This window comes from Colossoma macropomum, unplaced genomic scaffold (assembly GCF_904425465.1).
Source record: "Colossoma macropomum unplaced genomic scaffold, Colossoma_macropomum, whole genome shotgun sequence".
Classification (NCBI taxonomy): domain Eukaryota; kingdom Metazoa; phylum Chordata; class Actinopteri; order Characiformes; family Serrasalmidae; genus Colossoma; species Colossoma macropomum.
In genome coordinates, this window is record NW_023494792.1 from 29,086,751 (window position 1) to 29,140,094 (window position 53,344).

The 53,344-nt window shown below is 39.4% G+C and overlaps 2 protein-coding genes across 5 annotated transcripts; one reads left to right on the forward strand and one right to left on the reverse strand.

The window, feature by feature from the left end:
* The first annotated feature begins 1,081 nt into the window (after positions 1-1,081).
* tnpo3 (transportin 3) lies at positions 1,082-24,391 on the forward strand. Of its 4 annotated transcripts, none has more exons than XM_036576796.1 (24): positions 1,082-1,377; positions 1,488-1,831; positions 3,724-3,924; positions 4,487-4,560; positions 4,861-5,017; positions 7,371-7,514; positions 8,263-8,438; positions 8,794-8,932; positions 9,674-9,820; positions 10,719-10,826; positions 10,928-11,019; positions 11,375-11,514; positions 13,105-13,296; positions 14,029-14,120; positions 14,271-14,347; positions 15,233-15,293; positions 15,690-15,830; positions 15,929-16,045; positions 17,648-17,742; positions 18,191-18,347; positions 18,552-18,719; positions 19,606-19,718; positions 20,367-20,458; positions 23,994-24,391. In XM_036576796.1, exons 2-23 carry the CDS (start codon positions 1,712-1,714, stop codon positions 20,425-20,427), a joined length of 2,772 nt encoding a protein of 923 aa, XP_036432689.1. In that variant the 5' UTR covers positions 1,082-1,377; positions 1,488-1,711; the 3' UTR covers positions 20,428-20,458; positions 23,994-24,391. The 4 variants fall into 4 exon arrangements, with proteins under 4 accessions (XP_036432689.1, XP_036432687.1, XP_036432688.1 ...); XM_036576794.1 differs by having other exon boundaries at positions 1,082-1,371; XM_036576795.1 differs by having other exon boundaries at positions 1,082-1,341.
* Positions 24,392-28,270: 3,879 nt separating this feature from the next.
* On the reverse strand, positions 28,271-49,274 carry irf5 (interferon regulatory factor 5). Its single transcript, XM_036576798.1, has 10 exons — positions 48,932-49,274; positions 42,280-42,394; positions 41,285-41,407; positions 37,364-37,550; positions 36,342-36,367; positions 36,159-36,186; positions 35,505-35,828; positions 31,697-32,086; positions 31,020-31,138; positions 28,271-29,543 (listed from the first exon to the last, which is right to left on the reverse strand). Exons 2-10 carry the CDS (start codon positions 42,328-42,330, stop codon positions 29,355-29,357), a joined length of 1,437 nt encoding a protein of 478 aa, XP_036432691.1. The 5' UTR covers positions 42,331-42,394; positions 48,932-49,274; the 3' UTR covers positions 28,271-29,354.
* Positions 49,275-53,344: the final 4,070 nt, after the last annotated feature.

Genomic DNA, 53,344 nt, shown 5'->3' on the forward strand with positions numbered 1-53,344 from the left:
AAGAACAGCTAAACTAATGAACGTATTGAGAAAATACAACTTTGTTTGAAGACTTGTTACACCACCTCATGCAAGATGTGATATCTGCTTTTCAGTTTATGAATGTACTTTATTCTTTATATATATATATATATATATATATATATATATATAATCACTTTGCAAATAAAGACGCAGTCGCACGTGGGACGGCAAACGGTACCATGATGTTAGAAATTGAATATCATTCAAATACACAGACAGTAGATCAGTTCAGTCTTGGTTCAGAAAAGGGGATTTTATTCTGTGAGCATGTTTAATAAGCTAGTGAAGGAATTTCATGGTCATAGTGACAAATATGTCCTCAATTAAATTCACGATTAATTTTAATTGAAAGCTTATACAACTCATCCTCGCTTTCTTCTTGATCACTAACCTCCATCAGATCTGCTCCTTCAGCCCCCTCCCCCTCTCGCTCTCTTCCTGCGTTTAGTAATACATTCATTTAATTAAACTCAGATTCACAAGAGGGAAATGATGATCAATTAATCTAATTTTTTAACTCGTGAATATGTTCTCATTTACTGGCCTTCAACTGAGCTGTCTTCTCTTATCATCTACAAGTTGACGATTTGAGGGATATAAAACTGCGTTTTGATCAACACTATATGGTTTTTTACTGGCATTAACTTACTGTAAACAACAATTTTTGGTTGTACTGGTGTCAATGTTTCCGAATACTGAAGAGAAATATAGAAACAAAGAATATAAGCAGCTGTCAAAAGAAAAATAACGTTATTTTTTATCCCTGTCGCTCGTTCACTTTCAATATGAAGTGCAGTTTCTTCACACTGTTTAACTAGTTGGCCTGTCAGTCCGCTAATGGAGGTGTTAGCCTAACCGCTTTATTTAGCTAACGCTACCTCACGTGAACCCAAAGTCAACTAACACCCCACACTAACCCTCCACCACCACATCAGCGTCACTGCTCAGCTCAGAATGACCCACCCCCAAGTAATACCTGCTCTGTAGGGTCCTGATCGCTGAAGAGCAGGGTAAAAAGGGGGCTAACAAAGTGTGCAGAGAAACAGACGGACTACAGTCTGTAACTGTAGAACTACAAAGTGCACCTATATAGTAAGTGGAGCTGATAAAATGGACAATGAGTGTAGAAACAAGGAGGTGTACTTAATACCGTAGCTGGGGAGTGTATAAATGTAAGAAAAACGGTGTCTTGTACAGAAGACTGGTCTGACTTTGCCTAGGGAGGAAATGCAAGTCTCGTTCACCTCGTGATGAAGGCGTCACCTAGAGGACGTTTGGTGGAAATTTCCTGAAGAAATAAGGAGGAGTGTCCTCACTGTCCGTATCCTCAAAATAGACCCCACAAATGTGACTGTTTGTATTTGTAGTACTTTTATATCTTAAAAACTAATTTTCACGCGGCAGAATATGAGTGAATCTGATCTACCCCCTCTCTCTATCTTTCTCTCCCTCTCTCTCTGTAGAGAAGCTCACAGGTCGGAGTAACTTGAGTTCCATTCAGCTGTTTCCACCCGGACGGGTTAGTCGGGCTCTGTGTGTGAGAGTGTTTGAGATGGCGGTCAGATCGCCGAGCAGGAGGGCCGAGTGAATACCAGCCCGTGTGTCCGTCAGTGTTTCAGGAGCGCAGCGCCGTGTTGATCGTTTCTGTCCGCGCACAGCTTGTGGAGGGGCTGGGAGCAGCGCTGAGATGGACGGGGGGAAACCGAACCTGGCGCTGGTCTACCAGGCCGTTCAGGCGCTTTACCACGACCCGGACCCAGCCGGCAAGGAGCGGGCCTCGGTGTGGCTGGGAGAGCTGCAGAGATCGGTGGGTGAACGGGCCTCAACTCTACGGCTTTACACAAACATTTCAGCAGAAACACTGCGCCGAAAACTGACGGTGTACAGAGGAAAGGCTGGAGCTTTGCAGCTAATGATAGCAACGCCAGACTCCATTGTGGCACGAAGCCGAAGTCAGCTTCTTATTCAAAAATTTCCCGTTCCACCTTAAATGGTGCAACAGTTACATGCTGGCGCCTGAGGCCATTCTGAGGCGGCAGAATGTAACTGCTGCAACATTTAAGGTGGGACGGGAAGATTCGAACAAGAAACTGGCAAATAGGAAGCCAACTTCAGCCTCGTTATCGTGGCTAACTGCTACAGCGGTAGAGGTAGTTACAGTTTGCTTGTTTTTAAGTCATTCTGTCACATGTGGATTAGCTAACGCTACAAAACAGGGTGATTCGGTTTGGACTGTACGTGCTAGCAAAAACGCCCTGAAGCTGCGCTGGTTCTGTTAGCTGAGTAAGCTGGTTTAGCTTTAGTGAGTGCAGCTAGCGTTAGCAGAGCTGAGGCTAAAGCGCCGCCTGGCTCCGCGGTCTCGGTCCTGTTAGCAGGTTTGCTAAGCAAGCGCGCAGCGGCGATGTTGTGGAGACGGTGGGACATGAGGCATGACTGGCAAATCCGTTTAGAAAATATGGAAGTGTTTCAGGGTGAAAGTGTCTCCCGCCGAACTGCGGAAAGGCCTGGCGTGTTTGCGGGTTTAGCCGAGGAGCTGCCCTCGGTTTAAGGTTTCGGTTTCCGCCTCTGAGTCTCAGGGGCTACTTTGTTTGGTTCTGATAGTCCCACCTTGAGTGTATTTGAGCAGCAAAGTTAGCGTAGTCAGACTTAGGGGCAGCGTAAGGTTACACGTTCACTTTGCGTATTTCACGTTGTAGTTAACTGAAGTGAATTACAGCCCAGGTTGTTTACAGTTCCTCACGTTTGTTTGCAGTATTGAGCTGCAATGTTGCGTTTGGAAAATGCAGAATCACTTCATTATAGCTCTGTGTTAGAATGACTCATGAAGCTCATGAATGTAAAGTAGCGCATCTGTCCTGTAAGCATTGTTTTACAGGACAGTGTGAAGCTCCAAAGCCATTCTCTCACTGATGTCTGTGGTACAGGGGTCGAGTGTGACTGACCACTGGCTATCATGCCATGTAATGAAAGGGAAGAGAAGGAGAAGTGGCCTGTATCTGTATACCTGCATATAGCCTGACATCATTCAAATGACCTGTCTTTGTGCTGTTTGCATCAGGGGTGTCGTTTATCTCCAGCACTAGCACAACAGTCCCTTTGTTATTGTTTTTGTTTTTTTCTGAAATGCAAATCATCAGGTTTGGAGCCACAGTGTTTCACAGTAACACAGCGAAGGTTGCCTACAGAAATAAGTCTAGTTCCATGACAGTGCGATAACGATCTTGTTTTTTTTATTGAGGAGGTGGCCTTTACAGGACATACGAAATTGCTTACAAGAAAACTCCATAGTTCTGTTATTTATAAGCAGAGAATAAAACGAAGCACTGGTTACACCCACCCTTCCATCACTAGTACCACCTGAAACACTACTGGCTTAGAGATGCATTAAGATTGAAGATTGAGGTCTTTCCAGGGGAAGCTACGTTAATGATGTCCCTTTACGTTTAATGACAATTCTCAACACTTTTGTCTGTGTCTTGAAAAGTTGACCTGCAAACATGATCTTGGTGTGTTCAGTGTTTTAACTTATTTGGGCTCCTCCTAGCCATAGTTTTGTTTTAAATTGCTGCAAGAAAGGAATCGAGTGAGAATATTTACTTCCTGCAAGTATTTTTCTTAGCTGCTAGTCTCTGATTGTGTTATCAGATGTGGCTTCTATGAATCATCCCTCAGATGATTTGCTTTCTATCACCCATACAGATGCATGCGTGGGAGATATCAGACCAGCTCCTGCAGCTGAAGCAGGATGTGGAGTCCTGTTACTTTGCAGCTCAGACCATGAAGATGAAGATCCAGACGTCGTTCTATGAGCTTCCTCAGGAGACGCACATCGCCCTGCGCGACTCGCTGCTCTCCCACATCCAGAACCTCAAAGACCTCTCGCCCATCATCGTCACACAGGTAACCCGCCTTCTGCAGTTTACACGTCTTTGTCATCCAGAAATGTGTGGAGAGATTAGACTCTCAGATTGACAAAATATTTTGCAATTCTATTGCTATATGCTGTGATTGTGATAAGCCTTGTGATACATTAACAACCCACTGATCCCTTGACGTGATGTGATTAAAGACTGGCTTGCGTAATTTCAAACAGAAGTATTTGTTGATTAATGGGAATCCCTTTGTTCAACCAAACAACCACAGAAACCCATCAGGGAACGTCTGTGATTGGTTAAAATGCACACAACCCATAATAAACAAATTTGTGATTGCGAGAGAGTTCTCGTTTGCATATTGCAGTCTGTTATGTCAGTATTGCAGTACGATTAACAAACAATATATTTGGCAACCCTACTGGCCGGAGTTCTCATCTATTTAAGTAATGAAAGCACAGGTTTTAATTTGTGTGCTGTATTGCCCAAAATGTGATGTTCAGTCTGCTGTCAGCAGACTTCTTTTGGCAGCACAATGCTACATCTTGGTGCCTCAGCCTTTCCTCTTAATCTTGTTCTTGTTCTCCCAGCTTGCCCTGGCAATTGCTGATCTTGCCCTTCAGATGGCCTCATGGAAGGGCTGTGTCCACACCCTCATAGAAAAGTAAGACTTCACTTGAAAACTTGTTGATTGTGACTCCTGAGGTGTTGGTGGTTGACAGTTTAAAGCAGCTAGACATAGAAAAGCAGTCTGGCATATTGTTTTTTTCTTTACTACTAAGTCTTGAAAACCATGACTGACTTTGGTCAAACCATTTTCACAGTAATTGTGGTCCTGTTGCAGTGTGATAAGTGCCTATCAAAGAGTGACCAAAGTGAGATTTGTGGTGTCCAAATTCCAGTTGTCACCCTTTATTTACACAGCAGCCCAATCGTTCTTTTTTGTCTCCCAACCTCGACCCAGGTACAGTAACGATGTGACCTCGATGCCTTTCCTGATTGAGATCCTCACAGTCCTGCCAGAGGAAGTGCATAGTCGTTCTCTGAGGATCGGTGCAAACCGGCGAACAGAGATCATAGAAGACCTGGCCTACTACTCCACCACTGTGATCACTCTGCTGGTGAGCCTCACTCATTCTTTCTGAATTAATAAAGACAACAAACTATCACATTTATCCACCTTCCATTGCTGCACAGATTTAGTTTGGAAGGGTAGTAAAAGACTTCTCAAAAGCTTCTGTCGCTTTACTTTTAGCTGCAGTTGATTGAGCTGATGTTTATTCATGTTGCTTCCTGGCTGTGGTGTGCAAGTTACCGTTGGGTAATTTCACAAGCCCTGATGCTTAACCAAAGAAACACGTTTGGAACGGTCAATCCACTGGTCTCAAACCTCTTATTTATCTCTCTTTCTGTCTGGGAGACTTGATAAATGACAACTCTTAAGCATTAGAGCATTATAGTGAAAAGCATATCCAGGTCAGGTTTAATGCTGTTTTTTTGGTTTTGTTTTTGTCTTTTATTTATTTTTTAATCAGAATTAACTAGAGATATAGGTACAGAGGTATAGATAAACCCTAGATTGATTTTGGAAACAGTGTTCAATGTTATCTTCCGTCCCAGGTGGACAGCAAGCTGGCTGTCCTGAAAAGACGTTCTTCTGTCAAGATTTTTTTAAAAACATTTTTAAAATTAACTTTGAAGAAATACTTTTATTTAGAGTAATCCATTTTGTCTTAAGATAATAGTAATCATAATAACAAGAATAATAATCAAAGCAATAATAATAATAACAATAATAATAATAATAATTATTATTATTATTATTATGTATTGTCATTATTGCTTTGATTATTATTACTATTATTATTATTATTATTATTATTATTGTTGTTGTTATCATTATTATTATTATTATTATTATTATTATTGTTATCATTATTATTATTAAAGTGAATGCATTTATAATATTTACTAGTACATACTTTTGGTACTCGCTGATACCCAGTCCTATACCATACTGAGTAACCTTCTTAGAATGAAGTAGTTGTTAGAGTGTGAATGCAATTTACCTTAAAAATTAGATCATTAAAATGTAGCTGATTTTAAGTGAAGCGTATTAACTAGCTATGTTCCATTACTTGCCGTAAATCGAGTAGTGCTGCAGCGGAGAAGAGCAAGCTTTGTCAAAAAAGCGCTTCTGTACAGGTAAAATACGGTTTATGGTTTTGATCCTCATCTGTCTCCTTCAACAACAGTCTTTGTAGCATAACGACAGCAGGAATCACTTTTGAGGAGCTCGCTTGTGGAGTTTGTCTTGTTGAAGTGTTTTGTTTGGCTGATTGAGCTGTAGTTGAGTGTCCTCTAAATCCAGGCATACACCGTGCAATTTTAGACATCTTGTTCTTTGATGACTCACACCGTATGTTTGAACAGGCCGTCGTGTACAGACAAAGCCTACAATTTATATACACTGTACAAAGATGCTCAGTACGTGCTGCATTAAATGAAGGTCTGTCTGAGAACTATTTCAAATAAAGCTGTTTCATTCATAATGTGCTGTGCACCAAGTACTGAACAAACACACTGAAGAGCTTAGCAACAGCAGCTCGGCTAACTTTTACCACACTGTGAACTGAAACTAAATTGAGGTGGTGATGTACATAAGACAATGCAGCCTCTCTTCAGCGGTCGTCACCAACCCTGCTGCTGGAGTGCTACATTCCTGCGGAGTTTAGTTGTACCTGTATCCAATAAGCTGCCCTGACCCTTACTTAACTGTCATACATCTGATCCAGCCATTCAGGGACTTGTGAAGAGATTGATGAGTGCTCCAGGACCAGGGTTGGAGACCACTGCTCTACAGCCTATGTTGAAAAGACAGTTTAAAAAAAATCACCATATGAACATCTGCAATTCTGTTTTGTTTCCACATCCACTGGATCATTTGTCTCTGAAAACATCAGAACATCAGCTTGCCTGACCAGGCCTCTAAACGCTGCTTTTCCAACTTAGCATTGTGTTTACCCAGGGTAGTTAGGCAGTTGGTAATGTTAAACATGCCAAGATTGTTCCTTTTGTGGGTTATGAACAGGAATCGCTCCTACCAGTATGTTGGATATTTTGGCTGGTGATTTATTCAAATTTCTTCCTGGCTTTGGCAAGTGCTGTTGGGTAATTTCACAAGGCTCATTGCTACACCAAAATAGCACTTCTGAAACCGCACATCTGTTCTATTCAATTTAAGATTTTTTTGTTCTTTACAAAGATCAGTGCTCTGAACAGATGTGATGAGACAGCAGCAGTTCAGTGTCCAACACTATTGAATTAAATTAGCACTTTAAGGACAGTGTTTGAATACATCTGGTTTAATGTTTGGTTTGAAGTGAGTGGCTTTAAAAGGTCTGACAAACCCTCCATCATGAACCCAGATAGCCACTTTCTTTTGTCTTAACCTTTTCCTCTGTTTGCGAACAGATGTCGTGTGTGGAGAAGTCTGGGAGCGATGAGAAGATGCTGATTAAGGTGTTCCGCTGCCTTGGCAGCTGGTTTAATCTAGGCGTGCTGGACAGTAACTTCATGGCGAGTAATCAGCTGCTCATGGTGCTCTTCCAAGTGCTGGTGAGTTCTGCCTCCCATTTCAGTCACTGCAGACACAATCCTTTGTGTTCTAGCTCTGTGGATCTTGGGCAGAGTGCCACCATTTGAATGTGTGGAGTATGTGTACTAGATTCAATTATAACTCATGTTCTGACAGATACAGATACTTTTGAACATATAGTGTATCCAGACACCCCTGTAATTAGTAAATTCAGCTACTTTAAGGTGCTGCAAAGGGGGTAATTGGTCTCCGTTAATACCCTTAATTTCAGAATAATATGGTCTGTGTTAGAGGTCGTCAAATCTGGACCTTGAATCCACTTTCCCAGTCCTGGATTTTATAATCACTGATAGTTAACTGAGCTGCTAATGTGACTGATTGGCCAGCTAGTGTCATACCTACAAGTGATTACAAAATCCCAGACTGGAAACTGGGTTTAAGGTCCAGATTTGAACTGATCTGTATGGACAGACAGTTTTAAATGGTCATGTCCTGACTGATAGAGATACGAGAACAACTTGCGGTTGATACTGACTCAGCACTGATTTAATATTACTGTAAACCTACTTTCACAGTCCGAGGGCACAGTACAGAAGCTTGATATTATTTCAGTAGACAGTCAGATGTTTTATTGTGAGCTTATTCTGACCGTTTATATGGTGTTATTTTAAAAACTAATTTTGAACCTTGCCTGCCTTTCTGATTTTGTTTTTAGTTGATGTGTTCTGTCTTTTTAAGTCTATACCTCTTCTGCTTCTCTAATGGCAGCAAAGGGACGAGACCTCGACTAACCTACACGAGGCTGCGTCTGACTGTGTGTGTTCAGCACTATATGCCATCGAGAACGTGGACACACACATGCCTCTGGCTGTGCAGCTCTTCCAAGGAGTTCTGACGCTAGAAACAGCATACCACATGGCCGTGGCTCGAGAAGATCTCGACAAGTAAGATGAGATGTTGTGCATTCCGTATTCTCCTGTCTGCCTTCCTGTAGGCGGCTTGACAGACATGTCAGTCTCACAAACAATGCATGCTGTAGTATTTTTTATTATTTATTTATTTATTTTTAATTTTTCTTTCTTTTTCTTAATAGAAGCGTTTTGTTCCAAAGTGAATTATACACCACTTTAACAGATTTTGTTCTTTGCTTTCCATTAAACATTGGACTTTACAAAATATGTATTTATTTATTTTTAAATAAATTTTTGTTTTTGCGTACATATCTGCCACTACATTCTTACATACTCATGCATCCCTAGTAATATTTCTCGTTTCGTTTTTTCTCACCCATGCACACAGAGTATTGAACTACTGCCGCATCTTCACGGAGTTGTGTGAGACGTTTCTGGAAACTACAGTGAGGAGCCCTGGGCAAGGCATGGGAGACTTGCGCACCCTGGAGCTTCTGCTCATTTGTGCAGGACACCCCCAGTATGAGGTTAGTAACCTCCATCATATACACTTGCACACAGCCGGACAGTACTCTGTGTGTATGCTTAAGTATCTTGACCTTAATCTGGATAATATCACCTTTGGCAAGCCTCTACTACTGATATAAGCGCTTTTTCTTAGGACATTAAGGGCGCCGTTGTTACTTTTCTTCTTATGCAATAGCCTAATTGAACCTGTCCTGTTGTGCTGTTCAAACTATGTCTGAACTGTGTTATAAATGGGAAGTATTAGCAACCTCTCACGCATGTTGCCTCATCATTTTTTTTTTTCACACACATTATAAATAACTAGCTTTCTGAATGCTTTCAAATATACATTAAATCAGCTAACAATTATTTATTAAGTTCAGTTCACGCACTGTTAATTCAAGTATTGTTAAACCATGGTAGCGCGTTCATAGATTGGTTCTGGACATGTAATCACCATGTTAATTATTACTAGTTCACGCAAAATTTATGGGTTTGTTGTGCAGCCTTATTTGGTAAAATAAACTGTTTGAAAAGAACTAGTGTTAACGAAGGGCTTAGTAAAGACTAACGCTCAAACTTTAGTACAACCCAGTCGTTGAATGCTGTTTTATGTACTTGTTGTATGAGTGCAAATGCCGCTGAAATGACATTGTTCTTAATTTAAATTGTGTTGATAAGCTTATTGCAATTTTAACCCAGTTGTGCATTGAACTACTGTATGGCATCAATTCTCTCTGTGTGTTTCATTCTCTGTTAAGGTGGTTGAGATCTCCTTCAACTTCTGGTATCGTCTTGGCGAGCACCTGTATAAGACGAATGACCCAGCGCTGCATGGCGTCTTCAGGCCATATATCCAGAGACTGCTGCATAGCCTGGCCCGCCACTGCCAGCTGGACCCAGACCATGTGAGCAGTACTTCCTGTGTACACCAGGGCCCATTTTAAATTTAATTAATTATTTTTTTTTTTACATTGGAGACCAGGCTTACATACTGTTGTATTTTCTTTGTATTTTATTGTTTTTTTTGCACCTGGAGATCCACTTTCAGTGTTTGTGTAGTCATGTTTTATTTACCTCTGTAATATTTCAGCATGATCATTTTCCAACCTCTCTTCATATCTTTGAATTTAACAAGCTGTGTTTTTTGTTACTGTGCTTTCAGGACTGATATGTAATGATGTATGATCTCTCCTCTGCTTGGCTGCACTTAAACACTTCTATGAACTTAAGTGTGAATAGGGAATGTCAAACATACCTTTCACTCTTCAGTATGTATATGTCAGCCCGGTTTGCATTCAACGTTTCTGTGATGTTACAAGAACCAACTTTTCTTTTTGAATGAGGCACAATACAGTGCAGCCAGTCAGAATAGAGATAATTTGTGTTATTTCACTCTTAAAAGCACAGTGATAAAAACAGCCTGTTTCATTCTAAGGGTCAAAGAGAGGTTGGAAATCAGTCATGTAAAAATAATTATGACCTTTTTTGTGAGTGGATCTCGAGGGGAAAAAAAAAATAATAAAGTCAAATGTGGGAAATACATCCTTTAATAAAGTTTACATATGACATCAAACAATTTTGTTTCAGTACAGTGAAGAAATTTAGTTTTTCATGAAGTGGGCCCTTGATTAAACTGACTCATTTTTCTTGCTTAACCGGTTAATGGCATATTGTGTGGGCCCTGAGCAGAACAGCAAATGCAAACAGTTGTGTTTCATCTCGGTTGTGTGGTGTTTTTTTTAAATAAAGAGGTTAATGCATCATATCATAAAATAAGAACTTAAATTGTGTGTGTGTGCGCAGGAAGGAATTCCAGAAGACACTGATGACTTTGGAGAGTTCAGGATGAGGGTGTCCGATCTCGTTAAGGATGTTATTTTCCTTGTAGGCTCTATGGAGTGTTTCTCACAGGTACAGGCTTTTCATTAGAAAATTAAACCCATCTTGTCACAAATACACAAAACGTTTAACTCTTTGTGAATTTGCTTGTTTTCTGTTTGTTTCTTGTCCAGCTGTACTCTACTCTGAAAGAGGGGAACCCACCGTGGGAAGTGACGGAGGCTGTACTCTTCATCATGGCTTCAATTGCCAAGAGTGTAGATCCGTAAGTTGGCTTTTGAAAGTGGACTATTAAAAGATCCAACATCTTTATTTGTCTTTAGTCAAATTCTTATTTATATCTACAGTCAGTAAGTTTTTAAAAGGCAATATTTTTGGGGCCTGTTTTGTGAGTATAGATAGGTGAATAATACAGATTTCTATTTTGACCTTTTAAACGTCCTTTGAGCTGCAGGCAGGTTCAGGCTTCCATTTCTCACACCTATAACTTTAGGAATAACTTGTCCAGTTTGCATTGTTTTCCATGTAGTTGGAGATACTATAAAAATACTGTGACTTCTTCAAAGTGTTTATTTATCACACAGTGCGTAGTTCTGAAATGTTTCTCGCTCTGTGTGTAGTGAGAATAACCCTACTCTGACGGAGGTGCTGGAGCAGGTGGTGCTTCTGCCTCAGACAGTGCACATGGCCGTGCGCTACACCAGCATTGAACTGGTGGGAGAGATGAGTGAGGTGGTCGACCGCAATCCGCGCTTCTTGGGTGAGTTGCCACAATAATTGGGAGGCAGTTGTTACTATCCCAAACTACATCAGAGCTAAGCTTAGCTATCTCATAGTTTCTTGGGGTCAAGTGCTGGTCTAAAGAAAGCAATTTAGGTTAACTTAGTTGTAACGGTTAGTTAGGCTTCGAGCTACAACATTTGACCTGGCCCTTTACTCGGTAGTAGTAACATCCCTAGTGATGAGAATATAGGTGTGGTTCGCTCTGATCTGCTGGTCAGAGGGCACAGAAGTAGAAAATTGAACTTTCTGCACTTGTAACCACAGACAGCAGCACATATGCCTATGTGAGAGTCTGTGGCTGAACAACAAGAATGTAAATCACACAGTAACGTTTGTTTAGCCTGTTGCAACACTACAACACGCATTGCACAAGAGCACTTAATAAATTAATGAATGAACTTCACTCTGCTCCATTTCTCCAAAACACACGACACACACAAGGAACTGAGTTGTTTTTTTCTATTCTAACACAGCTTTTTATACAAAAAATAATAAATGAAGAGCTAAACATTAGAGCATGTTCACCGTGCAAAAAATAAGTTCCTAAACATTTATGCAGCCATCACTTTCCAAGCTTTATTCAGGCCTGAAATTTTGATCCGAACCCCAGTACATCTTGAGAATTAACTGTTTGTGTCTGACCTGACCTGAACCACATCGTGTTTTGAGTCCGATCCTGACAATAATAGTAGTCATTAGGTCACAGATACATTACATAAAAAAAATGCTGGAATACAATAATCACCTGTCTAAAATTATGTTTGAATAAACTTTTAACAAATTTATTCGAAATAATAGTGGTTTTAAACTTTTTTTTTTGTGCTGTTTGCTCACTATGTGGGCCTAATATAATGAGATTTTAACTTGTTTAATCCTGAAACTACTGCTACACATAGAACAGATCACACATAACAAAAATACTTTGGCCAAACAAATGAAACTTTCTTTTGCACTAATAAGTACTTTTCAGAGTTCACTGTTTGTCCTGTTTTCTCTTGAGTGAGGGCCTCATGGAGCTTAGTGCTTTGTGGGTGACTCCAGCATGCCTGTTAAAAACTAATGAAAGCAGGGGGGAAGGGGGCGGGGTCTGTTAAAAATGTCGGGGCAGACTGTGAGAACCTAAACATGAAATTTGAACCCGACTCAAATTTGACAAATGATGTCCAGGTTTGGATATTTCAAGCTCTAGTCACTGTATCGATATGTATATCACCATAAACTTATCCATGATATATTGCTGTATTGATATTTTGAACCCTGCCTAGACACTATTATTTCCACCTTTGAACATAACGGAACTTTTTAACATGTTGGGCATTATAATATTCTACGTTAATCCCACATCTGTTATATTAACCTTACATGGCACAGTTCTAGAAACACAGCTGTTGAGCTGCCCTGGTTGTTTAAATCCAGAGCAATTTTCATGACCTTTCCATCACATGGATTTGCGGCGGATCATAATTAGAAATTAAACATTAATTAAACAAAAAACATCTAGCAAATATTTAATAGTTAAAAGATACGGTAATGAACATTGCTTGGTCTCATTGCTGTCTGTTCTCAGATCCTGTGCTGAACTACCTGATGAAAGGGCTGCGGGAGAAGCCGCTGGCCTCTGTTGCTGCCAAGGCCATCCACAACATCTGCTCAGTGTGTAGAGACCACATGGCGCAGCACTTCCAGGGCCTGCTGGACATCGCCCGCTCACTAGACTCCTTTGCTCTGTCTACTGAAGCTGCCATCGGACTGCTCAAAGGTACAAGGCTCAGTTTTGTTTATGTACCATAAACGTTTAATCATATTGAATTGCCTTCATTCAAAGTGTTATCATTGTAAACATAATTTAAAGGGGAACTCTATTGTACAGAAATTTGCATAGCCAGATACTTACTTACAGTGGTATTAATAGGAACCAGGGGTCCCAGTATCTTGGGATATTGATATCAGCATAAATATAGCCTTTTTATTTACTGTTCAAAACATGGTTTTAAATGTAAATGTGATGTGACCCAAAGTTTTCTTTGGCGACTGTTTTGCCTTAAGTACTGCATGTGCTTCTCCGCTATGAATGAATTTTAAAAAATATGTCTTTGACTGAAACCTTTTCAAAACTATTGTAGAATGATGTCTCAGGCATCAGATAACATCCATAACTTTTTCATGTTATAACTTTAATTGAGGGAGCTTTTAGAGGCTTTAAACTCTTCATACGTCTGGTTCCCATCGCCACCATTGTGAACAATTCTGACTTCGTTTTTCTCCAACAGAACATTTCACATCAGGCAGGTAGCTGGCTTGAAAGCTACTTTCTTATGAGAATGGTGGAAACGCCCACCACTGTGTTTGAACCAAACTGATTTTGTCTTTGCATTATAACTCCATGTCCAAATGCAGTGCTTTTGGTATATGCGCTACCTGGATTATGAATGATCTGCTCCTGCATTGTTCTGTTCACAGCAGATAATGTAGTGTAATTGGCTTCTCTCAGGCACAGCGCTGGTGTTGGCACGGCTTCCTCTGGAGAAGATAGCGGAGTGTCTGAGTGATCTGTGCTCCGTGCAGGTTATGGCCCTGAAGAAGGTTTGTGTTGTGATTTTTGTAATTGTGTGCGGTTGAGTGGCTGATACAGTAAAGCTTTGTCTGACTGACTGTATTTGCTGCAATGCTGCTGTTCAGGTTTGAATAAGTGTGTGTGTGTGTGTGTGTGTGTGTGTGTGTGTGTACACGCAGCTGCTGGCTCAGGACTCCAGTAATGGAAAATCATCAGACCCCACAGTATGGCTGGACAGACTGGCAGTTATCTTCAGGTCAGGCTTGAACACCACTAATTTATCTACATTTACTAGCTTACTATCATTCTGCTGTATGTAAGGTAACAAGAGGCTGCAGCTAACTACACACCACAGTTATGAAAGAGAAAAACAAATAGCACAAAGTGTATGACACAGTAGACCACTGGACAGTCTGTTGTGCGATTTTACAACAACCAGTTATAGTCAATGTCTGAGTGATAACCAATCCATATGAGGTCAGGATCGGTGCTGATACTGTTCCAGTATGTCAGATCGGTGCAGCACTGGGGTTATTCTCACAAATATAAGAAATACAGGGAGCCAACTTGGGAAAAAAAATAAAAATGACAAAAACATATTGATTTCCTTGTTTTGCATATACAAACAATGATGCCTAGTTGAAGAATTCAAAATAAACTTCTATGTTTTTTTTGTTTTCATTCCACATAACATTTTATTTTGGTTCACATCATTGCAGTCAACATTGAAAACATTGGAGTGAAGAGATTCAGCGATTAAATCTATTAAAAACAAATTGTTATGATAAAATTAAATATTGGTAATGAGAAACACATGATGCATATATAGAAGAGTTGGTGTAAAAAAAAAAAAAAAGTAAATTAAAATGAAAAATGATCTCTACAAATGTTTTGCGGTGCTATTTAGAGCTCCAACTGATCTACTGTAGGATATGAATATTTGTTGTGTGATGCTTATGACACTCAAATGTTTATGAATGTGTTTTGAGGCAGCTTCATGACGGTGACCCACAGTGAGAGTTGCTGTCCTTAAATTACATGAATTGAGTCAGTGCAGTGCAGTTAGTATTTGGTACTGTTATCTGTTCCGAGAGCTGTTTATCTTTATGTTTATCATTTTTTATTTTTTTTCTCTTTATAGACACACAAATCCCATCGTAGAGAACGGACAGACACATCCCTGTCAGAAAGTCATCCAAGAGGTAAACTCATCTACCTCACAACTATTTTTGTCAGTATAGTAGTAGGGCTGGGCAATATGACAGTATATATCGATATCATGATACAATACAATATGCGTTTCTGAACACATCATGACTTGTAAAACACTGACCAACTTCATGTTTTGTCATAAAGTGGGCAAAATTAGTCCCATTTAGTGAAACACAGTATATCAAATATTGATTAAAAATCATTGTGTCCAGTTTTTTTTTCTGAAAGAATAAATGTAGTGACATTGTGTTTCGTGAACATTTATTAAAGTATTGCAGTATTATATTTTTGCCGTATCAATAGAAAAGTGATGTAAACTTTCACTCTCTCATCTTGCCTGATGACAATGTGGTTTCATTTCTCTCTTCCTTTGGGTCTGTATTTAGATCTGGCCTGTGTTGTCTGAGACGCTGAACACGCACCAGGCAGATAATCGAATTGTGGAGCGCTGCTGCCGCTGTTTGAGGTTTGCTGTGCGCTGCGTGGGGAAAGGCTCAGCCTCACTGCTGCAGCCACTTGTCACACAGGTAAGTGAATGGGTGTGTTTTTGCTGGGTCACAGTGTTTGCGCATACGTGTGTGTGTGTGTGTGTGTTTGTGTTTAACACTGTTCTGTGCTGTTTCAGATGGTGAATGTATATCAGGTCTACCCCCACTCCTGCTTCCTTTACCTGGGCAGTATTCTGGTGGATGAATATGGTATGGAGGAGGGCTGCAGACAAGGCCTGCTGGACATGCTACAGGTGCCACTTGCTCACACACAGTTTTTGTGTATGTATACAGTACTATGCAGAGAGCCACCTGAGAAAATACTATTCAAAATCTGTGAAATAAATTCTTATTTGCTTAGAGTGATGATTTTGTTGGAGTAAAAAGAAATAAACGTTAATATAATTGGGCTTAATCATTCCCAGACCCGTTCTTTAAACAAGGCCAGTATTTACACCGAGTAGTTTCCATCTAGTACCAGGCTTGACTAAACAATTACGTCTATAAGTTATTCTTCTTTAAGTGTACAAATGGTGGAATTGACTAAACCCTTACAGGGAATGTGCACGGGTACTCAAGTACTCAGTTAACCGTTCGAGATGCCAGTATTTGAATACTGAAATCACAATTCAGGTATTAATGTTTCATCACAGAAAGAAGGAGAAAATATACAGACTAACAATTCACTGAAACCCTGTTTTTGTGTTTTACATGTATTTGTGAGCAAGTACGTTATACTTTGCTGTTATGAAACGCCGGTGGCCGAACAAGAGCATGTTGCCAAGGATGCGTTGTTATGGCCGCGTCTAGGAGGGCAGTTAGCGCAGCTTCTATTGCTAAATATGCTTGGTATTTGGTCCAGAAGACGAGGAGTCCTCATTTGCATCCAGTGTTGTACCACTTAGGTGTAGTTTTTGCTCATTTAGCTCTGTAGTTTTAGCTAAAGCAGTCTATAAGGCAGTTTTCATTCAGTTACTCATCCAACATGAAAATTGCCCTCTGCTGTTTTTGAATAATAAAACATTTGAAAAATGTTATACTCAGGGTTATTATAGTTTAAAAATTTGCATTTGGTTTTTATTTAGTTTTTCATTTTGAATTTTGACTTTAGTTTTATTTAGTCTTCAGAGAACATTAATGGTTTTAGTTTTCTTTTCATTTTCAGGAAAAGTAAGCGTTTTAATGTAGTGGCTATTTAGTTTCAATTTTAGTTTTAGTAATTTGATGAACGCTGTGACAGTATATATTAGACACACAGAGCTCGGCTCAGCTACTGCTTACTCTAAAGAAAACACAGATGGCATCCACTCCTAGACTCTCATTCACACACTTAAAAAATGAAAGTTTTTTTTTCTCAGTAATTCTGTTTCATTTTAGTTAGTTTTACAGTGAACATTTGATTTAGTTTTGTGATTTTGAAAACAGTAGATACTACAGTAGTACTGTTACGTAAAGTAATAGTAAATAGCAGTTTTAGTTAACTATAATAACCATGGTCACGCTACATGTTTGTGCAACTCCAGGGCTGTCATAAATAATCAGCTAAAGTCTTGTTTATTAACCCAGGGGTACTGGAATATCAAAATGAGTAGAATGTACATCCCTAGTGTCTAGAGCTGCATCAGTCATAAGGAAACTATTTTACAAGATATCAGTGCGTTTTATGGTGTATTTACCAAAAGAAAAACAGAGTGCCGGTTAAGATGGGTCATAAACAGTTTTCTTGGCTTGCCTTGACTTGCATAGTACTGCATAACGATGCATATTTCCGTTGTTTAAAACCTCACAAGCTTTTATCTGATTCTGATGAGGCTGAGTCAGTGAGCTGTGATATAACATGAATTTGACTTTCACAGGCACTCTGTATGCCCACCTTCCAGCTGCTGGAGCAGCCCAATGGCCTGCGCAACCATCCTGACACTGTGGACGACCTGTTCAGACTTGTTACTAGGTACCATTTGTTTTTGATTGTTGGCCAAAATATCCACATTTAAACATTAAACGCAACAATAACATTGGTGGGTTTCCAATCAACCTTTTTTTTTCTTTTCTAGCAAATTTTGAACAGTGCATAAAGATATGATAAAAAAAAAAGCTCGATATTTGGAGGAAAAATACTTAAATAAGTTTAGATGAGGCAGAAAATTGGTTTGTTGATGGACAAATGAAGAGAGAGGAAAAAAAATAGAATAAGCGATGTCTTATCAGGAAATACAGTCATGCTTTGGAACTATGTCCTCTCAGAAGTGTTTGCCACTTCTGCAGCGTCTTGTACAAATTTTCTTCACCTGCTGACTTGTTTAGTGATATTGTAAAGTGATATTTAGTGGGATCATTTATTTATTTTTCATTTGTTGGATCTTTACTGAATACTGAAAAATATCTCCTGTGTCTCTTAGGTTTGTCCAGCGCAGTCCTGTCACGTTGCTGAGCAGCAGCATCATCATCCACATCATCCAGTGTGCCATTGCTGCCACAACCCTGGACCACCGAGATGCCAACTGCAGCGTTATGAAGTTTGTCAGAGACCTTATTCACACGGGTGTCTCCAATGACGTGAGTGGCCAGTTATCAGCAAAGACCTAATGAAAACTGGAAAAATCCTTCAGTCAGCCTGATCTTCAGTCACTATTCAGTACATCATTAATTATTGAGCAACAATATCATATTTTTAATGTACTTTTTCATATTCTCTCTCTCTCTCTCTCTCTCTCTCTCTCTCTCTCTCTCTCTCTCTCTCTCCCCCTCTCCCTCCCACAGCATGAGGATGACTTTGAGGTGCGCAAACGCCTGATTGGTCAAGCCATGGAGCAGCATGGGCAGCAGCTGGTCACTCAGCTCATACACAGTTGTTGTTTCTGTCTGCCTTCGTACACACTGCCTGATGTAGCTGAAGTTCTCTGGGAGATCATGGTCTTTGACCGACCGGTATGTTCTTTGTGAGGGAGCGCATAAATGCAAAATTAGACAAAAGTGAAAACAAGTTAACACATCCTCTACAGAGAACACAACGGAAGCCCTAAAGGGTCATGCATTCACTTTTGCAAATGTAAATCCACCCTTAACGTACTTTTATTTTTTTTTAAGTTATTCTCATTTTTCTTTAGATCTAGAGATATTTGTCATAACATAATGAATGTTATCTTGATAAAACAGTATACTTTATGTTGTGATACTAATATGAGTAGCTAGAGATCTTGAGAAAACAGTAAAACAATTGTTTTGCTGTGTTAATGACATGTTAATGAAATCACAAGATCTCGTGAAAACAAAAGAAAACTAATTTTCACAGACAGACAGTAAAATAAAAAACCTGCAAATCCATGTTTTGTTTCTTTAGGGCTTCCATAGAACACACTCATGCACATTTTAATTTATAATACTCAGAAAATAAACATTTAGTGTTTATTTGCTGAATTAAACATATCGGGGGGGTAAATAAAACAGAAAATGTGGCCTGTGCAAAAGTTTTTGCACATTTTCTGTTGAACGAAGATCGTGCACTAAAATTAGCAGAAAAATGTCACATTCAACAGCATCTTTACCATGTTTATCACGTTACTATGTTAATTTATTTTTATATTTTTCACCATTTTTAAAAGTGAAATATGTGTGGTGCCACTAGAGGTCACTGAAGTTTACCTTTTGGGGTCCCCTCCACTCCCTCTTCTCTCTCTGCTAGGATCACAATGCACAATTGCAAGAATTCGGCACTGGACTGCATAGTTGTCATGATTGACGCAAGATCTGTTTGTACAGAGTAATTAGACACATCTTCCTGAAAGCCTCTTGATGTTTCTCCTTCCTCCTATAGACATTTTGCCGCTGGCTAGAGGCTGCACTGAAGGGACTTCCCAAAGAAATGTCGGGTGGGGCTGTAACGGTCACTCATAAACAGCTCACAGACTTCCACAAGCAGGTCACAAGGTGAGTTTAGGCCCAGCCTCATCTGAGGGTGCCCATAAGCACAGATGCACTGACAGACTATTCATAAGGTTACTAATATGAGGTTCTTCCTTTTGTAGTTGAGGCAAGCAGTATTTTTATTTATTTATTTTTTTTTAATACACAGTTCATATATTACATTTTCTAAAAGGTGTGTCACTCATTTGGCCCTGGGCTCATGACAATGTAGTTACACATAGGTCCTAGAGCCAGCTGAGTGTTGCAAGAGTAGAGAAATACCACAGGTTACTTGTTCAGCTGAGCTCGCCCAGGGCAGGCTTCAGCAAGCAGAGCAGCATGGAACTGCCTGCGGCAGCTGGGCAAGTCTCAGCTTGGGCTAATAATGAGGATTTGGCCCCGACATACACACGCAGTGATCATACTTGATGCTGTACATACATTGACAAAGCACTATGACTCAGCCTCACAATACCAAAATGCAGATTACTCATCACGGAATGACAGTTGCGCAAAAATGTGATGTGCATGTGTGCATAACGTGAGCTTGTCTGGAAATCCACATTGCATTAACTGTTTTGTAAGCAGCATGCACTGCAGAGTACCACCTGGCTCACCCATTTAATGTTGTGAATGGTTTTGTCATCCCCTCTCCCTTGGGTCTGTCTGCAGCGCGGAGGAGTGTAAACAGGTATGCTGGGCGGTCAGAGAGTTCACCAGGCTTTACCGATAGCTGCGTTCACCCACTCGTGCTGCAACACCAGGTAAGAGAGGAAAACCTTGTCTAACAGTGCTCATGTCATAAGAGAGTTGTCTAGTAAAGCAATAAGCTGTAGGTGGTCGTTCACTTCAGTGGTCTTATCACTGTTAAAGGTATGTGATAAGATGAAGCGAATTTCAATAAATAGTGTAATTTATTACTAATAATCACAAGCAGTTCTCCACAAAGCTATGTAGTGTAACAGCAGGCTATGGTTACCAAGCAACATTAGTCAAAAGATATGTTCGGACTGCAGATCAAAGCCACCTAGATTCGTTTTACTGGCCAAATCTGATTTTGTCGTTTGGTTGTCGATCGATCGATCAGTTGTGTGACCGATAGCTGATATCAGTCTGAACAGGCCGCGCTCCTAAACAGATCTGCATGTGCAAAAGCACACCTATCCATCCAGAACGCTCATCCAGCAACCACCGTCATCCTCTGTGTTTCCTTAAGATTAATGGACCCTTCACACAACACCAACACCAAACTGAGCTGTGAGGCTGTCACCTTTAAACTTACAGGCCAACAGTGGACACTAAAGTGACCACGCTGACTGAAGTTTACTAAAAGGATTAAAAATATTGAAGTTCTGTGCTGCTTGAGCTGGATTAGGGCTGGGCGATAAAACGATAAAGATAAGTATCGCGATATAACTTTTCCTCGATAGAGCGATAAGACAGGTTCGATAAATGTTCGATATAATACACCTCACACTTCCACGTTTTACCGAAAGCCCTGGTGGCGTTTTCTACTGCAAGGAAAGCGACACTACTCTGCTGTTGCCAGGAGAGGGCGCACTTCCGAATTTTTCGACTTGATTAGAGAGGGAGGGGGCCACGAGTAAAAAAAGGGTCACCAAATATACTTTAGCAACGGCTGAAACGCGGAGTTATACAGTCCCTGTCTGAGTGGATGTTATCGGCGATCTGTTCTCCTGTGACCGAGTGTGAGTGACGAGGTCAGTGGTGTAACTGTACTGTCCTACAGTGAACTCACCTCTTTCCGTGCATCCTAACAAGCTTTAGCGGTGTTAAATCACGTCTGCAGCGCCGTGTTTCAGCGCCAAACCGTCATATTTTAGTATTAGTGCATTCTCGAGCAAGAAAAAAAGTGAAAGAAAGAAGTGGGTTCATGTTCGAAAGTAAACTGAGGAAGCTGTGAGGCATTGGAGAGCGGGAGAGTGCTGTCTTTCCAGGCAAGCTGATTTTAGCTGCTGGCTAACTTGAAGCAGCGCTCCGGCACAACACGGTGAATTGATGATACGGTAGATCAAACAAGACACAAAATCACCGCTTTCAGTTTAAACATACCTGAAAGGAGGACTCCGTTTGTCTGGTGTGAGAGATTCACACTGCAGATAATGCTTTTACACAGCGAACGTCAGATATATATTCACCCCTTAAACTACTACGATAGTATAGAGAAACCCAGTCGTCGCTGGCTGGTGTCTGAATACTGTAATATGCTCTGACATGGATGTGGTAGGAGTGACCTCAGTGACCTACCGAACCGAGTCGACGTTGTTGAGAAACTAAAGAGTTTAGCTCTGTTGTTGGCCACTTGTTTAGCATTTGTAACGGGATAGCCGAGCGCTCGACACCAGACAGCTAAAAATAATCTGTTTTCTTTCTTAAATCATGACTACTACAAAAATTGCAGCTGTGCATTTCAAGCTGATAAAAACAGCTCAGAAACTTTCTCCCACTCTTCCATGACAGATTAGTGAAATGTTCCACTGTTTGCCGAGTGTTTGTCATGATCGGACCATAAGTGATAGTTTAAAACCACAGTTAACCACCCAGGAGCAAAATCAGCCTTCAAACGTGAAAAAAATCATGATTTGACATTTATCACGATATGTATCGATATCGAACGATATGAATTTTGTTTATCGTGATAACATTTTTGGCCATATCGCCCAGCTCTAAGCTGGATTGACGTAAAACTCACATTTCAGACGTTTATCAGTTTTAAGTACCACACACGAAAGAGGCCCAAATTGGAATTGAAAACAGATTGTGTGTTTTTGCTGTTTACACTGTTGCACAAGAAACAAATCTGTCACATATGAAGAAAAAGATCAGATTTGGGCCACTTTTACCTGCAGTGTCAGCGTAAACAAAGAGTATTCCATGAACAGCACAATGTTTTTAATAATTTAATTGTTTTTCAACCTTTAAGGTTATAACAAAAACAAACATATATGTGCATTTATTTGCTACATAAGGAGCATGGTCTAATAAAGCTGAAAAAGAGAAGTTGATCTTTACTATGATAAAAAGCTCTTACCAATCTAAACTGCACTCTGAATGAGTTTGCGTGCTCACTCAGGAAAAAACTCACAGTGCATGTAGTCAAAAGGGTAGGTAGTGTTATCTACCCTTTTTCAGCTTTTATACAGTGATAGAAAACAGTAGCCCAAAGTAAGATGTGAGTCTGTTGGCTCCAGTCCGTGATTGATGAAATTGTGAAAATGTCTGCAAAAGGCGCTTACCTCATCTCAAATTTTACATAAGACAATGTCTAAGCTATTTCCAAGCCCAGTCAAAGTAAATTTTAAGGCAAAAGCAGCAAAATCAGGCGGCGTTAAAGACTTCAAACTAGCTGAGCTGATGCTAGAGACGATGGCGCTGACACCAGTAGCGACTCTCAAGCTGTCCTAAGCAAACTTGGTGAAATCAAGGACACACTGAAATTACAGTTAAGAGTCCCAAAAAACACCGAACAGAGGAATTTCTAACATTGAGGACAGAGCAGAAAACATGGGGAAATTGAATGAAATAAGCACAGTGGCAAGCCAGCTTTACCTCGCAGATGATAATATGGAATACCTGGAAAACTGCTCTAGACAACAAAATGTCAGCATTAATGGAGTACCAGAGGGGGCAAAAGGAAGGTGATGTGTTTCCAGACACTTGCTACTACAACTTTTCAGAGCAGCGAAAGTCAAAGCTCCCAGATCTCTGGAAATAGAATGTGCAGACCGGATCGGTCATAGATAATGAAGTTGGATTTGGGTAAAAAAAACAAAAAAACAAAACTGATTTCACTGTGCTTCTTTTTATGTTGACAGTAAGCAAACCAGTTCAGTCGTTACATTATTAATGACTTTAGAAACATTCAAAGCTGTAGCATGAACTGGAAAAATGGGAGGCTTTACCCCTTTCCAAAAATACATTTCCCAAGACATATGAAAATTATCCGTTTAAATGGCCGTCCAATGGTATGAAATGTCAAGGTTTGAGGGAAAAAATTGTCTGAAATCGGATCTGCTGCCCGAGCATATTAAAAACAAACTGGAATTATTGAATAAACTTCTTGCTGGTGCAACATTGATAAGATTATTTATATAAATGTAGAACTTTGTAATGCAGAATTCATTTGATCATGAAGTATAGACATGTATCACTAGCATTAGCTGATAGCATTAGTTAGCATTAGCTGATCAGATTTTTGAACCATAACTATGTAACTAACTACATACTACTATGATCATTTTGACCCTGCTAACATTTTTTCTTCTTCTTCCACTGCAGGTCAAATCTTTTGTTCATTGAGAGGTGACGGCAAAGGGGTCAAATTGACTGCTTTTGAGAAACTAAAGGGAACTCCTATAATGAAGGACGGGTGGGGAAAAACCACCAAGAGGCATCGCAAGCTTTGGAGTGATAGGGTCACAGGAAACGCCTTGAGGAAAGGAAAAGCCCATTCCCTCCCTTTGCCCCCCTCGCCGAGCCCACCATTACCATGGAAAGGTGCTTGGAGGGTAGCCTTCTTGCTGGGGGAAGAGTGTGAGGGGAAAAAAGTACACAACCGTCTTCAGAAAGACCATAAAACAAAAACCCAAAAAATAAAACAAGGATGTGCCTGGTTGCAAATCATAATGCACTGTAGAGAAAAAAAAGACTTGTATGTTTTTAAACAGAGAAATGGAGAGATTTATTTTCATGAACGTGTCTTTAGGAATCAGAACGCATGTTGCCGTCATGCCGTCAGAAACGAATAGCGAAGTGAGGATGCTCGCAGACAGTGGAAGTCTGTGCGAGCGGCAGACGAGGACGGCAGCGGAAGGGGAATGTTTGAAGATTTAGCGTCACCTTTGACCTTTTTAACGTTGGCTGGAGTTTTACCTTTATGAATTGCCAGATGAAGGTAAACCTATGAGATGGACTGGCAGTTGGATTTATATATATATTTTTTTGTTCTTCCACATTTTTGGCATTGCCTGTCCTAGAGAAGGGCAGATACCATCTGGAAGCGTGTAGCCATCTCAAGAACAATAAAAGCAAAACTGCAGTGAGGAGCAAACGCTGAGCCTCGTCTGAGCTTCATTTCGGTTTGTCTTGTAGAGTTAAGAGTGGAACTCATTCTTCCTCTCTCTTCTTGGCCTTGTCCCTTTCCGTTTCCTCCTCTCTCCCTCCCGTCTTTTTCTGTAACTGTCTCTGTCTCTCTGAACCTGTTTGACCAGCTTTTATTATGACAGAGCCGTTCTGGACACAGGCCATGCATTTGTGTGCCTCAGGGCTGTACGCTAACAATGTGTGGTTGATGTGGGGCTGATTTTTACTTGAACAGTTCACAGATTTAGTTACATAACATGCTAAATCCTGTATGGAAACTCAATACTAACTAGTATTCTATGAAGTGAAATGTCACAGAGCAGGTACTATTTGGGTGGTGGATCATGCTCAGCACTGCAGTAACACTGACGTGGTGGTGGTGTGTTAGTGTGTGCTGCGCTGGTACGAGTGGATCAGACACAGCAGTGCTGCTTGAGTTTTTAAACACCTCAGTGTCACTGCTGGACCCAGAATAGTCCACCAACCAAAAATATCCAGGCAACAGCGTCCTGTGGGCAGAGAATGATGACCACCCAAATAATACCTGCTCTGTGGGGGTCCTGAACAATGAAGAACAGGGGTAAAAGGGGGCTAACAAAGTATACAGAGAAACAGATGGACTACAGTCTGTAATTGTAGAACTACAAAGTGCACCTATATGGTAGGTGGAGCTGATAAAATGGACAGTGTGTGGAAACCTAATGAAATAGCTGTGAGTCAATACCTCTAGCATATATGAACTTTTGTCAGCACAGAACTTGGCCAAACTGCTAGTAAATAACAAACCCCTTACTGACCGAGGGAGAACTGTCCAGAATGTTGCATCTCTCATCAGTACACACCCACCATATACATTCCTTTTAAAGCTGCATTTGCTAATGCAACTTTTGGAGCACTGCCACTTACGGCACTCATCTCCCAGTTCAAGTTAGACAAGTTCACATTGATGTAGCCGGCACCAACAGTAGGGTCAAAGTGAAGCTCCATATAGAAATGCAGTCAGATCTGACCTTTTTTCATGTTAAAGTATGTGAATCAAGTGAGCTAAAAAAAACTCACTTATTACAAGCCTTTAATATCCTAATCACTATGTGTGAAGAGCCTCACAGTTCAGTCTTCTTTCCAATCTGAAATGTACCGTTTGTAGCTGTTTAGAAAAAGAGCAAGTAACCTTTGCAAGGTCAACATTTGGCTAATAATCAACCTATCCATGCCCCGCCCACAAACATGGGCCGTCAAAGCTGCTGCTACCAGGTGTACAAGCTTTATAGCCCATGTGTCAAAAACAAGGCCCACGGGCTGAATAGGACTGTCACAGGCCTGACTTGGCCCGTGGGCCTTGAGTTTGACATATGGGCTATAAAGCTTGAAGCTATTTTTACTAAGCTTTTTTTTAAAATGGCCCTTTTAGTGGTTGAGTCTGACACCCCTGCTTTATAGAAAGCTGGCAAAAAACCCATTCAGCCTAATGAGGAACTGGAGGGATTCTTAGAGTACAGTGCGACATTTCACATGAATACAATATAATATCTGAAATCAGTAACACACTGAGGAAAACCAGAGTTGAGCTTCCTCATTAGGTTGAAAGTCATTTTCCCCCTAGCAAAAGTAGCTGAATTAGTGGGTGGAGCATGGATAAGTAAATTTTGGCTGATGCATAGTCATTCATCATCCTCATGTCCATATTTAGAAACTCCGATTCAAAGCAGTTTTTCTCTATGGGAATAATGAATGCTGTTTTTGACAATCAGCAGTACCACGTCCTGCGGTAAACTAAATTGTTCCACACCCAAATGTCACCAGATCCTCTGGATTATGAGTGTATTTAGCATTCGAAATAAAAATAATGCTATAAAAATGCTAAAAGTCTGTTATTAAACTTCCATACTCTTAATGTAGCACCAGCTACTCAAACTACAGGCTACTACTGCCAAAGCAAAAAGGTGCAGTGTGTAAGATTTAGGGGGATCTATTAGCAAAAAATGGAATATAGTATACAAAACCATGTTTTCATTCGTGTATAATTATCTGTAACTATGAATCATTGTGTTTTCATTAGCTCAGAATGAGCCCTTCATATCTACATAGAGAGCGGGTTCTTTTCCAGCAGTTGCGTGGTTTCTACAGTAGCCCAGAACAGACCAATCAAATGCTGACTCTACAGATTGCCTTTCATGGTATAAAACTGAAGAATCAGTAGGTTCTGCAGGTGCTGGCTAACTAAAGAAGGGGGTAAATTCTCGACCTCTAAGAAGTGAAAACCTGATGGCCACCGTAGGTTCTACTACATGCTTGGACAGGGAGGAGGGATGGAGTGGGTATTCCGTTGATTGCAATCTGCACCATCACCCCTACATGCCACTAAATGTTACACACTGCACTTTTAACTGCCATTGAAGGAGGCCTCCAATTTTTCAACATTTCTGTATAACTAAACAGTAAAGATGTAAACAAAGCACTTCAGAGTGGTTTGATGTGGAATGTGGCGTTCTAGATAAACTCAGATAACATCAGAATTGGTCACAGAAGTGGTGATAGGAATCAGATATCTGAAGCGCTCAGTGCCTCTAAAAGCTCCCTCACAGAAATTCATTACACAAAACCTTACAAACACCTTCTTTTACGATGCTTTTGGCCTAAAATATATTTTTAACTGCCACCATTTTACCAGGTAAAATAACGAATAATGTTCATTGTCACTGTTACATATAAAAACTAAGAGGATGTGTTCACTGGTCATTTTGGATAGTAAATAAAATGGCTATGTTTGTGTTGTAGATAACAACCCCTGGTTCCTGTCACAGCCACTGTAAAGAAATCAGAGTAGAACAGTAAATTTCTCTACAGTTAACCATTTCACATCAAACTACTCTGACTTTTACATGTCAGTGATGGAATTGTCCAGAAATTTTGAAAAATCAGTGGGATTCCACTTTTAACAAAGCTTGCTAGTTTGTGAACGGTGTGTTGGTGAAGTTCCGTGCTCAGCACTGTTTGTGTGCGTGTAGCTATATTCATATACTCTCAGGGTACTCAGTGTTCATATTTTGGTGGTTGGAGGAAACGATGTCTGTGTGCTACATTTTATTGGGTTTGGACATTTTTGTTTACCACAGGCACGACAGGAATGATGTGTGAGCTCTACTTGTGTAACCTGATTAACCTCCAGTCTAGTCAGGCAGTGGCTTCCTGCGTGAAAAACCTTTAAATACAGTGATTTCCCTGACCGTTTAAATATGCAGGGATTACTACAAGAACGCCCCTCCTTACAGAAATACCGTTCATTGTGTACAATGAAATCTTACACCTTGAAGTAAATCTGCGTACAAAACTGACTGCAGCACTTTGTAGCCTCTGCAAACTGGAGGCCGCTGACGCAGCTAAGCCTTCTCTCTAGTGGTCTAGCAGATGAAGCCACAGATCCGGAGGAAAACCTATTCTCGATTCTCAAAAATGACAATTCCAGTCAATTGTAAGGTGATAATATACTAAATTTAATGGAAACTATGTTACTTTATCATTGTATGATATTAACACATGGCTTTCTTTAGAGTCCACATTTGCATGAGATGCACGATAAGCTTATTTCAAACTTGTACAACTGTGGTAATAGTGTATGTTCAGGTTATGTTCCTCTATACATTCAGGTGAATGGTTCAAGACGTTTCTAGGCAAAACACATTCACTGAGGGGAAAAAAAAAAAACAACATTAGAAAGCAAAGGAATAACTGAATTACCAAGGAGCATCAGCTGAATGATGCCTACATCTAAAATACTGCTATGGTATTTATTGAAATACAGTGTTAAAAGAAACAAATTTAAGCACAAAAACATTTACATACATTTCAAATTAGGTTAAAACAAAAGGGCTTTTTTGCAGGAGCGTTCAGTGATGCACGATATATGGGTCCTCTGGTTCTCAAAGAAACCTGGTGCTAGAAGGCTTTTGTAGGAGAAATAACTCTAGCACTTGCCACTGTTATTGAGGCCAAGTCTAGGCCTAAAATCACATGGAAACAAGCCCTGATAGTCCAAATGGACATGTTAGTGAGGGTTCATTGTGTTTTTTTCTTTTAATGCAGTACTACATGCATCTACACCATGTGATCAAAGACTTGAAGGACCATGGACAAAAGCTCATACCAAGTACTGATTAATCACCATATTACTTCGGCACTGACCAAACTGAGCACCTTTTGATGGGAACGGTTGGAATACATGATGTAATACAATAAACGCAGACTATGCTACCTGCCCACTACCCCAGCTGCAGTGCATTATGGGCTCAAAACATTTCTACTATACTCCCTGAACAGCATCCATGGGAGCTACTTTCATACATCCAGAAATCAGAAATCTAGCAATCAAGCCCAGTTTCAAACCAAGTATAGTCATAAACGTACTAATGGGTTAAGTATGAGCATCTGTGCCACTTATTAGGCCAGCATTGTGTTGTGCACAAAATGAAGCTCATCCCAAAAGCACCCTTTACGCTAAATGCAAGGGCAGCTACATTCCTCCTCCACTGAGTGGTCCAGAGTGTTGCTGAGGTTGAGTTACTGGAGGTTTTGAGGCCATGTGCCCTGAGTGTGTTGATTCTGCAGCAGTCTGTGGAGCTCCTTAAACTGCTCCACAGTTTGGTCTTTCAGGTCGGGGTTGGAGATCTGCAGGCGGATGCTGTCTGTGGACCAGGAGAGCTCGCCCGAGAACATCTCGGTGAGGATCCTCGCTACCACAGGCACCACCTAGACAAAAGAGAAATACAGAGTTTCTGTATTTACTAGAGACATAAACTCAAAATCTAGGACGCTGCACTTCAGAACTGGAAAACGTCAGTATATAAAAATCTAATAATGAATGACAAGGTGACTTCACCCTGTGGAATCATCCGAAGTCAAGCATTTCCTGCACATTTCTGGTTTTCAGATTAAACCCGTTTAGTATTGTAGTGCGACTATCCTACCTCTAAACATAATTTTGGAAATCGAGATTCCCAGAATTAAGACTATCATATACTGTTAAAGGTGCCAAAATGGGTTTCTTGCAAAATGCCATAGAAAAACCTTTTAATGGATGGCTCTTTACACAACCATTTTTGTTAACGTTAGCATGAAGAACCTTTTCCAAGTTTAAAGAACCTCCATATGAGGTGATAAGAAGAACCCACACATAACCTGTAAGCTTTATATTATGTGAGAGTTAAAAAAAATGTTCTTTTCTTTAAATCTCCTTTCAAACAAGGTTCTTCGGAAACCAAAACTGGTTCTTCTATGGCATCAAAGAACCATTTGCAGCCCTTTATATATATATAAGAGTGTAAGTAAAGAAACCAACACTGAAATTTCTAGATTATTAGTCTGTGCAATTACTAGACGTTTTGTATGGATAAAGTAGAGTAAACATAATTAGCACACTAGACAAACACGAATGGCAACTTTGGGTTGTGTGTTCAGACAAGGTGTTACCACTACGTTTACCAAACAGCAGAAAGTGTGATCAAAGACAGCACTTACCAGATACGCTCAGGAAATGTGCTAAGCCTCATATATTCCCTCTAAAACCAAAGGCAAGCTGCCCTTCACCAGGGTTACTTTCACTAGATTTCACTTGATTAGTCAGATAATAAAAATAAAATGGTTCTGCCTTTAGCTTTTCTACTTCTGAAAGCAGCCTGCCATCATGTGAAAAAAATATGGCGGCAGCACTTAAAGCATCTGCAGTCCGGCCATTTCTGTAAAATATGTACCTGCAGCTGAAGAAAAACAGTGTAAACCCAGCCTTGGTCTCCACCCGATGAAAAAAAATCAACTGAGGACATTATTTCAGGCCTACTCACATAGCACATAGCTTCAGGTGCTTCTGAGCGTGGCAAGCGACTTCATGTCAACATAAGAAGTAAGGTTAATCATTACTGCCCGGTCACTGCATTATGATCGCGAAAATGACGCAGTCCATTTAGTAACAGGTGTGCTGCATTAAAAGCAGTGTTAACAATGCTATTCAGCAGATAAGCTCAGCAGCTATTCTCAATGACTGCTCTGATGAGTCATAGTCATTAATGTGGTCTGACAAACAGTCTTATTATTTTTTTTTTTTTGTGAACACGTATACAACAATCACAATGAACACACTGCACATAACATGCAGCCTGTTTCAACTGTTACAAAGCAGGAATTCTTGCACTTACAAGTGACCTTACAAGTTTAGTTAAAACCGCACACCTGGACAATGATGAGCTTCTTCTCTTTGGGCTTACGGTCAGGCCAGTCCTCCCCGAAGCAGAAGTAAATCTCAAAGGGAGGAGGGGTCGGCGCCTCCCCTTTCTGGTACAGGATCAGCCCTGTGAAGAACAAGAGCTATTCTGAGATCAGTAGTCCTTAAAGACACATTTTGTGTGAACTTTTATGTTTATGTTAAAAAAAGATATGTACAGTCGTATGCAAAAGTTTGAACAGGCCCAGGCAAATTATGTTTTGTTGATTTTCTACGTAAAAATAAGTTAACTATCCTCTCCAGGGAACAAGCGTAAATATAAAAATTCTTTGCAAAGTGTAGTGCACATTTAAACATATTGTAAATATAAATACGTAATATAAAATGTGCCACAACGTTGGCACAGGTCACATTCCCACTCCCCCCTTAAGGTAAACGAAGCAAATAAACAGTAATTGTGCATTAAAATGAGCAGAAGTGTGTTCTCTTTAAAGAATGTGTTACCTTATTTTCGCTTATCAAAGCAACAAAACATGTAAGTTGACCAGGAGTGTCCAAACTTTTGTATATGACAGCCATTTGCTATAAGGACTACTGAAAAAGTTCACAGTTAGATCGAAGGAGCGCCACTGAAAGATTAGTTATCAGATTCCCTGTAGAGCTGCACACTAGAAGCTCCACTCACCCTGCAGGAAATTGTTGAGGCTGAACACGTTGATCTTGCGCTCCCTCTCCATGGGGTTGGGTGGACCCCCTTCAGGCACCCCTGGCCCCGACCAGAACACTTTACACTGACACAGACGCACGGCGTAGATATCCTGCCCTCGGATCTCAAGGATCAGCCCCCTGTCCATCACGTCCAGCAGGTGTTCCGTGTAGAACCTCTGTTTCTCGTTCTGGATCTCGGCGGTTCCAGGAAAAAGCACCTGGTGGAGAGTGACGGGCCCAAACAGCTCCACCTGCTCCGGCGTTGGGGCCAAGTTGCCGTAATAGAGCCGACAGCCCTGGGGGTTACTGACCGTCAGAGAGCCGACTGACCGCCCCCGGTATTGGAACTTGATGTCAAGGTCAGTTACTACAACAGAAAGACAGAAGTGAAAATGCATAATAGAGAATTATTGATAAGGAACAGTGTTGAGGGAACACTGTACAAAGTAACATCACAGTAATGCAGTTACTTTTTCCTGTAACAGCAGCACAACAGGTTACAGTATAAATTCTTGTAATCACACTTCAGTTACTGTCTTTATGATTATGATACTTGTGTTACTCCTACAGTGCTCAGAAGCAGTCTTGGGATACTCTGAATACAATTTATCTTGTTTGTTTATTTTTTTTCCAGGATGAATTTATTATTTATTCATGTTTATCCATCACAAAAGCTACAACAACTAGCAATAATGACCACATTTACTACCTGAAATCCAAAATGATCCCAGTAATTACCTGAAAACTTAAATATGGCAAATAAAGGTACTGAAACACTTGTGGGATAAACATGAGGCGTTCCTTTCCTTTATGTAGATCAGCACTTGGTACTTTAATTAGGTCAGTATTTTGTTGCATGTTGCTTCTTTTGGAAGACAGTTATTGGCAGTTTTTAAACACATCCTGACTCTTTACATGATTTCAGTACATTTTTCACTCTAGATTTTGGAATTTTCTTTTCTCTCAGAGACAATAGTGTAATGTCACATTAATTCAACTCAATATTCAAGTTTTCTTAGTTTTCAAACTTTCTCCATCTTTCAGAATCTTAATGAAATTTAGAGCTATGTGTGTTGGACGGCACATTGGAGATGTCCGGTTTGAACATGTGTGCATTTGGTTTACTGTCTCAACATTTGTTTTTTTTTTAAGTAAAATGGGGGGTTAATGTTTTCTAGCTTGCTACTGCTCAGTTGGGGTATTGCATAAAGTATAAAGTATTGATTGACAAGTCATAATATAGCTTTAATATGGTGTTATGTTTTAAAAAAACACAAAAAAATAAAAAAAATAAAAAAATAATAGCTGTGTCCCAAAACTACTTCTGAGTACTGTGTATCTCTAAATGAGCAATTTTAATCCAGCGTAATGCATTTAATGTCATGCACGATCTTTGTATTTATTCTTCGTGCAGGTGTTCAACGTTGAACAGCCCCAGTTTTCATTCAGAAACAGCTCTGTAAGTGTTGTATTGTATTCATAAAGACTTTATTTTGAGTCAGTTGTTTTTGGAGCATTTCTACTGGTTAGTTTCTGTTTTTTCAACAATATTCATCTAGTATAACTGGCTGTGTTGAGATTAAAGGCAGGGATAGTGGCCGGCCCTTCAGATGATCCTTACTGTGACGGGCTTTTTCTTTTCAAATAAAATGACTGGATACTGGGTTTTCTCTTCCAGTTGGTACAGATTTGTGTGGGTTTCTGACAGAAGTAGTGAGTAGTGAAATTTCTTTTTTCCAGTAAGTACAGTAATCCAATTGTAATTTAAGAAAAGTAATTTGTAACAGATTTTGAGTAACTACCCAAACACTGATAATGAAAAGCATTAAACATCAACGGCAACATCCAGGCATTATTACTTGTTAAATACCTTGAAGTCTTGTCAAATCTTTCAACAGTGCTATATGGACCATTCTACAGAATTAGTTCCAACTGTGGTCCCACAGTTAAAAAGCTATTTATAAAAACCAGTTAAGTACTCAGACCTCTGAATTTTACAACAATTCTGTTTTAATCTATTTAAACTCAATGCATTAAAAGAGATATTAATAAGTTAAATGTATACAAAATTATCATTTACAAGTTACTTTCTATGGGGAGGCGTCTGTCCCAAACGCTGATCCCTAAATCTCAACTTTTTGATCCCTTTTAAAGTCCCCATTTTCATATCACTACCAGAACACAAACAGTTTTAGTCTATAAGTGGAGCCTTATTTTAGCCACACCCCTGCATTTTAGAGCAGGACGTGAGTCTGCATCCCTGTCCCTCATGGCCACATGGTGAGCAGTTAGATCTCACTGAGAAATCAGTGTGTAACATTACGAATTGTCACTACCGAAACATATTTTCTGCAATTAAGTAAACTTTAAAATATTATGATTTTAGGTGTGTACAACTGTTCAAAGCTGTGTTTGCTAGTCATGTACTAGCTAGTGTTTTAGCTAATGTTGAGCAGAACTCAAAGTGTCATTACCGAAACAGTCACTACCGAAACACTGGCGCCGTTTTGATAGTGTTATGATTGTTTTGGTAGTGGCAAAATGGCATGCTTTTTTATTTTTTATAAAATAAACATTAAGTATGAGGTCACTTGAAGCACAAGGATTCGTCTAACAAGGTCAGTTAAAAGTCCCAAATGTAATTTCAACTCTGACTATATGTGTTCAATAATCTCTTACAGTTAAGTCAGTGAGTCTAGTGTTTAAAATAAAGAACACTTTTTAGCCCCAATGATTAGACCATAACTGATAATCAAATCAGCTTGAAATGTGACCTAAAACAACACATTATTTCCAATGAGATTTCTCATGCAGTAATACTACACAGCACACTTATAAGAATACTAATGAGTCAGTCTGGAACACCTCAACAGCAAAACAAACACCTTAAACTAATTGTTAAAATAATGGACTGATGAACTGCGGTGAAGAACGGTTGACATGTCACAATAGTTTCACTCAGGTAAGTGATGATGTACACGTCTAGTGGCAAGTCCATTAATGTCAATAACAGGGAATAAAGTAGTTACTCAGGTATGTCTGCACTCTAGACGTTCTGTTTCATACAAACAATACAGCATTAAGAGATCCTACTAAAGCACCTGCAATTCTAACCTACTATTACACAGAGTTGCCTCAAGGTAATAGAAATTTTGGGCTCTTAGAACTGAATAAAACACATTTAGCTTTGAAGAAGGGACTCATAGCGAAGGTACGCTATTAAACAGCTAGTCACATGAGCTTTCACTCAACACCAGCTCTTTAAAGACTGTCTCAGTTCTATGGTATTTGCTTTATCTAGGCTATAACATATAAAATGTAGCATGCTAGATACGTCATATACAGTACATACTATTATTCTGTGGTACAGCTGTATGCAAAGGTTTGAACACCATCAGCCAAATAACATGTTTTGCTGATTTTCTAAGTGAAAATACTTGCAAATCCTCTACAGAGAACACAATTCTACACATTTTAATGCACAATTACTGTTTATTTGCTGAATTTAACATTTTTATCCCCATAAAACATTTTATATTTTATTTTTTTCTAAAAAGTTAAACACAGCAAATACAAACTGTGCCCTAACATCTGCAGAAAATGTGTGTTCTCTGTAGAGGAGGTGTTTTTTAAAAAAAATAAATAAATAAAATGACTTACACACTGACGTGTTAAGTAGCTATAGCAGCATCCAGAATGTGCATGTGCCACAAGAACTGTTCTTTCATCTAATCAGACTGTGATCACATTCAGGTTAGCAACAAAGAGAAAGATGCATTGCTTACAGGGCAACATATGAGGACTGCTCAGCAGGTCAGAGATGCAGGGCTGGACCTGGCTCTCCGCTTGGGGTGGCACCTCTTGCATAGGACTGTCCACTATGGCCCCTGGGATGCTGACTGCATGGGGGACAGCAGATGGCGGTATGACTCCAGTACCCATCCCAAGTCCATTAGGGAGACCATCCCCAAGTATATATTCCTCCTGTTTTACAGTAGGAGCTAAATGGCCATGTCCAGGGAATTCAGGAGGTATGATAGGTTGGAGAAACGGATCCACAGGGTTGGGTTGGAACGCTGGGTAGCTTGGAGGTTCGGCGATTCGAGGGTCTGTCACAGGAAACAGACAGTCAACCGGTGCAAAAATACAAAGGATGACACAAAAATAACAAAAGCATGCTCTAATTTTACTCTCCAAACACAGTTATTTATATTTACTTGCATTTATTCAAATGTTATATAGTGCTTTTACTGGTAAAACACACAATTTAGATAAATAGGCAGGTTTCATGGCTGACTGAGGCTTCTGGACAGTATTGTCTATGCCTACAAAAGTTCACATTTTATGCTGCATATCATAAAGTGCTCAATGTTGGTGCACTAAATTCAAGCGTATCACTTTTGTTCAATGAAAAAAAAAAAGAAAAAGAAAAAGCTTACTGATAGAGAGCTGCTCGAAGTTTAGTAGCTGAAAGAAAGAAAAACAGGAACATGAAAGCAGGGCTTCGTGTTAATCAGAACCACTTGCACATACAGGAAAATAATTTAAATTTTTTACTGTTTTTTTTTTGTGCTAACGACATCCTGGATACCATTTTTACCCCCCCTGCTAGTAAATCTTACCTCTTCCTCGTCATCCTCACCTCCATCTGAAAGAGAATAGCAGACTATGAATTAACAACACCTGCCTGACCCAAAATGGCAAGTGACTTTCACACATCTACCATTGTTGCTACCATAACCATTTTTTGGCTTTTATTTTTTGACACCACTTGAAAAAGCAAACCTTTTTAAGTCATATTAACAGATGTTAAAGGGACTCTAGCCAATATTGAACCATCAATGCTCCTGTTGTAAACATGCTTGATTTCATCGCACTGCTGCAGAAGTCTCTAGAGTGAGATTTTCAAGTTTAAAGTCTAGGGAACCCCCTTTCAGATGAAATATCTTGAAGGTGGGAGGAAGGGGAGGATAGGCTATTTTTGCGCGCTAAAAGCTTCAGCCCTCTGCAGCTCTGCTGAGTTTGTGTGATCTACCGCTTCCAGCTAAGCTGTTGATGCTCCTAGACACTTCCATTCCACAATAATAGCACTTACAGTTGACCAGGGAAGATCGAGCAGGACAGAAATCTCACAAACTGACTTGTGGCATCCTATAAGAGTGCCATGTTTAAAGTCACTGAGCTCTTCAGTTTGACCCATTCTAGTGCCAGTGTCTGTTTATGGAGACTGCATGGTTATGTGCTCGATTTCATTCACCTGTTTGAAATTTGCAATGGGTGTAGCTGAAAAACCTGAACTCAAAAATTAGAAGAGGTGTCCGCATTCTTTTGGCCATATAGAGCAGCTTAGCTCAGTTTCTCTGGCTGAAAGGGCAAAAACTCTAGTGTCCATTTTGTACTGAGTAAAGACAGAATAACTGATTGTTTTCTTTTTGACAACTGAGGTAGCTGGTTGATGAAAGAAAATATAAGTGATCAAAAAACAAATGAGGCTGAGGGATATAATGCTGCATAACATAATACTGTAGCATAAACAATAGCACATTAAACTATAGTTTTAGGCCAAAATGCCTCTCCTAATGTACCAGTTCACAGCTATGAGGTTTTCTTACAATAGTGACATACTACTTCTACCACCCCTTACCTCCATTGACTGGCTGGTCGCACACCTCATAGATCTTGAATGGCTGCATGGGGGTCTCCTTGGTGCCATCATATTTCAGGCTGAACTCCCGGCTCTTGTTGAGGGCACAACGGAGGTTGGCCTTCCACTTGGCTGGATCTGGCTCATCTACCCCCTCCTGGTACTTTCCAGTCTCCAGAGCCCAGGCCTGTACAGATGAAAATGAATGAAGTCAGTAGTGGAAGGGCTGTCAGGTCTTGAATGAGCAGTTTTATTCTTCCTAGATGTGTTTCTCTACAATACTTTCGACTCTGTTACCATCTGACGTGGACGTTTCTGATTGTTTTTGCAACACTGCACATCACAGCGGCTGCAGCGTAGATGTGTTTAGAAAGTAAAATGTGAAATTGGGAATGAAAACAAAAGTTATGGGAAAAGAAAATGTAAGGCAAGGCTAAAATGTCATGCATGTGCCATGAGCAGCCAGGAAGCTTATGCAGATGTTCTAGAAAAGGCTCGTGGTTTGGGGGCCCTCAGAACTTCCTCTTATGCCAAAGTCCTGCAGAACAGACTTTGAGTGGAATTGAAACTCACGCCACTTTTACTTCTGCAAAGCTGTTCATGAGAATATCACTAAAAAGCCCCCTGACAGCAAGCTTGAACAAACAGGTAGGCTTGCAAACTCAAAGGGCTGCAAAAGGGTAAATGACCTACGGAGAGGTGGCTTAAAACCACTGCATAAAAGGATACAATATGAAGTCAAACACACAATTTGAACACTTTTTATTTACAACAAATATCACACAATTATGCAAGCAAAACATTTCAATAACAGAAAACAACATATATACTGTTCAGTCAAATTCTGACACTATGGCACTTAGTTTTAGGCATGAGTCAATGTGCAAACAGTCATGAAAGCTAAAGGAACATTTATTTTAAATTAGGCCTTCTAATATGCAAAAGAGCTTTTGTCTTACATTACAGATCTCCTGGTTGTTATGGGAATGTATGTTTGACACAAGCTCATTTGCATATTGAAAATTTACCTAAACCTAATTTATTGTATTTGTTTTTTAACTTTATTTACCTAAACCTAATCATCATTATTATTTTTTTTAACTTTCATGCCTTTTTTCAACTTTTATTTCTATTTGAATACTCCTATATACTCTATACTCCAACAGAGAGCAGTGGAGGCTGGGTCTTATGTTTTGGGAAGAGCTTCTTAGCTGTTTAGTCCAAAGAAAACACTGTAGAAAGACCACTGCAGCTGGCTGAAGACTACCGCACACTGGACAAGAAGCTCTGTGCTGCCCCAGCAGAGGCTCTCTGGTGCCGGATAGCAGATAATAGCACAAAGGAAGCATCGCAGACAAATGCTGATAAACATCAAGCCCAAGCTCATTTTACACTCTATTTCATATAGATGTACTGAAATAAAACTTCAACATCATTTAGTTAATTTAGCAGGTTTGGTATCAGCTGACTAACAGTTTTCCAGCTAAATGCACAGCGAAATACGATGTGATTAGGCTAGTAACATTAGTGGAGATGAAGGCAGATGATTAGTATTAGTCTGCTCAGTTTAAAGACTTTAGACTGACACCTTACTCGGAGTAAATTTCAAGTCATATGTCACCTGCTACGGAACTATGGATTTGTCATCTGAATTTAACATATTACAGCAGTAGTAAAGCTGCTGAGTGGCAGTCACAGACCTGTAGCCTTCAGATTCCTATCCTTTTTTCCAGCAGCGGGTGTTTTTTAATGAAAAATTCAAAATCGCCTCAAAAATTCAAATATCAAATTTGACTCAAAGCCCATTCCTGTTTGGTGTCAGGTGCTTCTCTTGATGTCGTTATTTGTGCCTGGTCCAAATCAGAACCATGGCAGTGAAATTACTGAGAAATAAAAGGAAATAAAGTGGCCATATTTGGCTGTCATAACTGCAGTTTTCTTTGTAATCAGTAAACATTTTCATTCAAGCACATGGTCAGATTGTGCTGCAGCAGCTCCACAATCTGTAATGAGTGATATCAAACTTTAGCAACTGAAAATACCTGAATGATTATATAAATGTTAGCCTGTTAGGCCAGATCTACAGCAATATCATCAAACTAGACTATAGAAGTTAAAATGAACTACCTCTGAGAGAAAGATCATAATCAGTTGATTCTTGTCACTGAAAATGTGTCAAACCTCAAATAAAATACATTCTCATTTGCATTTATTCACTGAAACCTGGATCTGAATGCAGGTTCCCAACTTTACATGTTTATTGAGTAATCTCGTGTAACTGACGCAAAGTTTAATTACTTGAGTAATCCTATTGTGCGTAGGTGTGTTCCACTTCCAGATTACTGCTTTTCCTAGAATGTCTTGTAGCACAGTAAGATGAATCACCGGTATTAAACAGGTAGGACTGGATTAAACCTCTCAGCTGATCCAGGATAAGATTCTGCCTTTTATTTCCTATTAAATTAACTGCACAGAGGGAGCTGATCCTCTAACATCTAGAGACTTAACATGCACTGCTTCTGGATTTGCTTCAAGTGTGTTACTCCTTGCTCTAAAGTAAAGCTGCACAATAATGGCTAAAATGATCATCGCAATTATTTTACTCAATATTAAAATCATGATATCACAATTATTCAGCCAATTCAGAAACAAAATAGTTTTGATACTTCATTGCTTTAAATCTTTCCCAGCACACATTATACACATTTTATGTAAATAATAAGCCTTCCTTCATAAATGTATACATTTTTGCATTAAAATAAGATTTACATGAATTGGGTGCACCTTAAATGTCAACCATAAACAAAATCAGACACACATTAAATAAATCACTGTCCCACTACAGTATACAAACAAAATGACATTATCCACACAGGCTTTTCTGGCAAGAACACAAACCCATGAACATGATCGATTCAACAGAGTGAATTAGGGATGCATCGACCTGAGAACTGTGGGCTGATGTCGATACGAACATTTATAAAATGTAGACATTTAGACGACCTCCAACTGAATTAGCATTTCAGAGCAAATATAACATTTATTACTGTAGGGTAAAAAATAAATCATTAAAAAACAATCGAATGAAGATGTTTTAGTGTAGTATCCCAGCGCTGGCTGAACATTCTACTCTTCTTCAGTACATTTAAGGTGTCTTCAGTCTGAAATATTGATAAAATGTAACCATCTGTCCAAGGGTTTTTTTTTTGTTGTTGTTTATGGATGCACAATGATATTGGACTCCTATTATTATCAGTAGAAATGTGCCGGAATAGAGTCAATAAAAAAATAATAAAAAAAAAAAAACATTTTAATTCACTTGATCATGTTTAATTAACCGAGGATACCAAACGTTGTGATTACAATTAAAATATGATCAATGGCGCAGTCCTACTACAAAGGCATTCGACTTTATGAAATGAGAAGTATGCGACTGTTCACAAGTTAGGAATCAATGTTCAAACGTTTGGAATAGATGTTCTGGATAAAATAAAACACATGTATTTTTTATTTATTTATTTTTTTTTAATTTAGATGTAACCAGAATAATAAACACTGCTGTGCGGGATTCTGAAATGACTCAGGCATCCAAAATGAAGAAATAAAAAATTAGTATCCAGAATGCCCCAGATTTTTCAAAGCAATGATCAAATGCTGGCACTGAAAACCTGACTAAAATTACCGTAAACACAACTATGACTTATCATTTAACACATTCTTGCTCATTCCAAAATATTAGAAATATGGAGTCAAACATCTAATAATTTTGGTGTCCATTTACAGTATGTAAGTCAATACTGCATATAACATTACAAGACCTGCTGATGGATGCTGTCATGAAAACTATGACAAATGATTCCAAACGTTTGAAAGTTAGGGTGTATCACAATACACACAGACACAAGACCTGGCAGCACTCACCTTGAAAATAGTGTTTTCCTCCTCCAGGGTGGGTAGGTGGCGTGTGGCGTGTCTCCAGGGGATCTGGAACAAGCGTCGCTCCTTATTGAGCCAGTGCAGGCCAGGATATTTCCCACTGTTCACCTGGGGGGGGAGAAAAAAATGCTTTAATGTTTGTAAAGAAATGGTACCAAAATCACACATTGGAGGGTTTAGTGTTTCCCCCACTGTAATAATAAATCATGAGGAGTTTTGTAATTAGCTATTAACTTGTAAGAGAACAGTCACGTTAGGCCTGCAGGTTGGGGAAAAAAGGGTGTTTTTTGTCAGTCATCCACTGATGCACAACTTCAAACTAACAATAGAAAGCAGCAGTCTGGCTTGAAGGGTTTTGAACACATGAAAATGCGTCCTCAGTACGAAGGCAGTTTGAGTTATTTGTAGCAGCAGCAAATTTTTAACTGTTATCTCGTTCACAGTCTTTCAGTGGTGTGCGAATATGCACAACATTCAACAGCATGTTGACATACTAAATAACCCAGAGTAAAAACGTCTCAATTCAACAGACATCATAAATCTTTACAAAGTTGCAAAGCTAAATGACCTGTGTAGATGAGGTGCCATGGCCATACTGAGCAGTGCAGATAGAGCCAGTTCCCCCACCAGTCCAAATTAACTCTGGGACATCAGGAATCAAGCTTTATAAGTTCTCAAATCAAAAGTGTAGAAGTGTACCACACATTGGTAAAAAGTTTGACAGTGTGACTTTAGATTAGTTTGTTAACTCTTTTAGGTAAAGCACTAATCTCAAAAAGTACAGACTGCAATCTGACACTGGATTAAACCGTCCATATTGCTGACCTTTACACGACTGCTACTGTCAAAATCACTTGAGCTGTTTGCACGTTGTTGAAGGCTCCTGAGCTTGTTCTGACTTCTCAGTACAGCCCAAAACGGCTAATAGGATGACGCACTTTCTCTCACCCGGCACAGAACGATAAAGGGTCACTGCTCACCTGAGCCAGCAGCCATGGCTTCAAGCGGATCCTCCTGGGCTGGACGCTCATGGTGGAAGGGGGAAAGCGTCTCTTTCCCTGTTGGTGCTTTCAGAAAAGTAGAATAACACAGCGCCTGTGAATTAAAACGGCAACGACTGGGTCAATGACTGTGAGCCCTGCAGAGTGACTGGGAAATGCCAACATTGAGACAGTTTCAAAAATACAGGCAGAGGAAGTAAGACCTGAGGAACCACAGCAGCCCTAACGTAATGCTGATATGTGCAAAATCTCACAGTGCCAGAGACAAATCTGCTTCAGACAGAGAAATTGTCTGAATGTAGGCTGTCACTGGCAAAGCCATGCATATCAATAAGTATCACAGTATAATAATAATAATAATAATAATAACAATAATAATAATATTAATAGTTCAACTGGGGGAGGGCAAGCATGTACATAGTGAGATCTTATCACCGCTCTATTCTGTGTGCTTTAAAACAGTTTGATAATTGTCTTCGGTTTATTTTAATTTTAACATGTTTCTTCATATTTTCTATAAATACAAACTTGCAATTTTACGATTGCATGAATTCACACAAATTCAACCACTCCTCACAGCTTTTGCCAGAGCTCACAATTTCGTCCAATCACTACATTATCTGTACACCAAACATGGAAATCTGTGACGTGTCTTCAAAATGACGCATGCTGCTTCTATGCCACAGTTTGATAGACGGATGCATAGATGGAGCGTCTGATATCTGCGCTAAGCTGCCACAACTGTTGTTATTATCAGTTCCATTCTGAACTGCACATTTGCTTTTCCGCGTCTTTGGCAAGCAGTGGCCAGCTCCAACTGCTGTGGTTAAACCTTTCATAGCAATATAGATGCTGGACGCTTTTGCACTGTTAGGTGATGCAAAGCACATTAACTGCTGGGTTCATATTAGTTCAGAGTCTCAGTGCTACTGGATGCTCAATCCTGATCCTGGAGTTCTAACACCCTGGAAAGTCCAGGTCCAACGTACCTGCGTCTAATATTCAGAAGCAACTGAAGGCCTTTGCTACCTGGAGCAGGTTAGCTAGATTTGAGGTGGTGCTTTTAATTTCCTAAATATTTACTTACAGTTCAGGTCAGTTCAGTTGGTAGAATGTACATTTGGATGGTCTATTAGATCTTTGTTGTTGTAGCCAATTTTCATAACTTCATTTTGATGTAAAATGCGAAAACATTCAGTACTTTGAAATTCTTTTAGTTTTTAATCTTAGGTCTGTTGCTTTGCAAGTTCTCGGTTCTCAGAGGAACCCTTAAGTTCCTATCTGTTTCGACAGAAACTAACTAAACTACATTTAAAACAAAGTAAATAAATATCAGACTCATAGTCTTCGCCAATCTCTACGCTGCACTGTCCTGTACATGGTCTCAAGTCACATACTACAGCACTAAATAATCAGTATGTTCAAAGTAGCAAAGTCATCAATGGTGGTGTGACTTGACTTAATATTTAGTACAGTCTATGCATTTTGGGAGACAACTGCCTCAAAATTTGAAACCCTGAGCCACATAGGGTGACATGATCACTGTGAGAGCCATGGGACACCTGACTTACCTTTTAACTGACAGACTCCCAAAGCAGGTGATTTTTTTTACACAATAGTTGGTGGTCACCTCGTTTACACCTTTCACTAACAGAGGGGTCAGATTACTGCCCCAAATGCAACAAAGCATGACTAAGCACACTGGCAAGCACACATGTAGGATACACCATCACTGAAATGCAGTGGTTTTTCCCCCCAGACGTTAAATGAGGTGCTGCACAACAACCACACACAGCAAACACATACCTTTACCACAGCAATAAAAAAGGCTGCCAGTGACATGTCAGGAAGACGAACAAGTAAAGATACATTTCCTTTCAGTCTCAATACAATTTCAAATTTTGACATCAATTCAATTTTTGATGTTTTATGTGTTACAGAGGTGTAATTATGTATTGTACTGGCTTGGCTCAGTGCTGATCTAGAATCAGTATTTATGATAATGACATCATGAATACAGAGGAATCTTGATCCAAGATCAGTCTGCTTTGTGAATACTAGTCCTTGTGTCATATGAAATGGCAACGCTTTTGCGTGAATTTATTTTTATAGCTCACAGTAAGTCATACTGTTTCCTAAACCACACTCGCAAGTCTGCATGACTTTAATAGAGACGTGGACGCAGTTTGAGTGGGCTGAATAAAGTTTTGTGGATGTATTTTTACAGAATCAAACTGGGCTATTTGGGTGACTGTTGAGTTCTAGTGTTAGCAATGTTATCTTCATAACCCCAGTTCTAAACTAAAGCAGCAAAATGTGGACTACACACATGTTTTGGCTGCAAAACTTTTAAGATAAGCGGGAAATTTGATTTTTCTGCAAACCATTCCCTTAAATATGAGAGTATTTAACGTTACACTACAGATGTAATGATATAAAACTAGAAACTAAAAGTAACAGAGGTAAAATCATTATGATGTTGTGGGCTGCATGTACTAGCCGACAAAGCTTGAGTCTGGGATGTAGGCCATCTCCATCCCTAAAGGAAACATCTAGAAGTGTGGTACTATATCAATCTACTTACTACTACACAGTGTTTCTTTTCAGTCCAAGTATTTAGATAAAATGATGTTTGGTTCGTCTAAAATCTCCCTTGACAATAAAACAACATATACTTTGAAATAAAAAAGCATATTTTGTTACCTTTTTTCTTTAATCCAAACACTTTAGTCTACAGTAAAATTAATTTCGACATCCAAATCCCAACACTTATGGCGAGCTCTCAATAATTCAAAATAAAAACCAAGATTGTTAAAGCATACAATTATTTACAGATAACACTACTGGAAACACTCCACAACACATACTACTCTAAAATGAATCACTCCAACATATCTAAATTATAGTTTAGGTATGCATTAAAACTGATACACTGAACAGAAGCTTCATTTATGTCCTTCACTTGCCATTAATGCTCAATAAATGGACTTGATTAAAATGCATCTAGGCAATACAATGTGATGCAACATCTATTCCATCTTTACCTGTCAGCTTAAAGGGGAATTCAGAATGGTTAGATGAAAAATGGCTCATTCTAGATGAATGTAATGATGGTGAATTCTTTACAGTGGTGGTGATGGGAACCTGGGGTCGCAATGTATAGAGGGCAAACACAGCCATTTTATTTACTATCCAAAATGACCACTGAACATTTACATATCAGATTTACATCGTTTTCTTTAGGGACTATTTTGCCTTACAACATAAGTTTTAGGCCATTTTTAATTTTATCTCAAAACCATCGCGAAACAGTATCTCAGGCATCAGGCATAATATCTAACCATTTCATGTAATAAATATCGGTGAAATACCTGAGAGGCACTGAACACCTGTCACCACTACTGTGAACAATTCTGACTCTAAAACTTCTCTACAACAGAGCACTGCACACCAAACCACTCTGAATGATTTGCATTCAGATTGATGCGAAATGCTTTGTTTACATCACAACGATACAATTATACAGACATACTGAAACATGGGTGGAATTCCCCTTTTAAAATGGCTTACAAAGTTGAGCTGCCGCTTCATTTCTCTGCCACTGCCCTGCTATTGCCTCTTCCCCACTTCACACTTCACCCTCACTTTCTACTGCATGTCGTAACATACAAGGCAGTCATGACAAGAACTCCAGGTCAAAGAATGACACTTCCCTGTCTTCTAGTGCATCTAAATCTCTTCAAAGAAATTCATATGCCTTTCAGAAGTCAGCATATTTTTTTGCACATTTTGCATCCCGCCATTCGTTCTTAGAAGTGCAACGTCATAGAAGAAAGACTTCCAACGTACAAAGTGATTTTACAACTCAGGTCTGCTGCGAAAGCAGCATCCATGCATGCGAGGTAGGGGAAGTTAGCCATGACTAATTATAGCCCCAAGTTCATTCACTGAGCTGATACGAAGAGGAACGAAAGAAATATGAAAGATTACTAATGTTCGATGCGTAGGTATGCCATATACGACACAGTTGGAGAAGTTGTATGACTCTTTGGGTTTTTATTTCCCAGGCAAGTTCCTCTAACATTTTCAGTGTTCAGTCCACACAACAAAGGCCAGAGTATTTTACGTAAGTATTTTCTTCTCAGCTGTCTTCTCTGGGTAACATTAGGACTGGGACTGGTTGAAAGGCGTTTTAGGTCAGTTGGGGTTAGGTGATGTAATATTACAGTGTGTTTTATTAAACATGAAGATAAAAGCTTGTAGAGGTTAATCATTAAGCGTTTTCATTATAAAAATACTAAAAATGCTGCCTCTGGCTGATGTGCTCTAGTTTGAAACGACCGCTGAACTCCACTGAATCAACATGGTGTAAAAAACCAAAGCCAGTAACATGAAGATGAAACATGCTATGTTCACATTCTCATGAAATAAAGATACTCATATTCTGGTTCACGATGGACACTGAGCCAATTACACCTGGTCTTACAAAGAGCCAAGGTTGTGTTGTAACTTTTCTGGTGGCCAATGTAAATCAACACGAATAATTATATCCATTAAAGTTAATGAAAAAACGTCTTTAAATCACAAAAGGGAGATTTTACTAGGGATGCATGAATCGGCCAAGATTTTCGCTCCAAACATGTAAATCAGTAATCAAGCAATTTATTATTGTTATTTTGGCTGATCTGTTTTGCAGTTGTATGAGACAAACAACATAAGACAGGTAAATGCACGTGCAATGCATTTAAGTGCTGCTACTATACCTGCACCAAAATGTGGTAGCATAATTATTCACTCATTAGGGCAGTTTGACAGTGTGCATCATTATTGTGATAAATTCTGTCAAAAGTAGGCAACCAGGTTAACTTCAAATACTACATTAACAATGTTTAACACAAAATGATTCTTCTTCTGCTACAAAAAGTCTTCTTCTGTTAACTTTACACGTTCAATGAACTCAAAATTTCAAGTTAACCTGCTTACTACTTTTTAAGTTTAAAAGCTGCTTCATTTTTACAGTGTATAAATCATTGTATTCGTAGGTTTTCAAGAGTTTTTTTACTGCGACACTACTTTGTCTGATCCAACTATTTAGATGTCAGATAAAGTAAATATTGACATATTGTCCCTTATGAATACTTCTACTTATGAGTACCATGATATCACATTTATGCCACTTTGCCAGCTCATTGTGCTACCCACCCAGTTGCCTCTTACTTTCAATGTAGCACTTAGTTTCATTCATGTTAATTAAATATGCAACTAATTTTTAATTTAATGATTTGAAATGACTTGCAATTTGGCCAGCGTGAGTCTTTGTGTAAAAAAAAAAGGCTAATTAAAAAAAATAATAATAAAAATCAGATAATTTGGCTTGTAAGAAAATCAGACTCAGCCCTAAAAACTGATCATGGGTGCATCACTAGATTTAACTATTAATCATGACGTATAATGGAAAACCTCTGGAGCCCCACTGGTGACATCCAGGATGTCATCATCAGGGCTCTGTAAAACCTAATTTTCCATTGCGTATATAAAATAAGGCGTTGGACAGTTCACTTTTCAGCCTGTACAGTCCATTTGTGGAACTAAGCAGCAAAAGCAGCCCATATTGATTTCTCTGTTTTTGTGACGTTGTAAAAACCAATACATTTATAAATATCTGCCTATTCAGTCCACAGCAGTTTAGCCCCGCCCACTTACACTGACGTTATAAGGAGTGTTTCAGTCCAGACTGCTTTTTGATTGACGTATATACATCAATTTAAAATGCACAATAACAAAAAAAAACCTGTTTAATACCACGAACAAAAAGAGGAAAATGATTACATATAAATTTATTATGAGTGTTTTTTGCACTTAAACTAACAAAATCCTGTTAAGTGGATCACAGAAGAAAAAAAAGGAAATGTAGGTTTAAAAAAAAAAACAAGAAATTGTAGGTTTAACTTGGAAATAAACACAAAATCCCTGTCGATATTTTTTCTCTAAAACAACCTTAAAGGTGACATTTATTCAACAGATCAACTCAGCAGTTCTAAATTACTTCTAGCCCAGACTACGAATGAGTGAACGCACAAACTCCAAAATACAGATTTCTGGACGAGGCTACACTTGGTTTCCTATCCGCCAGCTTCTTGTTGAGCTTTTCCCGTTCCACCTTAAACGGTGCAGCAGTTGTAATTCTAACTCCTGAGGCGCCAGAATATAACTGCTGCACCGTTTAAGGTGGAACGGGAAAATTCGAATAACTTCAGCTTCGTGATTTCTGGGTCAAATCTGAGCAGTTCAGTTTAGTGAGAGAACCACTAGGGTTGTGAGCGACCTCAGCTAACCCAGCTACTTCCCATTTTTCAGCAGCTGTGTTGAAATAGCGCCAGAGCTCAGAGAGCAACAGGCACTGTGAAAGTTTAACTGGATCTCCAAAAAACGCAAGAAGGGCCATTTTCCAGTTTGCTCTGAACAGTAAACAGTCCAAACTAGCAGCGGTGCGAGCAGGAGGAGGCAGGTAAACAGTGAACACACTCAGGTCGGTCTCTCCGTGTTCAAACTCGGTTAAATAATAACGCACACTCTGACCAAACGACAGGCGATTCAGCCTCAACATTAGCCGCACATTATCCCGACTTACCTGCACAGAGGAGAGTGGAGAGAGAGCTCCTTCCTCAGAGGGAGCTGGAGCTGAGCAGCACAGCTGCCTCGGACACACACACAGCGCACACACAGCCCGAGTCTGAGTCTGAGGAGGGAGCATACATGGAGCCAGGTGCGCCTCTCTAAACCTCTCCTACCGGCCCAGGAAAACACACACATCCGCCAAGTCTGGACACTTTTGCACCCACGACGCTTGTTCAGTCGACGAGGAGGCAGAGAAACCCTCTCCTTCAGCGTCAGGAGACGAATACCGAGAGCCGCGAGGTTATTTGCAGAACTTCCACAGGTACCACCCTTCCGGATGATGTACAGGCGAGACGGAAGCGCTTCATTTTCATACACAAACCGAGGCTCATCCACAAGCTCAGTTTAACCAAACTAATCCTCTTATCAGAGACCTGTAACTGTCACCTTTTAAACACACTAAACGGGGAGAGACTTCAGGAGGACTGTACGGTTTTATAAATATAACGTGGTGTATATAGTGAGAGTTGTGCAGTGAGATTAGTCCGGTTATGGTACAGCGCAGTACAGTGCTGTCTGTAGTGTTTACAGGCCAAAGCAGGTGCTGCAGTTAAGCCTGCGGTCGGCAGGTGGCGCTCACTGTTCATGAATGAAGAGCCCAGTTACTCTACACTGGATTCAGACATCACCAGCATTGGTCTCATTAATTTCTGTAAAGAGTCAGATTACTTATCTTGGGATTGACATAATGGCCTCTCTGCAAGGTATTCTTGGTAAAATCATGGTAAAACTCTGAGAGAAATTTAAAATTATATAGCTAGGTGGGCAAATATACCATCTTCATTACAGTCTAGAATTGCGACCATAAAATTGAATATACTGCCACGTATTCATTTTTTAAGTGCGATGATTCCTCCGTCACCCCCGGTAATCTGGTGGAAAAAGCTTGATTCAGTAATTCGCAAGTTTATTTGGAACGGCAGGCAACCTAAAATGAAATTAGGTACATTGTGTTATTCTAAAATGAAAGGAGATTTATCCTTACCTAATTTTATAATGTACCATAAAGTTTTCCAACTCCGTGCCTTAAAGGCCTGGTTCGACCCACTCTCTCATGTTCCTTGGAGACAAATTGAGGAACAGTTAAGTGTGCCTATCAGACTTCAAGATGTATTGTTTTCCGGATTGTCCATAAAATTCTGTTCGCTAAACTTTGGTCCCAGTATGACCAACACTATCACAAATTTCAAAGCCGTGGAAAAATATCTTGGTTATAGTGACCAAGGTCATTTACAAAACCCACTTTAGCATAATAGGAATATAAAATCTGGTACCAAACCTTTTACATTGGAGCAATGGAGAAGACAGAACATTAAAACTCTTGATTATATATTTAATTCAGAGGGGATGTTAAGCTTTGAAAATTTAGTAACAAACTTTAATATACCAAGATCTTCCTTCTTTTTGTATTTACAGTTACGTTCAGCCCTTAAAGCATACGGAATTCCATGGGGAACAGGCCTCAAGCCACATCCAATTTATAGCTGGTTCGTTAATGCGCCACCACATGGTCTTGTATCAACTATATATTCTCACCTTACTGAAACTTTGTATAAGAAGCTCCCAATTCAGTCTATCTGGGAAAAGGAACTATCTGTTAATTCAATTGATTGGAACATAGTATGGCGAAATATATTTCATGCATCAAAGAACCCCAATCAGCAACTGATCCATTTTAAATATTGTCATAGGTTATATTGGACACCACGAAAACGCTTTCTTACAAAAACTGCAGTACATCCCTACGGCAACTATTGTCCACAACAACCAATGGGAACTTTTTTGCACATGGTGTGGGAATGTGGGGATGTTAATGACTTCTGGATAAAGGTTACTACCATATTATCTGCTCTGGTTGGACAAGAAATTCCCGTGGATCCAGCTGTATTATTGCTAAATGATGATTCCAGTTTAAACTTAACAGACAAACAAAGGAAGATGTGGCTCGCTGGTTTAACGTCGGCTAAAAAAATTATTGCACAGAAGTGGCTTCACCCACATAATCTAAGTGTACGACATTGGCTGTTTCAACTGCATGACATAGTTATGTTAGAATTGGCCACAGCTAGGATTAATAAAGTTAAAACATCTACTCTTGAGACATGGAAACAGATTTGTTGTGATGTGACAAAAAGATTGGAACAAAGGCTATGAGGTACATCTTGTAAGCTAACATTCTTTTTTCTCTCTTTTTCATTTTATTTTTGAGATGTCTAAATCTTACTTAGTAAATATTATAAAGTGTGTACAGGAAATAGGGATGGATCAACCAGTGGGACAGGGAGGGATGGGGTGGTAAGGGGGTTGTTTTTTTTTGTTTTTTTTTATTTCCTGCAGTTCTGTAATGTTGTGATAAAATGCTGCTTGATTAACAGGAAACAAATAAAAAAAAATTGATCACAAAAAAAAAAGAACTACAGAGAAGGCTTTTTTATTAAAAATATTAAGGTACTAGAAAGGGTTCTTTTTCACGGTTCCAAAAAAGAATCACTTTGTTAAAAAAAACTTTCAGGGGAGGGTTCTCTAGAGAACCCATTTTGTAAATGAGATGTGTGAATTTGAAGCTTTTTTTAAACTGAAGAACCTTCAGATACTACACACTTCAAAAGATGGTTATTCAAGGCTCCCTTAGTAAAGGCAATGGTTTTATTTAGAACCATAAGTTCTAGATTGAACTATTTCATACTCAAATGGTTCTTTGCAGGGTGAAATAGTTCTTCAGGTTGATGGAGAATGTGTTGTATATGGTTCTATATAGAACCTTGAAAATAGTTCTTCTTTTGATACAAGCTTAATATCGTAACAATAGCAGAACCCTTTTGGTGCTATATAGAAGCATTTTCAACACATTCTCGATCAATTTGAAGAACTATTTCACCCTGCAAAGCATGAATCAGCATCTTTGCTAAAGAACCCTCGAAGAACCATCTTTTTATAAATTGTAGGAAGAACCCTTAAATTGAGGGTTTTTTTATCCTTAAAAGTTTTTTTTCACACTCACAAATCTCTTTTCAAACATGCTTCTATAGGGAAAATTGTTCTTCTATGCGTTCCACAAGAAGAACCCTTTCAGGCACCTTTATTTCTTTAACAGTGTTCATTCTATTTTTAAAATGTTCTAACAAATGTCTTTATCTTTAAGTGTAATTGAAATTTTCTCATTATCGGTGCCTTGTTAATTTTGTTAGCTATACTACAGCATACAAACATAAAGAAGCAACCAGGAAATGAAGGAACATCAGATTCCATACTTTCCGAAGATACAGAGCCAGAGAGCCTGTGGTGGGAGCTGGACGTTTGGTCAAAGAGACGCCAACTCTCATCTCTTGCTGAATCTTCAAGAGAGACAAACAGGACATGAGAAGAAACCATGGTGTTCAGGAACTACTGCTCCATTTAGCTTTCCATTTAGATTCCTTCACTGATCGAGGCCTGACAAGGACCAATGACAGCTCACCCACACATTTCGTTAAAGTGGTTGAAACCTCAGTCAAAATGGAAAAAATAATGGATTTGGCAGAGTTCCAAAAGCTGCAACTTCTGTTTCACCCAAAACCAGAGAGCTCCCTGGACATCATGATTAAAGGTGTGGCACAAATAAGAGCAATGCTTCTCCCATCAATCAGCCAGCTCGTCCTGCTTAACCCTATACCACCGAAGCACATGTCTCTGAGAAGGTGTGCTGGGCTCCTTAGAGCTCTTCCAAAGGGCCAACATGAATAAGTGGTGAACCATCAATGAAACTTTACCAGAAAAGTTATCAGAAGAAAACAAGCTGAAGAACATGATGTGGATCAGGTCTCTAATGATGAAGATTCTGACAGTTCGGGCTGTATGGACAGTTAAGCTCTCAGACAGTTATCACCATTAAAGACTGGACAACTGATGGAATGAGAATGTGGACACCTGAAACTTTAAATAACGTCTCATAAATGATTTTTTTTTCATTTATAAAGGATTTTCTTCAATAAAAGTTCTTTAAAGCACTTATTTTTCTGGATGTAATTTATTTACTGAACATAACAATAGAAAACATTTCAGAAATTTTTGTGGTTCATCAGATTGATGGAAAATTTGCTATATGTAGTCCTATAAAGCACCAAAAGGGCTCTACTATTGTTATGATGCCAAGCTTGTCACAATAGTAGAATACTTTTGGTGCTATATAGAACCGTTTTCAAAAAGGATGCATGTGTTTCTATATAGAACTCATGGTTCTGAATAGAATCACAGCACTGCTGAATGAACTTGAAGTTGGATGTGGAAAAGGAAAGAATTCCACCTCCCATTATAAAGTAAAACCATTAGGTTTTAGTCCTGATGGTTTCTCATGGTTCTTTTTCAGCAGGGTGATGGGCTTCTCAGG

Coding starts and splice junctions, on each gene's coding strand:
- irf5 (XM_036576798.1), bottom strand. CDS start 42,330: ATGAGCGTCCAGCCCAGGAGGATCCGCTTGAAGCCATGGCTGCTGGCT. Junction 35,829..36,158: donor CTTCGAGCAGCTCTCTATCA/GTAAGCTTTTTC, acceptor TTCCTGTGACAG/ACCCTCGAATCGCCGAACCT. Junction 29,544..31,019: donor AGAAGCTCATCATTGTCCAG/GTGTGCGGTTTT, acceptor TCTTTTGTCTAG/GTGGTGCCTGTGGTAGCGAG.
- tnpo3 (XM_036576796.1), top strand. CDS start 1,712: ATGGACGGGGGGAAACCGAACCTGGCGCTGGTCTACCAGGCCGTTCAG. Junction 7,515..8,262: donor TGGTGCTCTTCCAAGTGCTG/GTGAGTTCTGCC, acceptor CTCTAATGGCAG/CAAAGGGACGAGACCTCGAC. Junction 19,719..20,366: donor TTCCACAAGCAGGTCACAAG/GTGAGTTTAGGC, acceptor GTCTGTCTGCAG/CGCGGAGGAGTGTAAACAGG.